General features: G+C 41.7%; 2 protein-coding genes across 2 annotated transcripts; one reads left to right on the top strand and one right to left on the bottom strand.

The window, feature by feature from the left end:
- Positions 1-1,078: 1,078 nt before the first annotated feature.
- LOC147903329 (pentatricopeptide repeat-containing protein At5g39350-like) lies at positions 1,079-4,535 on the bottom strand. Its single transcript, XM_087373085.1, has one exon. It carries the CDS (start codon positions 4,448-4,450, stop codon positions 1,970-1,972), a length of 2,481 nt encoding a protein of 826 aa, XP_087229211.1. The 5' UTR covers positions 4,451-4,535; the 3' UTR covers positions 1,079-1,969.
- Positions 4,536-16,403: 11,868 nt separating this feature from the next.
- Positions 16,404-41,411, top strand: LOC147903330 (putative AAA domain-containing protein C16E9.10c). The gene is made up of 10 exons (XM_087373086.1): positions 16,404-17,925; positions 18,135-18,925; positions 27,812-27,964; positions 28,049-28,165; positions 38,635-38,739; positions 38,825-38,890; positions 39,068-39,132; positions 40,137-40,338; positions 40,428-40,574; positions 40,674-41,411. Exons 1-10 carry the CDS (start codon positions 16,443-16,445, stop codon positions 40,755-40,757), a joined length of 3,213 nt encoding a protein of 1,070 aa, XP_087229212.1. The 5' UTR covers positions 16,404-16,442; the 3' UTR covers positions 40,758-41,411.
- The last annotated feature ends 30,678 nt before the right edge of the window (positions 41,412-72,089 follow it).

Here is a 72,089-nt window from a genome sequence, read left to right on the forward strand (position 1 = left end):
CATACATACATGCATGCGATCTCCAGCATAGTGCATGCATATATATATATATATATGCATGCACTATATATATATATATATATATATATGCATGCACTATGCTGGAGATCGCATGCACAACTAGGGCATGCTGATGCAATGAAGATCCTAACCTAGACAAGAACCTCACAATTAAATACCCTTATGCGAGGTATCAAGGGCTAAATTTTGCCAGTTGAGGGGCTGATCAATGCCATGCGACATACATTGTCATTTTCATGGACTTGGGTTCTCAGTTCTCTTATCTATCAAAAAATTAAAGACTTTGGTTAAATGATCAACTCCTCTCCGATCTTATTCGAGTTTGTTTCTTTTATTAGATCTTCGAATGGTGCTACTCTAGGGTTAGTAGTTCTATAATCATGTGTTCGGCCTCTCTCATTTAAATAAAGAATACATTTCCAACACAAAAGATTGAAATAATGAGTATAGGCCTATTATATTTGTTATTTTATCTTTCAAAAAGTAATTTTTTTGTTAAAGTGATCCATACCTCTATGATGTAATAATGTTTCCCCAATTAACATTAGACCTTCCCAATGCTAGAGTTTAAAACTTTGGTTGACCTCTCTCATATGCCATAGACCTATTGGTTCTGCCAGCCTGTCTTGTAGGTTTTAGCATATGCCCAAACCCTGGGCACACTAGACATTCATCATTACATAGCGTTGAACCAGTGTACATTCTATGCTTTTGATTGTTCCCTGATTTGAATACTCTGGTGGCTGTGGTCGTTTTCCACATAGAGGTACTTCTGAAGTTTGAGACACTAATGCAACTACTAACCTAGAACATAAAGAAAAGCTTTTGCAAAAAATGTGACGCAAGTACCTGACCTTTGGTATTAAAAATTCGCAGACTTCAATCAAGTTAGGCATCCCAAAGAAACAAAATTCCTTCAATGCCTCAACCATGTAGAGGCACATCTCAAATTAACCTTGAAAACAGAGCATATGAAAAGATTGTGCTCCCTTGTTCAACTTTGCTATATGTAGACCCTCTTTGCAAGCTGCGTGGGTGAGTTAAGAAAAAATCTTAAAATAATTCTGCTACCTGTAAACTGGACATTGGTTGTTTGAATTACATACCGCACTATGTACTAGTTGCTGTACAGACATTTTTTGCCAAACGTTTGAGCATTAACACTGTTTACTTTGTGTTTGAGGATAGACATCCTTTAAAAGAGATTTCACGATTTGCTAGAAAGCTTTTGCAGATCAGTGCTTTCAAAAACTGTTGTGCTATTTGGGCATGGTCACCCACAAGACCTCTTTGTTCAGCTTCATGTCTTCTCCAATAGCCATTCAATACAATACTAACTTGCCCTAATACCAAATGCTCAAATAAAGTGCGTGATTATGCTCTCCGATACTCTTTCTTTTTCTTGTCTACCTGTGTGAAGTACTATTGCAGCCTCAAATGCTGCCTCAGTAACATTCCTCTGGTTCTTGTTCGCATTCATGTAATGCAGACATCATGGCTAACACTGTTCTTAATCCATATTTCGTGATCTGGAGGCTGGGAAGAAGTCACCCTAAACAACCATTTTGAAGAAGCATGTGTGAAGCAGTGTTTGTGACAGGGCATCTGGGCTAAGGGGATGTTGGTATGATAGAGGCCAGTTAGAGACCGCTTTTTATTGCCCTTCAGATGCACTTCAGATGCACTGTAGGGAATGTGTGCCATGTGCCATCAGTTAGTGCCCATGCATAGGTGTTCTGGTCCAGGTGAATCTCTGTCAACCAACCAGTTTCAAGCTCTTTCTGTCAGTGCGTAGCTTTCTTACAAATAGAACATAAGAGGGAGAACCAATGATTCCAAGTAGAAGAACCACTGATACAAATTAAACCGATTGAAACCCTGTAGAGGTAAGAGCAAGTTCATTCTGTTCGTCCTAAACATCTTGCAAGGACGCCACCACTGATCAAACCTAGCCTGCCACCATTTGCTTACAGGTTGCAATTGAGCATACCTCCTTTTGTGGCTTATCTTTCATCATCTGTCTCACTGTGGCAACATCGTCCCACCTACCGGCTCCAGCATAAAGGTGTGATAACAACACATATGGGGAGGTATAATCCGAATCTGAGTTGAAAACATGTCCAGCAGCACGTATACCCCTCTCTACATCCAAATGTTTCTTGCATGCACCAAGCAAGGTTGTCCACGATGTAGCATCAGGTTGGAATGGCATGCTTTCGATCAAACCCTCCCCGTCTTCCAGCCGACCAGCCCGCACAAGGAGGTCAAGCATGCAGTTGTAATGATCCAGAGTTGGTCTAATACCATAATGTTGACACATGGAAGAGAAGAACTGTCGGCCCTCGTCCACCAGGCCAGCATAGCTGCAGGCAGAAAGGATGCTGGAGAAAGTGAATTGGTCTGGTATGATACCTCCAACTTGCATTTGCTGGAAGAGTTGCATTGATATTTTGCCCTGCCCATGTTGGGCATGTGCTCCAATAATGCAATTCCACGATATGACATTTCGCTCGAGCATGATATCAAACACTCTGTGCGCATCCTCCAAACTGCCACACTTGCTGTACATATTAACAAGGGCAGTCCCCAAAACCAAATCTGACTCCAACGCCATAGCTGTGATGCGTTTATGCATCTGCTTGCCTTCATATAGGACCGCATGGCTTGCACACATGTCAAGAATGATAACGAAGCTGACCTTATCTGGCATCACACCTTCTATCTCCATTTGTTCAAACAGCTGGAGTGCCTGCTTGCCCTGCTTGTGCTCCGCATATGCTGCAATTAAAGCAGTCCATGACAATATATCCCGCCTGGGCATGTCCGGAAAAACACTCCGTGCCTCCTTTAGATAGCCACATTTCCCATACATGTTAACAAGGGCAGTAGAAACATCAGCGTCAAGCTCAAATTCACTTCCCACAATGCAACTATGAGTCTGCTTGCCTTGACAAAGGGCTGATTGGCTTGCACAGGCCTCAAGCATGCTGACAATCGTCACCTTGTCTGGAATCACGCTTTCCATAAGCATTTGTTGAAAATGTTCAAGTGCTGCCTGTCCCTGACCACGCTGGGACAATACTGTAATTATTACAGTCCACAATACGACATCACGTTCTGCCATCAGTTCAAACATTTTCAGTGCCTCTTGTAGACTACCGCATTTACCATACATATTTACAAGAGCATTGCCTATTGCAATATCTGGCATGAACCCACTGCCTGCAATAGAAGCATGCATCAACTTCCCTTCAGCCAAACCTCCTTGACTTGCACATGCATCGAGGATGCTGACCACAGTCACTTTGTTTGCGACCACACATTCCAGCTGCATTTGATGAAACAACTGCACGGCATCCTTGGCCTGCCCATGCTCGCCATGTACTGCAATCATAACACTCCAAGAGATGACATCTCGCATGGTCAAGTTGTGGAAAGCCTTGCTTGCCTCCTCCAAACTGCCACATTTTCCGTACATGTGGACAAGAGCAGTTCCCACAACAACATCTGACGCAAAACCCATGTCCAGTAAGAGGGCGTGTACCTGCCTGCCATCAGCGTGGCCCATAGGGTTGGCACATGCATCCATGATGCTGAGAACTGTAACTTTGTCCGGAAGGACACCTTCCAGCTGCATCTGTGCAAAAAACCGTATAGCAACCTTGCACAGCCTGTGCTCAGTGTATGCTGCAATCACGGCATTCCAAGTGACCACATTCCTCCTTGGCATGTTGTCAAAGATCTTCTTGGCATCCTCCAGACTACAGCACTTGCCATACATATTGACCAACGCAGTCCCCACAACTACGTCTGGCAAAACGCCACTGCCCACAATGCGGGCGTGCATCCGTTGGCCTTCGGGTAAACCTGCCTGGCTGGCAAACATGGATAGAATGGTGACAAACGTGGCCTTATCTGGAACGTTGCCTTCGAAAGACATCTGTTGAAATGAATAAAGGGCCCCTTGCTCCTGCGCGTTCTGGACGTACATGCCAATGACGATAGCCCACGAAAACACGTTCCTTTCGCGTATATGAGCGAAAAGAGCACAAGCATCCACAGTAGCACCACACTTCCCATACATATATACGAGCAGGTTACCTAATAATCGGTCATGCTCGTGTCCACTGCGGATGATGAGAGAGTGGACGAACTTGCCCTGCGCCAGAGCTTTAGCGTGCGCAAATTCTCGCAAGAGAGAGGTAAAAGTGGCGGCATCAAGCTCTATGCTGGCGGAGACCAGCTGATCCAAGGTAACCATCTGATCAATTGAGCGAGTATGGAAGACCCCGAGTTGTGAGATGGGATTTGGGAAAATTCGGAGAGGACGGAAGAATGTTCGGCCATGGCTACTGTTAAGCTCATGTAAAACTGATCGCGAAACGTTACCCAGCAACGATCTTTGTATGGCATAGACCCTGCTGCCCATGCACGCCCCATAAACCACAGTCCTTGCCTGGTGCTCTTCTGTATGCAGTGGGGAATGGTTCTTGGGAGTCCCATTCCACCGCACACACGAGCATGTTCACCCGCTAAAGGTAGCTTTGCCTTTATACACAGCCACAGCTTTGCATTTGGGTTCACGCGTGGAGGTTTTGGAGGGAAAACCTGGTTGGTGCTTGATCCGTTCGGTTTTTGCCGATGAAAGTGGTACTTGAGTTGGGTTAAGAACGTCATGAGAAAGTTTGGTTCCTCTTGAGTAGGGGCCACGTCAAGGATAGCTTGGTTGCAAACCTCAGCTCCCTCTCTAAGGCTGGGTTCCCACCACCCCCCCCCCCGCCATTCAAGGCACTATGAAGAAGAGCTGCCATCGTAGTTGTACCCAACAGGAGGGAGAGCCCCGACATTAACATAAAAGATTTGTGTTCGGCCCATGAAGGTTGCCCATTCCATGGACCAATTTGAGGTTGCTTTTGGCATAGTAATTCATTGTTATTTTGCTTTGGCTCACATTCAAAAGTGACTCACCATTTTATTGCAATCCTAAGGTAACCTCTAGTTGTAGTACCATTAGTGGGAGTAATTTGGGTTGCAAAGGGGGAGGGGAACCTTTTGGATCCCATACTCCTCCAACTACTACATGATTGGTCCATTCCATCTCCTCCAACCGCCCCAGCAATCAAAAATTGGTGATGCAACGCTCATATGAACCATCACACCCTGCGGCGGCCATCCTCCAATTCTATTTCCTCGTCCATGTGCAAGTGGGTGGTCTGAACCCACCCTAAGGGCGGTTAGCCCGCCCAATGTTGGGCAGGGGCGTTTGCCGACGTGTCCGCCATGCAAAGGCACTTGATTTGCCCTACCAAAGGGGGGGCATCCAAGTTCATGGGCAGCCACTAGCCATACACCATTGCCATAAATGAGCTTCTGTTTTTCTTTATTAGCATTTCCTCCTAAGAGGGAGTGCTGTAGTGGGGGATTGAAACTCTTTTGTGAATTTTCACTTGTACTTTTTAACAAAATTAACTAAATTGTGTTTTTCAAATTGCCCTTTATGCAGATAATCCTTAAAATTTTGCCTTTTAATAGCTTTAAAAGATTGTTTGCTTTCTCTTTTACATCTAAAAACCCTTGCTTTAACACTATACTAGAAGGCAATGCCTACGGGCACTTGTCCACTCTTGTTGTATGCTGCTCCCAAACCCAAAACAAAACACCCCAATAAACCATCTTAGCCACATCCAAAAGTAGAGATGAACTAGGTTGGCCTTCTCAAATAGTGGTGACAACCAAAGAGGACCAAGAGCAACATCTGAGTATGGAGATGAAGCAAGTCAGCTAGTGAAAAAGGGTAGTGACCCAGAGGACCAAGGGATCATTTGAATGGGAAAGAGAAATGGGTCAACTAGCCACCATGATGAATGGCAAAAATAGGGACCAAGCCTAAGAGGGTTGGGGGATGGTGCAAGGAGAGGAGGGGTGGCATTGAGCCTAAGCAACCTCACTCAAGAGTGACAAATGTTGAGATATCGAGCTCCACTCGTGATATGCCAAGGTGACCGTTGTGCATTTATGTCACCGACTTGTTAGCTGCAGATGCGGTTGGTACACCGCCCACGAATAATAGCTGGATGACAGCTATCCTTATCTACTCTAGTTTGTGGCTCAGTTAGTATGCCACCTTAGTTAGCTGAGTTTGGTTTGAGACCCACATATAGGGTTCTTCTATTTCTTTGTACTTGAGTTCTTTTGGCTTTCACAACTAAGAAGAGGAAAACTGTTTTCAGCCTCCACCTGTGTGTGTATTCCCCCATTGTGTATGTGAGAAAGCAGCAAGTGAGACTCCTTCCCTCTCTCCCACTATCTTCACATGGTATCAGAGCCTGGTTCGTGGTAAGGAGCTCAAGAAAGCAAACCAAGTTCGCGGTGTCCTGGTAAGAGGACCAGTGTTGCTTTCCTTTTTCGAGTTTGGAAGCAAATCTCTGTAGGTAGCACAGCCGGAAGTGCAAGAGTGCATTGTCTCAGATTGAGACGCCCTTCGCAGTGTGGCGAGAGGGCAGTATATGCTACGAGAGATGGCAAAGCCCTTGGTGACTTTATTTTTCTGATTCGAGGCCATTTCGGGGCCGTTTTGAAGGCAGAAGTTCTTCGCAGGGACTCAGAAAAAGGCCCTGTTTTTGCTATGCGACCACTACTCTGCAGGTCAGTGAAAAGTTGCCACAGAAATTGCATCGTATGCCTATGCATAGAGATATTGGGAGTTGCAGAATCATCCTTGTTTCCTATTGATGCAAAATCATCACTAGAAAGTGACTGTGTGGTCAAATACCACTTTCGTCAGTTTTGCAGATCTGCCCCTGTGAGACAAAAGCTGTGTTTTTTGCAGTGACATAATATTTTGCAGTGTTCTGTAATGGCGTCTGATTCTCTCTCACAGATTGTCACTGAAAAGCTTGACAAGAACAACTTCCAGGCATGGAAGTTTAGAATGACGAATTTCCTTATGGGAAAAGGCTATTGGGAGTTCATTACAGGAAATAAAGAAGAACCAGTTCTTCCTAATGTTCCCAATCAACAGGAAATGCAGGCATTTAAAGGATGGCATGAGAGAGCCAGAAGAGTTATGTACTGGCTTTCTATCAGTATTTCGGATTCTATGATTGTGCATATTCAAGATGCAAGTACACCAAAGGAGGCATGGGATACTTTGGCAAAAATGTACAGCACAAACACGTAAGCAAGGAAAATGCAGCTCAAGCAGGAGTTGCACAATGTGCAGAGAGAAAATATGAGCATCAATGACTACCACATGAAGGTGAAGAAAATTGCAGATGCACTTGCTTCCATTGGGTCGCCAGTGGAAGATGATGATCTAGTTTCTGTGACCTTGAATGGTCTAGGAAAGGATTATGCATAGTTCCGGACATCCATTGCCGTCCGTGAAAAATTTCTTGATTTTGAGGAGTTGTTTGCTCTTCTAATTTCTGAAGAGCAGAGAAATGGTGGTGCATCTTCTTCGGGAGGAACTTCAAAAGAAACTGTCTTCTACTCAAATGCTGGAAGAGGTCGAGGCAGAGGTAGAGGAGGCCGATCCGGAGGCCGTGGTAGAAATCAGAATATGCAGCAAACTCAAGAAAACCAGTCCTTTGGAGGAGGACGTGGTAACTCTAGAGGCAGGGGGAGCCAAAGAGGCCGTGGTGGATGGCAGAGAGGCCAAAATGCAAATAGCAATGTTGAATGCTACTACTGTGGTAAAATGGGTCATATGGCTAAAGACTGCTACAAAAAGCAGAATGACATTATGAATGGAAAATTGCAACAAGGCAATTATGCATGTTCTAGTAGACAGGGCGATGACAGAAATGAGCATCTGTTTATGGTGCAGCACATGACCAATTCTGTAAGAAATGATGTGTGGTATGTTGACTCACGTGCGTCAAACCACATGACAGGTCATGCAGAATGGATGCAGGATGCAAGGAAAATGGAAAGACCAGGATTTGTGGAGAATGGTGATGATACTGCACATCCTATTGTGCAGATTGGTAAAATTCCTTTGTCTATGCAGGATGGGAAAAAGAAATACCTATCTGATGTATTTCATGTCCCGAACATCACCAAGAATCTGGTTTCTGTTGGTCAAATGGTTGAGCAGGGCTTGCAGGTCAGAATTAATCCTCATGGATGCTTTGTTGAGGATATGAAAAATAACGGTCGCTTGATAGCAAAAGGAAAGAAGGGCAGGATGTTTACATTGGATGCTGACATGCCTGAATTGAGTGCAGCAATGTTTGCACATGGGACCGGTGTTGTTGCAGATATTGATATCTGGCATAAACGCATTGGTCATGTTAATGTACAGCAACTTAAATCAATGCAGGCCCAAAATATTGTCACAGGATTGCCTAAATTCAAGGTTGCAGAAATGCATAAGGTCTATGAAGCCTGTCAATTTGGAAAACAGGCAAGGAAACCATTTCCTAGGCATGTTTAAGAGAGTAAGAAGCCATTGGAATTAATCCACTCTGATGTGTGGACTACTAAAGCTGCATCTATTGGAGGCTGTCATTATTTTGTCACTTTTATTGATGACTACAGAAGAAAAGTTTGGGTGCATTTTATGAAAAAGAAAAGTGAAGTGTTTGGGCATTTCAAAGCTTTTAAAGCTATTGCTGAAAAAGAAACAGGCCTGCAAATAAAATGCCTAAGGTCAGATGGAGGGGGAGAGTACCTCTCAAATGAGTTTGCAAGGTTCCTACAGGAGCATGGCATAAAGCAGCAATATTCATGCAGTCATACCCCACAGCAAAATGGACTTGCAGAAAGGAAAAACAGGCATATTGGAGAGGTATCTTGGGCCATGCTAAATGAAAAAGATCTACCAGATTATTATTGGGCTGAAGCAGTTGCTACAGCAGTGTACATAATGAACAGGACTCCCACTGTAGCAATACATGGCATGACGCCAGAGGAGATGTATACTGGTAGGAAACCAGATATTTCTCATTTGAAAATTTTTGGTTGCATTGCCTATGTTCATGTGCCATATGAGTTGAGGTCCAAGTTGGATCCAAAAGCTGAGAAGTGCATCTTTATTGGTTATTCTCTGCAGCAGAAAGGGTATAGATGCTATAACCCTTCTACTCGTAAGTTTACAGTGATTAGAGATGTTGTTTTTGATGAGATGAGCAGCTGGTATAAACCAGTAAATGTGATGATTGATGTAGATGCACAAAATGGTAATGCTACACAGAATTCACAGTAGCAATCACAAAATATCAGTGGACCTGCAGTGTCCTCTAGCAGTGGTTCACATACTTTCCCATGGACAGGTAGATTGAGGTCAAGAGAATCTCCTCAAAGCAATGCAGATAGTGGTACGCAGGTATCACGAAAAGGAAAAGAGAAGGTAGATCAGCCCATGTTTGATGTGAATGCAGGTCACTCTTATGTGGATGGTGAATCTAGTGGCTCTAAACATAGCATTGATGATGAGTTGGGTATTCCTTCTGTTGTTACACCTGGAGTAAGGAAGACTAGGGATGTTTTGAGAGCACCTGGAAGTGAGCCTATTTTGCGCAGGTCTACCAGAGCTAGATATCCAGTGGATAGGCTGAAATATGATGGATTTACAGCCATTCACTATGCCTATATGGTCAAAGTGATAAATGATGAGCAACTATGAATCAATTTATTTCAAATGTATCCTTTTGCAATACAAGAGATAGGCTTCTTATATAGAGAGATTTTTTAATAGTCAACACTTATGGGATCCTTTGATCCACATCTCTCCTTGTGGATGTCCTCGATCCACATCTTCACATCATGTAGTCCACATCCTAGGGTGGCTACTTTAATACATCCCTATACCATACCTTAGACTCTAATTACATGCACATGGCAACGTATCTCAACAAAGGGCACAAAGATGAAAGAGAGCAAGGAAGCTAAAAGTGGATGATTGCTTAGATTAAGTAAAGTGACCGATGGTGTTCACATCCACAAGATATGATAATTACAACACCCATAACTCTCATGGAACTATGCATACTAAGCATTAACTAGCATGGGAGCAAAACCTTCACTAGCTAGAGTAAAATGTGCCCCGGCTCTATACGTATATGACCCAATACTCCCGTAATATCATATCTTACAGACCTCCCTAGAGACATGTCATGATGAAGTATAAGAGAAATGTTACATCAATCACCAAAAGGTTGTAAGTTCAAAACCTTGCGAAAGCCTTCAAATTTCTCATGAGGCAATGCCTTGGTGAGTATATCTGCCACATTATCATGTGTAGGCACATAGATCATGTTGATCTCTAGGCAAACAATCTCTCCTTGACATACTGATAGTGTACCTCAATGTGCTTTATGTGAGCATGGAAGATAGGATTCTTTGCAAGTGCCAAAGCACTTTGATTCTCAGTGAAGATAGAGGTAATGGATGGGTGTTGTTGATTAGGTTCATACACACAATTACGTGCCGATTATGGTTAGGACTAGCAACATGGAGTTAGGCACATAGCAAGGGTATCTTTATTTATGAGCAGCAAGTGAACATCGAGAAGAATGTTGGGAACTTGGCCACCTGTATCTGTGTAGGGAGAATTCTTGTTGCATGCTCCATTTTTGGGAAATCTTTATGCACGTGTAGCCTTCTGGCATGATGCAGGTTTCCAACGATGCATTAATGGGAAGAAGTTCTTGGCTCCAACCCCGTTGTGCATAGATGCGTTCCCTATTAACGCTTAGGTGATCACCCCTTTCTTTTGAGTTTTACTATTGGGGGAGTTTTATCGTCAATATTTGGTGACCACAATGTTGTCTAGCAAACCTTCCTTTTTGTCCTGAGGACCAACAATGCAATGAAGGACTTGGCAAAGGCATGCCAGAGTACAATGATCCTACGAACCTATGCAAAGCTGGAGGAGAAACTTTGAGAGAAGCAGTTGCTCTTGCAATCAGGCTTCCAATTTAAGAGCGCCATCGTTTGACCTATCTTTGAATCGATTGAGGTTTGTAGATGCCAACACAAAAGACACACCCTCGAAAAGTTTTTAGGCTCCAACGACTTGCACTAAAGGCAATGGTGAGAATCATAATGTTCAGGATGGCAGAAATGAGAGCAACCCTACTAGAGACAAGTAAGTCTCTAAGGAGGGTGGTTTTGGGTTTTCTATCCAACAATGGAAAGTGTTATCATGCTCAGGAGCTTTATGTACTATGCAAGTAAGTCACTAAGGTTAGTGTTGGGTTTTCTATCCAACCACAAAAGTGTTGTCATGCTCATTGACAGAAGCATTGAACCAGTTATCCAAACTTTCTAGTAGTTGGAAGCATGGAGGAAGTGGACCATAACAAAGAAAGGAGTTAGAATTTTGTAAAGGCACTTACAATTAGGTCCACCAGGCATTATGCTAATGAGGAGATTGACAACCAAGACTATCAGTTAGCACCAGTTGTGGTATTATCGATAGGAGATCCTTGTGTGATGTGGATGACAACACCCTCATGTCCGACCTTCTAGCATTCCAGTTAGTTTAGAAGTCTTGGTGTCTAATCATGATATTCAATGCTCCAAGTGATATCCAATGTCCAATATCAATGCGACAATGAGACTACAACTCACAAGATATCCTACCCAAAGCCATCTTTTCGACATTATCCTAGGTTGCAACAATTCCACCCCGCCATCTCTGAATTTAGGATCCTAACGAGAAATAGGCATGGCACGATTTCCTCTATCCAAGTGATGAGTGGTCATTGCTCAAGTTTCCCATTCCCTTTTTGATCTGCAAATAAGGAACATGTTCATTGGGCTAAGAGTTGCTTATAAATCCCAAAGATGATATGGAGCTACTCATAAATCCAACTCTATACTTCTATAACATGTGGCAAGGCATGGTTTTCACCTATCTAGTGATGCAAGAATGAGCAACGGGTGCTTAGCTTTGTCACAGGGTGTGTGGTATGGCATACGTGATTTTTGCTAAGAGTGCACTATGGCGATGACTCTATCCTATCTACCTAAAAGCCTCTTATGCTTTGGTATTTTTCAAGATCTGTGACAAAGCACACATTGTCTCTTAATGAGTGACTGATGCTCAGATTCTTTTATCTATTGTTGTGCACTAATGCACAACTTCAATTGATATTGAGTTGCCTATAAATCCCAACAATGGAATAGAGCTACTTGTAAATCCAAAGAATTTTCCTCTTGTGCAATTCATGCATGTCTCTCTATTCTAGAAGGTGCCTCGATGCACATAAATTTTATTATCATGTAACCCCTCACATTCTTTTTCTCCTCCCTCAATCCATTTGGATGTTCATCAGTCTAGCAGTTCGACACTCCATTATTGGAGCTCCAATTCGTTGGACGGTCAGTCATACATCATCCATCCTTCATTGGTTGTTGGTCCATCAGTCCATTAATCCATCAATTTCAACACTCTTGACTCTGTTTTGCACAGTGACTTTTTGATTAGCAGCAAAGTTTGGATTCCATGAATTTCATCTTCCTAAATTGTACTATTAAGGCATGTTCTCTATTTTTGTGTGAACAAGGCACAAGTTTTCTCCAAGTTGCCTGACCATGCTTATGTCTTCTAATCGTGCCGCGATGCATAATTTTCCCCTTTCGTTGTGAGGAGGATGCACACTATCTAGTAGCTTCCATGAATTGTGATATTTATGTGCGATTGATGCACATGATTCTTTATAATATGTTTGACGAGGCACATGCTTTTTGTCTCCAACCAACAATTGAGGGACCTTTCTCTACTCATAGGCACTCATGCACATGCATGCTTTCCATCCTTTTATGAGCGACTAGCGGTCGATTCCTCCCCTTTCTCCGTGCGTTCAATGCACAAGTTTTCTCTTCTTTGACATAGAGGCAGAGCACACATTCTTCAAATTGTGCGGTTAGTGCATGGATTCTTCCTTTGATGAGTGGTTGATGCTCAAGTTTCTCCCCCTCCCACTTGAGTGAAGATGCATAGACTCCTTTCTCTTCACAAATGTGTGGTCGATGCACACGTTTCAGATGTGCAATTGATGCATGGTGCCACGAAGTTTCGACAAGCATTCAACAATTTTGAGAATCAAAGTTTCAATTCGAGATTCCTGGTTCTGATGTGACAATCCATGAGATCCTACTGAAAAGTGCAGCACATGACTTTCTTTCTCCCCACTGATGTGTGAGTGAGGCACATGACTTTCTTCTACCGATGTGCGATGATGCAAATGTTTTCTATTTGATGTGCGGTGATGCACATGTTTCATTTTCTAATGTGTGGCATAAGGAGAAAGAAGCTCACAATGTGGGAAGGAGAGGAGAGAAATGGTGAACCATAGAAATGGAGTCAACATGTAAGATCATATTGACTATCATCTTCACAAAATGGAAGGCTTGAGTGATCCACACAATACAAGGAGATGACCAACCATTAAGTAGGAAACGAAGGCCTCATCACCTAATCCAAAATTTATCCAAGCCCCACATCCACGCGTGCATCATGTCAATATGTATATTGACACAATCGAATCACTTTGATGTACAAATCTCAACAAGAATCACCCCCCTTGAGGTAGAACAAACCAAAGTGCTGAGGACCATGCAAACAGTTGAACGTCCACTTCACAACCTGCTGGTGATTACTCCTTGGGCTATGCATAAATTACTTAACCATGACACCCCGTATGGTATGTCCGACCTCGTGTTGCATAAATAGATAAAACAATTCAGATCCTATTGATATAAAGTCTGATCAAATGGGTCTCTTGAGTCTTGAAGAGTAAATTTACCTCATACTTGTCTCCACGGGTATGGTAACTAGCTTGTAGTCCTCAAAAGAAAACCTTTGAAGCACATGACTTTCTTTCTCCCCACTGATGTGTGAGTGAGGCACATGACTTTCTTCTACCGATGTGCGATGACGCAAATGTTTTCTATTTGATGTGCGGTGATGCACATGTTTCATTTTCTAATGTGTGGCATAAGGAGAAAGAAGCTCACAATGTGGGAAGGAGAGGAGAGAAATGGTGAACCATAGAAATGGAGTCAACATGTAAGATCATATTGACTATCATCTTCACAAAATGGAAGGCTTGAGTGATCCACACAATACAAGGAGATGACCAACCATTAAGTAGGAAACGAAGGCCTCATCACCTAATCCAAAATTTATCCAAGCCCCACATCCACGCGTGCATCATGTCAATATGTATATTGACACAATCGAATCACTTTGATGTACAAATCTCAACAAGAATCACCCCCCTTGAGGTAGAACAAACCAAAGTGCTAAGGACCATGCAAACAGTTGAACGTCCACTTCACAACCTGCTGGTGATTACTCCTTGGGCTATGCATAAATTACTTAACCATGACACCCTGTATGGTATGTCCGACCTCGTGTTGCATAAATAGATAAAACAATTCAGATCCTATTGATATAAAGTCTGATCAAATGGGTCTCTTGAGTCTTGAAGAGTAAATTTACCTCATACTTGTCTCCACAGGTATGGTAACTAGCTTGTAGTCCTCAAAAGAAAACCTTTGAAGCATCTTCTATATATACTTTATCTTCATCATGACGACATCATCTGCTCGTTGTAAAAATTGTATCCCCAAATAGAAATGCAATGAGCCCAGATCACTCATCTCAAATGAGGCATGTGGTGCAACCTTAAAGGCTGCAATGCCGGGGTCCGGTGAGTAACATATCATCGACATAAAGTATGATGACAAAAAATTCTGCTCTAGTCTTTTGGACATAGAGAGCAACCAAATAAGTGTGTATCTTCTCCTACCATGCTCTAGGTAAGGCCATATAGAGCTAGACACACCTATGTTCTTGCCCCTTTTGCACAAAACCGAGGCTGAGATATGTATGCCTCCTCATGCGAATCTCCTTGCAAGGAAACAATTTTTATGTCCAATTGATGTATATTCCAGCCCGTGATGAGCTACTGTAGTAAACATGCATTTGATAGTAATCATCCTTGAAATGGGAGCAAAGGGCTCCTCAAAGTTAATGCCCTTGTGTTGTGCATAACCCTTTCCAAAGAAGCCTCGCCCTAAAGTGATCTACAGTGCCATTTGCTTTTCTTTTGAGCTTGTAAACCCACTTAGATACCGTAAGGCAAGTTTGTTGAATACCATGTATCATGGAATCATAGTCACTTTGTATAGCAAAACCATCCTATTTTTATGCTCCTCTACATCTTCAAAGGAGAGTGGCTCCTCCTCATTGCATGTGCTCTCAATTGCATAATCCGTAAGTAAGCCAAACGCATGACGATATGTTGAGTGTGTCCTGTAAGGTAATGGATTAACCATCCCATTTGGGAATAAGTTTGGATGCTTGAGCTGCTAGCATTTCGTCTTTCATTGCATCCTCCATAGTTGCCTCATCCTCCATTTCGTCTTTCATTGCATCCTCCATAATTACCTCATCTATGGGCATATTAGTAGGCCCATTTTCTACTAAACAGGATGTGGTCCCTCTATTATGGGTTGCATTTCAGCACTTTGATGTGAATTTGAAATTGAACACCTGGCTAACTCATATTGAATAGAGGCATCAAGAACTAAACACATCCTATGGATGGATTGATGTGAATTTGAAATTGAACACCTGGCTAACTCATATTGAATAGAGGCATCAAGAACTAAACACATCCTATGGATGGATTTCATCTTGTTATGTGCAGGTTGAATTGCACTTTCCTCAACCACAACATCTGGAATGTTAGACACCATAGCATTTTGCTCCTGCTAATTGAAAAGACGTTCTGTCTTGACTTAAATGGTGTGGAAGAGAAGACTCTAATTGTAATTCTACAGTCTCTATTGGTTGAAATGTTTTGTAGAACCATTGGTTGTCATATAGCCCCAGAAAGCTTGCATGTTTTGTTGAGAGCCGGCTTTTAGTGTGTGGCACGTAAACATCTCACGGACAACTCTTGCCCCCCAACTTATGTATTCGGTTCCCTAGATTGTGTGTTTGTGGTGTACGTGAGATAACCTTGTACCCACCAGTCTAGGGCGACATGCCCCTCGATGGGTGTATTTTTTTTCAAAATAAAATAAAAAATCACAAACTGCCCATGTCTTTTCTCGCTTGGGCGAGCATTGGGCGGTGGGGTAGCCGCGGTAGGTTGGAGCAGACAAACCAAATTCTTGAGTGACCAAACCTGGTCTAACACTCTGAGAGAAACACGATATCTCAAGATTCAACTCCCTTTGACAAGAGGATTCGAGCTCACACTATCCAATCACAAGTCACTTTTCACATGCGTCTGCTCGTGTGTTTTCTCGCGTGGGAGGGCACTAAGCGCAGAAATGGGGTTAGGCAAACCCTTGATTAACCAAAGCTGGTTTAGGGGTGAGAGAGAGAGACACCATCTCCATGTCCATGTCCATCTCCGTCGCCATAGCCAGGAGCTCCATCTCAAGCTTCAGCAATGAGGCTCGGTGCCAATCGCCCCTCCAAATTCCCCCCTTCCAAACATCGCGATCGCTCCTCTGCCTCTGATCCTTACATCCTCGATCCCCTCCTCCTCCCCAGACTCGAGCAGTACTCTTACGACCATAGCCTCCTCGACTTCGAGGCTTGCGTCGAATACCTTCGCCATAACTATCGTGAGTATGGGAGAAAGCAGCAGGCGCCTTTCCGTCGCCTTGTTCACAGAGCTGTCCAGGTCCTGCGAAAGCGGCTTCTTGGGTCGCAAGCTGGGGGCCGGGGCGGTGACCGCCAGGAATCCAAATTGAGACAGCAAGAAGAAAAGCACCGGAGGCGGTTCGTTGGCAAAGAAGACGTAACGTCCTCTGGATCCGATGGTTCGAGCGATGAAACTGAGGCCGTGGAAGATGGGATTGGGAGCGACAGTCAAGGCGATGACAACGACCTGGAGAAAGGGAGCTTTGTGTCGGGAGGGATTTTCGAAGAGAAGGAAGGAAGTGGTGGTGAAGGGTCGACTCGCAAAAGGCAGAAATCTGCTAAGGGTATGCGAGCTTCTCAAGCTGGAAGGCAGAAAGGAAAAGCTGGTTATGCTAGCGACAGTGCGGAAGAGGACGAAGTGTTGGGACTTAGCCCAGCTTTCAATTTGCTGAATTCTTCCCTGAGAACCACTTACCATGGCCGCCCAGCCCTTGTTTTTGAGAAGTCCGATGGCGAAATGCCAGCAGTGGTGCAATCTCCATCTCCTGCCAGGCTTGTGGTTCCCGAGTCCGTTTCTAAGGATGAGGAAAAGGAGACGCATAAATCGTCAAAAATCGTTACCCCTTGTGTAGAGACTAAGCAAAATCAGCCGTTTGCCTCTCCTAGCGCTGTCGCTGCTGCTGCTAGAGCAGCCAGCAAAGCGGTCAAGAAACGTCCGAGACAGTTAGCTGGCAGTGCCTCCAGCGGAGAAACCCTCGTTGTCCATCCAGACAGTAGACAAGGACAGGGTCCCGAGGTGGGTGAGCCTTCAAATGATCAGAGTAGGGCAGCGACGACGGAAGGGGCCAATCTTACTGTAAAAACTGAACAGAATTTGGAGAATGGCGATGGCGGGAAGCAGAGGATTTCAATGGAGAAGCAAGCTGTGAGCCCGCGAAATAACAGAGCCGAAAACACAGGTCACAAGAAGAGGAGTAGAGGACTCGAGAATCAAGACAATGCCGCATCTCTTGTTAAACAAGCTTCATCATCAAAAGCAACTCCTGAAGCTGTATGCTTCTCTGATTTGGGTGGCATAGATGGTGTGCTGGGCTTGATTCGGGAGATAACATTCCCGTTATATAATTCGGAGATTTATCCTTGGTTGGGACTTCAGCCCGTGGGTGGGATACTTTTGCATGGTCCACCTGGGTGCGGGAAAACAAAACTTGCTAATGCAATAGCGTACGAGATTGACGTCCCATTTTTGAAAATTTCTGCTCCTGAGATAGTATCAGGAATGTCAGGTACGAGACTGTACGCTCCCGTGCCTGTATTTATTCCATCAAATGCAAGAGACGTTACAGCGTCTCTTTAGTAACCACTTAGAAATAGTGGATTGCTTTCAATCTCCCACAATCATTTGTAGCTTGTGTAGCACATTGGTGATATACCTAGTCGATGTCTATTGTACATGTATTGAACCCATCCAAGATGATTCTTTTTTCATGTCCAGGTGAATCTGAGGCAAAGGTACGTGGATTGTTTGCTGAAGCAGCCAGACTGGCCCCTTGTATTGTTTTTATTGATGAAATCGATGCCATTACTTCTAAGAGAGAGAATGCCCAGAGAGAGATGGAAAGAAGAATAGTGACGCAACTTATGACCTGTATGGATGACCTGAATCAAGCCTTCCAGAGGCCTGGTCATGGAAGCGGTGAACATACGTCTGTCACAAAAAGCAGAGGTCATGTTTTAGTCATTGGTGCAACCAACAGGCCCGAAGCACTAGATCCTGCATTACGAAGACCGGGCCGTTTCGACCGTGAGATCTCTCTAGGTGTTCCAGATGAAAGTGGAAGGGCTCAAATACTGTCTGTTATGGCCAAGCACCTACGGTTAGAAGGGTCATTTGACTTTAAACGAATAGCAAGGTGCACACCAGGATTTGTGGGTGCTGACTTGGCAGCTTTAACACGGGAAGCAGGTTCTATAGCGATCAAAAGAATAATTGCAAGTAGAGATCCTGCCCCTGGTTCCTCCTCCAACCTTAGGTCTGGCATCACTGCTACTTTCTTTGATGACATAGGAGTCAAAGGCGACCTTCCTCAAGGAGCTTTCAGCGAATCAGATCACAGCACCGAAGAGTCTACAGAAAATACACGCTCTGTAGCTTCAGCTGGGAGAGACACATTGAAGGTTCCAAATGTGACCGTCAATGCCAATGCACATGTAGATGGCTGGTGGAAAATACCCTGGACGCAAGAAGAGATGCATGCCCTCAGCATCACTATGCAAGATTTTGAGGTTGAAATTTCATTTTAAGACTGTTGGCTCAAGTTATTGCTATCAAAATCTGGATAACAATGCAGTATTTTCCCCTTCTGGTTGTCGTGTTTTGTGTTGGGTTCTTGATGAGATGTCAAGGACAGAAGAAATGCTAATATTTATTTGATGTATACCTAATTTGGAAAAAGTTGAATCTCCAAAGATGCTATGATTTTTGTCTTTCCACAGAGTTCAGAGTCCCCAATATCAAGTCCAAGTTTAGAAAAGATCAACTCTCGCCCCCATGGGTAGATCCCAAATAGCCAAAAAGCTTGCCAAAGCAAGCAGTAGAAAACCGAGCCCAGAGATGCTGCTGTAGAAAAAGCAGAAAGTTACAGAAACACCCACACGCACAAATTTTTTTTTTGGGGTTGAAATTAATTGCTTTTATATCATAAAGCAGTCCCCAAGTAGGGGACATGCAGATACAGCATCAGAAGATCTCATTATATGACAAGAAAGTAGAATAGTCAAGATCCCGAGCATGTAGACAATCGCAGAATAATTGCCGTAAAGATTCAGAAAGAATTGATACTTGGCGAGGGATATGGTTTCGGTCCTTCCATAGAGTCAATAGTGCCCAATAGCAAACCCATGAAAAGAAAAGATCATACCCCTGCCCCAAACAGCCAGAATAGACAAAGCAAGCACTAGAAAAACGTGCCTAAATATTTATCTTGGTGGACACACACACAAACACACACACAATACATAAATACGTACATACATACATACATATATATTACCTTTGTTTTCCAGGAGTAATCACTTTGTAAGACTAGATATATGAATGTGTTATGAAGGTACATGCACAGGTGCACACATGTACACGTGCGTGCACACACATGCACGCACGTGTGCATGTGCATGTGCACATGCACATGCACATGCTTGTATATGTATATGTATATTCCGGAATCTTTCGAAACCCATATGGCAGCTTATGCTTGGGTACCGATGAGAGCATAAGCGTAGCTTTGATAACATAAGTTATTTTCTAAAATTTATTTTATTTTTAAATTTTCTCATTTATTCATAATTTTGTCTAAAGTCACTTACAAAAATTCCCTTCTTTCCTTTGTTCTTTCGCTTGTTCTATAAAGGTTTAAAATTTGTAAGATTAGATATATTCTAGTTGTAGCTTGAATGAAGAGATTTTGGACTACTTTTTGATTAGCCTTCTCCTTTAGTGCTAGCCTTCGTCATGGCTGAGTTTGCCCTTCACCTCCGGAGTGCCGACAGAAACTCAGTACGAAGACTTTGTATAAAAGGATGCTCAAGTATGTGTGGGTGTGTGGATTTGTATGTGTGAGAGCATATTTTTATACTATGGTCTACACCCACTGTTGGGCGCTGATGACGTCAGTGGGGATGTCATAGTAGCTAGTCCCTGCTATGCATGATGGAGTTTATGGTTTTCAATCTTATGAGTGACTATCGTGAAATTGCACTATGTTGTATGGTTTTCAATCTTATGAGTGACTATCGTGAAACTGAACTATGTTGTGTTTTTAGAGGATGAGTTTGGGAATGTTCCTGGATTCATCGGTATATAATAGCCTTATGAAAGTATATACGTGGATGTGTATGTATGCATCTTTTTGTGAGAGAATTATACGCATAAAGTGGAAGCAATTAGTAGTGGATCTCTCCGTGCAAGATGCTGCTCCAAAGCACGCTGAACCAAAGTGTGTAGAAGTAACGATGTGCCCAGGCTACACTGTCCAGATTGAGCTCACTTGCCTTTTCAACTTTTCCAAAGTGGCTGAGGAGCGGAGGAGGAGGAGAGGGGGTGCAAAGAATGTACCTTCATAGATGTCCCAAGGCAAGACGGCTACTACTCATAAACTAGATACACAAACACTTTTTTTTTTGGGTGAAATCCATATTTGGTTATATCACAAGAAGTAGTTCCGAAAGAGGGAACTTGCCATTACAAAGTATCATAAGATTTCAATACAAGACAAGTAGATAGAGGAGTCTATCTGAGGAGTACTAAGGCAATCAGAAAAAGATTGCCTTAGTGACATCCGGAAATAGGAAAACTTGGAAAAAGACACTTTTTTTTAAAAAAGTGAAAACTTTTGATTGATTTTTGAAGTGGATGTGCTGAGTATTCTTGATCAGTACAAGAGTCTTTCAAGGTGCAGTTTTCAAGCAATGGAGATGTTTGCAGTAACCTAGGTCAGCGACCATGTGTCCTCTGCTTGTCCTTGATCCAGGGCCAATTTCTGGCCATCTTGGAGCTGACCAGAACAACCGGCTGATCTACTAAGGGTTGACCCAGAAACTAGAGGGTTGAGCATTGGTATCCATGTTTCCAACTCTCCCAGCGACTTAAACATTCTATGTCCAGAGTATGGTGGTCTGATACCAAGAAGCTGAAGCACATACTTTGGAGGTTCTCGATTGAGTGCTTTTGTGAAGACGTCAGTGGCCTTCTTGGTTGGACAAAACACAAGATTGATGTCTTTGCTTTGGATCTTTTCCTAAACAAATATTGCTGATCTTGATGTTCTTTTTGATCATGGAGCATAGGGCTCATGGTTATGGCTATGTGACTCTAGTTGTTGTATCTCAGGAGGGTAGAACGGACATCACCTGCCCAATCGGCATATACATGCATATGGACCTATGGAGATCTCGATCGGAAGCTAGTCCCTACTATGTGTGATGAAGTCTATGGTTTTCAACCTTGTGGGTGACTATCATGAGGTCAAAACTGCATGATGAGTTCGGGCATTTTCTGAAATTGGTGCTCAAGTATGTGTGGGTGTGTGCGTATGTATGTGTTAGGGCATATCTTTATACTATGGTCTACATTAACCGTTCGGCACCGATGACATTGGTAGGGATGTCATAGTAGCTAGTCCCTGCTATGTGTGATGTTGTTTATGGTTTTCAACCTTGTGACTGTTAGGAGACTGCATGGGGGGTGTTATGTTTTCAGAGGATGAGTTTGGGCATCATATATATATATATGAATATGATCTGTGCCTCCAAGCACATCAACTTTGAAGACCAATCGCGGCAAGTTGACCTCGAACCACCTTGACTTTCATTAGGTGGTCATGTACTGTATTCCCCTCATCCATGCTCATGTTGAAGAGCTCATGATTGAGAGAGAATATGTGATATGTTGTATGTCTCGTACAGATCCTTCAGAGTGGCCCACGCCTCCATAGACGTCTTTGCCATCTGGATGTGACCAATCGCGGCAAGTTGATTTCGAACCACCTTGACTTTCATTAGGTGGTCAGGTACTGTATCCCCCTCATCCATGCTCATGTTGAAGAGCTCATGATTGAGAGAGAGAATACGTGGTATGTTGTCTCTCTTACAGATCCTTCAGAGTGGCCCACGCCTCCATAGACGTCTTTGCCATCTAGATGTGAGGAATAGCCAAATTTGCCGTCGTCCTATGATCATTGCAAGGGCTTGGGCATCTTTGTCCCTCCATGCTTCGAGCCCATCTGCATCCACAGGCATAGTGATCTTGCCCGTCTTATCCTTGACGTCGGCTGGTTTCAGATCCACCCTCATTGTGATCTTCCACAATTTCCGAGCCACCCGATGGCTCCGGATTCGTCCCATCCAACGTTCTGGGCTCTCCGAAGTTAGGAATGAAAGGAGGAGTAGAAGAGGAGGAGGAGGAGGAAGGGAGAGTAGTGGCTGAAGAGGATGCTATCTCTTGCTGCAATACACTGTACACACTGCAAATCTGCGAATAACACTTGCTGTAGACACCCGAAAACTCTGCGCAAACCTTAGTTGAATCGGGATTGCCTCGTGGAAAGGGACTCCTTCTTGGAGATCTTGCTCTGATACCATGTTGGAAATGGGAGTTCAAACATCACACACTGCAGGTAATACTCAGCTCAGATAATCACACAAAGATCTCTCTGTATTGAACATCTCACTCTTGACTATGAACAGCAAATAGAATAGAGGAAGAGAGAGAGAACTCTGAGTATATTCTTTCACCAGGCTGGCATATAATAGTAGAGAAATCTCTTCCTAAATCTCCTCAGTTAGATGCTGCCTTGGATGAAGAGGCTTTAGTGGACTGAGATGCAAAAACTAGGTGGAGAGGAGGACGTTATATAGGGGGCCTGGCAGTCCCCCTTCCTGGCCGACTTGGACCGACTGGTTCACTAGTCTGTGGGCCAAACAACTGGCTGGACCAACCAGCCATTGGTTGGCTGGGTTGGCCAGCATTGGCCGACGACCCCTGGGCACACGCCCTGGCAGGGCCTTTTCCTGATGCGGCTCCCACACTCTGCTGGCATGCAGGCACCCCTTGTTCCTGCTGCAGATATTTTTCTGATCTGTGTGCCTTTGGGATGGAGATCATGCTCCTGGACCTGCCCTTGCTGCTGTGCAATCTTGCTGTCCAGGTGCCCCACCCCCTTTCAGTCTAATGACCCCGATGCACACGTCATATGGGGGCTCACAGCTGGGGTCAATTGACTTCTAACAAATTTACCACTGCTTCCACACATCAGTAACACCTAGCCAATTCTTAGGAAAAGAGATTCTGATTTAGCATAACTGAACACTTCTAGTTCACTGCTGCAACTTCAAAAGCTATGTAGAAACAATGCAAGTTGCTACAGATTTCCCTTCGAGTTTAAGCATAGTTGTGGGCTGGGAGTGTCATTGCTTAGGCTGCATGAATAGTTGGGAGCAGGATCGCATCGGAAAAAGGCTGCTGCAGGGCTGTGGGGAGGAGAAACTGCAGGAGGAGTTGCACCAGCAGGGCTGCATGGAGAAGGAGCTGTAGGAATAGCTGCACCAGCAGGATTGTGTGAAGGGAAAGCTACAGGAAGAGTTGTTTCAGGAGAATGTGTTGCTGCAGGAAGGCTGCTGCTGCAGAGAGGAGCAAAAGGGGAGGAAGGATCAGAAAAGGGTTGCTGCTGCAGAAGGAGCAGGAGGAGCAGCTGCTGGACTGCATGGGGAAGGAGCTGTAGAGGCAGGAGGAGCTGCTGGAGAAGGAGAGGCTGCAGGGGAGTATGCACCCGCAAGAGGGGGAGAAAACTGTGCGCAAATGAGAGTGGGGACCAATTTGGCATGGCAGCTGACTCCCATGGTTCATGCCACATGCTCGTCGGCTGCCATGCCACATGTTTCCATGCCACATGTCATGGCTTCCACCTCAGCATGCCACCTCAACCATAGTTTTTTCCATACGTTTCCATACGCATACGTCATACAGGTACGGAAGTATGATTGGAGTATGGTTGTTCAGCCCCTGGGGCTGAATCATACGTGACCCTAATTTTTACCCCAAAAAAACTAGGAAAATAAACATTGTACACATTTACTTGAGAGAGCTTCATAACTTTCACCTTCAAACTTCAAACTTTTATTCATGGAAGAGTCCAGGGAATGGATTCTGTCATCTGATACATAGTGATGGACACCAAAACATCATGATCAAAGGTAACAAGTAGTAGATACTAGAAGATTGAAAGTAGCCTGTAGGCTGTAGGTACTACACCAAAACATCAAAGGCAAGCTGCAAAACACCATATAACAAACTGAAAAGGCTGCCAGGCTGCCTGCCTGCAGGCTGCCACAGCTAGGAAACAAAGCTGAAATGCATCACAACTTATGAGGCTCAAGCCTCAAGCTGCATCCTCATCTTGTGCCTCATCCTCATCATCATCAGCATCAGTGCCATCCTCCCCCTCCTCCTCCTCATCCTCATCCTCATCGCTATCTGTCTCACCATGGGACTCCAAAATACTGGAACTGCTTGAAGCTGCAGCAACATCCATCCTTCCTGCAACAAGAGGGGCTGGAATCTCCTCTTCTCCCTCTGTAGTCTCTTGCAAAGCAAGCAGACTCTCATCATCCTTCTCTTTGTTGATAATTTCCAAGGTCACTTCTATCTTCTCAAATCCGATCTTGGAGATGAGTCGCAAATTAGTATGGATGTATGCTAATATTTCTGTATTTTTTGGAAGCAGCCTATTCCTTCTTTTGGTATGGATAAGAGAGAACATGCTCCAGTTTCTCTCACAAGGAGAAGCACATGTTCCCTGCAAGAGCACTCGAATAGCCAACTGCCGCAAGCAAATTTGGAGTGTGAGCCCCAAATGTCTCCCACCACTTCACCCCTTGGTGCATCCTCTTATCATCCTTCGCAATTGCCCAAGCAAATGTGCCTAACATGGACTTGTAAACATCAAACTCATCAAATAAGATGCCCTGCCTCTCAACACCGCTCTATCACATTCATCCACCCATCATGCACCTCCGTATCACCATATGGATTTTTCTCTCTCCAAATAGGATGGAGAACAGAAGCTGCTGCATGCAGAGGAGAGTGCATCATATTCCACCTATTAACACACAAGGCTCTGACATCAACCAACTTTGAGGAGTCTATTCCATCCATAGTCTGTATCTTCTCCACATTCGATTAGTGAGCTCATATACAAGTCCCATGGTAGCCCCTTCCCTATCAACCAAACGAAAGATCTCAGAATAGGTGCACATATCTTCAGCATGACTCTTGCTTCCTGCCAGAATGAGGCACCCAATACAATGGAAGACACCTGTTGTGCTTTCACAGTGCGTGATACTTTCTTCCTACAGTACTCATCACTCACAACCATACGACGCAATCCAGTGTAGACTCTGTCATCCAATAAGTTTGCTAACACGATAAACATGTAAGCAAACCGAGTTTGTGCAGGTTTCACTAATTCTTTCTTGCTGAAAGTTCTATATAATGCTAACACAGTGTGCTTCCGAGTAACAAACGTGACAATCATGTTGGCATGTGTTAACACTGGCTTCACCCAAGCAAGCTGCCCAATGTCCTCAAACAAGTGGTCAAGGCAATGACATGTGCATCTACTATAGAAAATATGAGGCCACTCCTCTACCAATTCTCCTGCTCGCACGCAGTTAGATGCATTTGTCCATGCACACCTGCACCACATTATCCGGCCCAACATCAACAATGGCATCTTTTGATATCCCAAAAATGTATTCTCCTGATTTATACTGCCCACTAGTATCCACATACTTCAAGAAGATTGATTCAAAAATGCATGAGACCATGATATTAATGATAGGCCTACACCGAGTGTTAGACCATCCATACTTTTTCCATTTCTCTTGAAACTGCAGCAACTCTTGATCTATGCACCTCATTTTTCAGCTCCGAAGTGCTCAAGGCTTTATAAGACGGAGGCTTAAAGGCTTGGCCTATTGCATAGACCATTTTCAAAAAATACGGCCTCCTCACCTTCCAATGAGGAATGTCCACTGCAAAGAAGAAGCGTCGAAGAGCAATGTTGGCATCCTTCTTTGCCTGGGACTCCCATGCCTTGGCCAAGGCTCTCTTTGACACCTTTTGTTTCTTCTGTTTTGGCTCATGTACAGATGCACTTGCACTAGCAGCACCACTCTTCCAGGCATCTCCCAAATCAGCCACAGCTGCATCAAGCTCAACCCCAAGGCCGGTCAGCCCAAGAAAGTGTGCTCTTATGCGGGTAGGTCCTCCATCCGATTTGTGAGGGAAGTACCTGCATTTACAAGTGAACTTCCCCTTTCCCAAAGGTTTCAGTGTCTCCACAAATCCCCTTCTTCTCCTTTCTTTCCATCTGCGAGAGAGAGAGAGAGAGAGAGAGAGAGAGAGAGTCAGAAATTCAGACTAAGAAGAAACTTCAAGACCCAAGATTCAACAGAGCACATGGGAGAGATAAGAGGGAGTGACCTCTGTTCTCCTTCAATCGATTCTTGAAGGCAGAGGTCATGAGTCATGAGTCACGCACGACTTACAAAGCTGAGAGAGTCTCGACTCTCTACTTGCTGAAGGCCAGATAGCTCAAGGGGGACATACGGTTGTTAGGCTTTAGCTGCGTCAATAGTTGGAGGGCGGATTGCGTCAATTGCTTGTCATGCATTTTTTTGCAAAAAAAAAAACGCGTATGGAATCGTATTCTGTACGCGTACAGTTCCAACTATGACCTCAACTTGCCACCTCAGCTTTGCCACGTTATCATACCATGTCATCATGCCATGTCATGTGAAATTGTGGACTAAGGTTATTTAAACCACTCTTTATTTGCCTAATTGAAAATTCAGTTTAGGTAATCAATACTACCCCGATTTGACTTCTGTTTTCACCCTTAGGTTTCTAGCAGTCAGGTCTAGTCAAAGGGCGGGTTAGTTTGAGTTTGGTTGTCCTTCTCACATAACCTATTTGGGCTATTAGTTTGTCGTATTGTCTTGTATCTCTTTGACTTCATAGGCCCATACGCAAGGCCACTGCAAACATTCTCTTCAATACTTGCTGGGTCAGTCTGCATTCTATGCAATAGATTGGTCCCATGTTTGGGTACTCGGGTGGAGTGTGGTCTTTACGTCCTCTTAAAGAAATACATCTTAACTTGTGGGACACTAATGCCCTTGACCCTCAAATGCTAAACCCTAGCCAACTAGTACCTAACTGAACAATAGGAAAGCATATTCATTCTTTTGGCAATCATCCCAATTTAAAGAACTTGAAATTTCAGCACATGTGCATTCTTTTGGCAAACATCGTAATTCAAAGAACTTGAAATCTCAAAACACAAAGATAATGCAATAAATGAATTTACCAATCCATTTTGTGAAGAGAAGTGAGAATGTTGGTTTGCATGTAGATAAGCATCTTTTTTTCCTGGCTTGAATTTGTGTGCTGATGACTCAAGTGCGGAGGCCATGGCATGTAATATCATGGAGTTGATCATTTGAAGATTTATGGATATACTCTTCTAGTGAAAACCCTTTGCTTTTTGTTTTTGTTTGTGTTTTCTAAGCTAGGTTGGTAGATTTGGGGCTCTAATTGGATTCCATTTGGTTCAGGAAGCAGTGGCAAAAGTTCAGCCTTCAACAAAGCGAGAAGGTTTTTCTTCTATTCCAGATGTGAAATGGGATGATGTCGGAGCTCTTGATTCTGTTCAGAGAAATCTTGAATTTTTCATCTCTAGGCGTATCACACATCCAGATGACTATCAGGCCAGTGTTCTTTTACAAGCATTCTAACAAGCTCCAAAAAGTTTTAAAAGCGGCCCATTCATTTTGTCCCATGCATTTTTGCAGGCTCTAGGTCTGGAAATGGATACGGGTTTTCTTTTGTATGGTCCACCAGGTTGTGGTAAAACGCTCGTGGCCAAGGCAGTGGCAAATGATGCTCAGGCAAACTTTATATACATTAAGGTATGAAGCACTTAACCTGGAAGGATGAGTTGTCGGTAGTGCTTATGGATCAATGGCTTGTCTCTGCATGTATGTCCCCAATGTACAAGGGACACGATAATGTTATATTGAGCTCTCCGAAACAATACATCTAATAAATATAGCCTCGCGATATTATCTGGCAATCTATCACAACTAAGTGTGTCAATGGGTATATGTAATAAAGAAGTACATCTTTGGGCCATTTCAGATAAAACTGCTCTTAGAGTGCAAGCAAATCCACCATAGTCTGTGGTGATTGATATACATCATTGTGATTCCTTGGAATTGACACGGGTCATGATCTTTTGAGCAGCTGCAATTGTTTATTATGCGTGGCATCATCCATTAAGGTTTCCTCAATTGAGACAAACCTCATGCAACTTGCGCAGTTATTGCGAATTAGATACAAGACTTTTGTCCCAAATTGTGGTTACATGAAGGACTTTGACATAAACCCAAGACCAGCAACATCACATGAGGCCAACTATCCTCATCAATTGTCTGACTAATAACACAGTTCTGGGACCTTCCCCATGTCTCTGGAACAGCCTCAGGAATGGGACATGGAACCAAGGCCAGTAATATCACATGAGACCAAGTATCCCAATCAATTACATCTTTAAAAACATAGTTTTGGGAATTTCTGTAAGCCATCTCGTGTGTCCTGGATGGTGCCTTGGCTATTATTCCTTACAAGACTTGAATATTCCATACTACATTTGTTTCCTCGTTCAGGTTTATCAATATCATGAAATTCAACATTTAAATGCTGTCGAATTGGCGTAATCTGGGGCACTCTTGATTCCTTACCTTCCTGCCCCTCATATCAACAGCTCTACCTCTCTTTTGTTGCTCCTCAGGTCCTGAGCAGCCCCAGTTTATCTTCCTGCCCCTCATCACAACAGCTCTACCTCTCCTCTCCCTTTGTCGCTCCTCGAATCCTGTGCAGCCCCATTTTATTAGTCTAAATGTTAGTAGATCCTTTCCTCCTTACCATAGGAAAACCTCTAAATCTGCCAATGACCTGTCCAATATAACCTTTGCAATCCCTTCAGGATATTTGGACTGTTTCCCATTTTTCCGCATATCCAACCTGATTGTTGCCTAGGAGGGGCTTGGTCCTGATTCTCAATGTACAAAGCTTTGTTGGAATCATAGGGTTGCCTCCCGACTTGTGAGGCCCTTATGAGGAGGACATGGGGAGAATGACATACAATGTTAGACACGACAGAAAGAAAGAAAGAAAGAGAGTTTATCAACGTCCTCGGGGGGCCAAAAATGACCCATGGGACCCGTCTCGATACAATGTAAAAAGAGTCTCCTCAAGGAGAGAGGTCAGGAGTCTATGAGTTCCTGACGGCAGGTAAAAAGACGAGTGGCAAAAGATCCCAATGCTGCCGGAGAGACAGTGGAGAGAACTGATGTCAACTTAGCGGAGTCCCCCAGTATCTGCTGGTAGTCCTCCCTGATATGTGCATATCGGGGGCACTATAGACATGTACCTCCGTCTCAACTCTCTGCATGTCACAAAGGGCACAGACTCTAACATGTCTAGGCTGGTGTATCCAAGCTCCTTGCTCAATGGCAAATGTATGAGATCTGGTACGGAACCTGGCGATGTTTCTGCGATATAGAAGGGGGATAGGTGTGCTAATATAAGACTGAGCATGAGTCTCTATGGACATGTATTTAGACCAACATGTGGGATTTATGTTGTCTTGGTAATATTCCAGCTTTACCCTCTTTTCACTTGTCAACCAATGATTCCGCAAAGTGCTCAGTAAAGATAGTTGAAACTCTTGCATGTTGACCTTTTCAGGCGGCATGATCAAATATGCTTCCACTTTCCATCTGCTGCCATTTTCTTATGTCGGTTGCCCATCCTGTGCAGATGACCTTACTTTTGTAGTTCTTTTGAAGCTTTGTGCTGGCATTCCATGCTTTATGAGGCAGCCTATTAGGTTGCATTTGCTGCACCTCTATTAGGTATTGCATAACTCTGATCAATGCATGAAATTCAATTGGTCTTCTTCCCGTTTCCAACAGAAGTATTGAGTATGGAGTAGTGGGTTTGACACCAAGGTGTCTCCTTAGGAAAGCTTTTTGCATTTTCTCAATATCATTCCATGTAGAGGCTGAAATGCTGCCTCCCCATACTTCCACTCCATATAATACTGTTTGCACTACATATGCATCAAACAATATATTTCGAATTTTCCAGTTCCTAGTGTCGGTGTGCCTGCAATCATTCTCAAGCTGGTAGTACTTCCCCCAACCAGTGTCCATCCTTCTATGTATACATTGCCACCATCTGTGATCTGCCGGGATATCAACCCCTAAGTATTTGAAGGTGCTGACATACTCAATGATCTGTCCATCAAAGGTGATCTCAGGGGGATGTTCTGGCTGATTGGTACAAACTGCCATCATCTTTGTTTTTCTGACATTTACTTGCAGCCCGCTTTCCCTACAAAAAGTCTTAAGCACTTGTAAAAGTTTGTGCATAGATTCTGGATTTTATGCAAAAAGAACGACATTATTTGCGTATAACAACAAGATGGAACACCTTATTTGACGCATGGGGATCGGCCCACAGTTGTGTTATTGAGAGGGGGTGTTAGAATGTCACTGTCCCAACCGTGAGCCCCCGATTTGAGGGACAAGGGGACAGAAGACAATAGGGGGAAGGGAGGATCATACCTGGCTTTATGGAGGCAATGTCCTGCGTGGAAAATGCGCCAGCAGACATGGGAGGGGGCTGGAGCAGTATATGGTGGACATCTAGGCCTGGCATCAGCAGCCCAAAAGGCTCACAAAAGAGGCCTATTTATAGGCCAGACCAGCATGGCTTGGTCGGCAAATTGGTCAACAACTAATGTCTGTTCAACCACACTGGTGTTTGAGCTGAACCAGCCATGATTGCATGACGTTCCAGTGCTTGCCATGCCGTTCCAGAGGGGATCTTCTTGGCATATGGAGGTACCCCATCCAAATTTGCTGAGATTCGATCCCTCCTCCATCCCGTGATCACAGATCAAGTTCTTTACGCTAATGTGTTGGTTGAGCAGCAGAAGTTGGGCATAGAGGCAACCGTCACTCTCACATCATCCCAGTTAGATACCGGGAATGTGGAGTGTTCTCACTCACAGCAGGAGGGGCATGGGTATGCTCCCATCGACATCACAAGTGCATGGGAGTGCCTCTACTCAGCCTCTACATGGCACCACTCCATCGGCATCCGTATCAGTTGGGCTGTCCGCTATGCCATCAGCTCCTCCACAGCCTCCTGCCAAGAGGCCACGTGGTCCAGCAAGTATCACTCCGAGAGTTACTCCTATACAGGTTGCTTGGGCACCATGCTTGAAGCAAGAGGCTGTAATTGCAGAGGAGCAGTTTTTCTACGCTTGCAATATTTCCTTCAATGTTGCAAGGACTCGTGCCTACAAGAAGTTTTATCATGCACTTGTAGCTGCTGGTAGAGTAGGAGCATCATCCCTTACACCTGCTAGTTCTGAGACTCTCCGCACCACACGTTTGAAGAAGCAGGTGGGATTAATTAAGAAAGACATGGAGGGACTCAAGGAAGCTTGGAGTCGGTATGGATGCACCATAGTCTCCGATGGATGGAGTGACATGAAGAGGAGACATATGATTAATATCTTGGTCACTAGTTGTGTGGAAAGCATATTCTTGAGGGTGGTTGATGCCTCACATGCGGGCCTTCACATCACCGGAGAGTGGATATGGAGTCATATTGAGGCAGCCATCAAGGAGGTTGGTGAGGACAATGTGGTGCAAGTCATTACCGATTATGGCTCCAACTGCAAGAGAATGGGGAGTCTTCTTGAGAAGAAGTATCCCAAGATAGTATGGACACCTTGTGGCTCACACTCTCTTGATTTGATGATGGAGGATATTGGAAAGATGCCTTGAGTGTCTAGTGTGGTCGAAAAAGCAATGTAGCTAGTGACTCCTTTTCAAATGTTGGTGCGTTCACTCTTGCTCCCTCGTGTATTGTGATTGCCATCTTTTGTATGGTCAAGCACATAAATTGGGGGTTCAAGCAAGGTCTGGTTGGATTATTAGGGTCACCTCCCCACCTGTGAGCTCCCAAATGAGGAGGACATGGGGGAGATGTACCAGCAGGTTTTGAGATATACCACGGGGCCAGAGAAAGGGGCTGCCATGGGGGAAGATATGTGGAGACCAGGCTCAGGGTCAGCAGCAAAGGCTGCTCAAAGGCTGGCATTACAGGCTTTGCAGACAAATAGCAGCAAACTGGTCCGGGCATCACTCGTAAGCCACATGCACTGGCCCTATTCAAAAGGGAGTGTAAGTGGAAGCTTGTGAGACCCTCAAAGACACGCTTTGGCAACATCTTCCTGATTCTTAGCAGGTATGATTCATGAATCATGATTCAATTTTCATCATTCAAGAATCAATTCCTCAAATTATTCATTGTTTAAATTTGTTTAAACTTTATCATTCGTAGGCTGGTTAAGACCAAAGAGAGCCTTCGTCGCATGATGACCAGTTCAGATTGGCTGGATTGGAGTGACTGGAGATTGCCTGCTGGACAGAATGTCGAGGAGATTGTCTTTGACAATTAGTTTTGGCAGGAAGCCCTTTGCATTCAGATGTCCATAGAGTTCTTGTACTTCGTGCTTCGACTCTTTGACCATGAGGGTTGTACTATGGGCTTGCTATACGAGTTCATGGTGAAGCTTTGAAAAGCAACGGAGGATTGTCCTATTGAGATCCTCAACCAGAGTAGGTACATATAAGTTGAAACTTGTAAGTTTAATACTCAGTTCTCCTAGCTCTAGCCTCTAACTTGATTTCTTTTGGTAAATTTTCAGAAAGGATGACATATTAGGAATTTGGAGGAAGAGATGGGATTGGTTTCATAGGCCAATCCACACTGTTGCACATATGCTCCATCCCTTGTGGAAGGAGCCTGCTAAATGGAATGATCAAGTGCTTGTGAATGGATAGGAGAAAGTATGCGACTCATTGGTCCAGAATAGGTGAGGTAGTATGGCGTACAAGTTTGCAGCGTGCTTACTACTAAGTGCTTTGTATTATCATTTATGATATATGATTTATCTAATTATTTATATTGTCTTCTTCTGTATTGCAAATTGCAATAGCATTGAAGAGGACATAGTGGAGTTCGCAATGACATGGATCATTTCTCCCGTGCAATTGCCAAGGAAAGAGACAATAGGCTGTTGGCTTTGACTTGGTGGGAGAAATTTGGGATTTTGAATCCCTCATTGCAGAACTTAGCTCTCCGCATCCTCTCGCAAGATTGGACATTAGGTCCAGCTGAGAGGATATGGAGCATATGTGTAGACATACACACCAGGAAGAGAAACAAGTAAGTTCTAACTTCTTATAGTTCTTATTTATAGGCTATAGCGTCAAGCTTGTAACATTTTGAAAAACAATTCTTAAGTCGTGACTTGTGAGGATTGACTTCTTTATGCTTTGTAAACTATGTCAGGTTGAGTGTGGAGCAGCTTAATAGGTTGGTATATGTCAATGCCAACCTATGTCTGCTTGAGAAGTATAGGTCTGCAGATGGTATCGGTAGCATCAAGTGGAAGCCCAAGCAAGTCAATCCTAACAAGATCAAGCTAAAACCTGTCGACATGTCCATCATCCAGCACAGTCGAGAGAATGATGGTGCTTACGAGTTCCTACGACAGGATATGCTTTGATTCTGACGTCAGACACGTTCGATGGCTCGAGCTCGTGCACCACGAGTACGTGCTGGTGCTGTTGCAGAGGATACAGGGACACCTTAGATTTGTGGTTATCAACGTTGAGCACGAGACTCACGAGGGGGATCGTAGGTATCTGTTCTTGCATCATCATCCCGAGGACGTCGAGGCAGAGATGAGGCAGAGGAGAAGGAGGAGGAGGAGGCATTGGTAGACAGTGCGGACTCAGAGGACTTAGATCAGTTGCGAGCCCCTGCTTGGTTCGAGGGAGGCACTTCCTCTTCCTCATAGAGGATGCAGATCCATCTGCTGATTCTAGTGCTGATGATGATAGTGATGAGGCAATAGATCTTGGAGAGGGCAGTGGTCCCTAGCTCTAGAGAGTCGAGACTAGAGTGTACTGTGCAGTTGTTAGCAGCTGGCTTGCAGGCGATAGACTTTGATTATGTATACAGTTTACACCATACAGTTACCAGTATATCATTATGGTATGCTACATCTATGATGTAAAGAGTAATACAAAATACATTTTGTTATATTTTGAATCTTGAATCTTGAAATTTGATTCTAAAATTTGAATTATAAAGTTAAAAGTTTATTGTTTGAACTATGGGCCATAGGCCATGGCATATGCTAGTAGCCATATGCACTTGCAAGTAACTAGTTAATAGTAATTTGTAAATTATAAGATCTATGTCTTTGTAAACCTCAATCTATAGGCTGCGTGACGCGTCTTTTTACTCTTTCAATTGTGTAATATGTGTGTGCATTGTGTGCACAATATGGATATCTGAGAGCTCTTTTGAGAGACAGAGTGAGAATCTGAAGACAATTATTTATGAAGTATATATAACTTCTATATTATATAGTATTTTTAGGCTTTTCTAGACAAACGCCTGTAAAAATCTAGAAACGTTTCTTGTGACACTGGAGTCCACATGGCATGCACTGGGCATGGGGGAGACTTCTAGAGAGAGGCTCCACAAAGGAAAGGAAGGAATGATCTGAAGGGAGCACTTTGGTGAGTCGTGGTCGCGTGGAAATTCATGAGGGAGCCCTCTGAGTCGTTACATTGGTATCAAAGAAAATTTTGAGTTTTTGCCTTGTCCCACAAGCGAACTTGCCAAACGTGGCTCCTAGAGCTATTTTTAGCGAAAGGGATTTTGACCCCTCTCCAACCTTCAGACCCTTGTCTTGGCCCATGGAATTAATTGCATTGAAGTGTCCTTTGAATAGTTTTAATCAGTTGGAGACTAGAGCAGTCATCATGAATTCCTAAAGCTTAGAAATTCACGGCCCCATGACAGATCCCCTTCTTGAAACATTTTAAACGTCCCCGTTTGCACCGAATTTTTTGCTTTCTTCCATCAGAACCTGTATAGCGGTCTATCTCATCATGATGCAAACCTTCCTCCATCACCTCTTGTCTCCTCAATCTTCATTACCAATGGAATAATTTCATTCAAGGTTTTAGGATTAAAACATTTAATTAGTCCAAAAACTTGTACAAACCAAATCGATTTGTGTACGCCAGAATAGATCTAAAGCTATCCCACTTGATGAGTATATCCAACTCAAAATTGGGTGATAGGAAGGGTTGTTGCATCTGCTTTTGAATTTCAGTCACATCTGCACATGTTTTTCTCCCAATTTAATCTTTTGACAAGGTTCATGGCAGTGTATAGTCTTTAAGGCTCCCAGGACGAGGCATACATCTCTAGTGACTCTGATTTGTAAAGCCTTCTAGATTTATTTCTCAAGCGGTCCTAGTAAAACCAATAGGGCTGTGTCGCCTGCCCTTTCTCTTGGGCTGATCCCTCGGCCCCCTTTCTCTTGGGCTGATCCCTCGGCCTTTGTCTTCTTCATCATAGGCTGAAGGGTTTCTTTGGCTGTCTATCTTCCCCACTTCTCTCGGAGTGATTTCTTCTATGAATCATTGAAGAGCGGTACCCATGGCAGAAAACTTTTGCTTGAGATTTGATTCTATTCTAGCCTTGAAAGAATCAAAGAGCTGAAATATGGGTAGTCCCTCTAGATCTTCAATAGGCTCTCTCGTGGTCATTTGTACCATGCTCCTTTGTTTCTGAGTGAAGGGACGCATTCGATCTACATATCTCATAATCTTGTTCTGTTTTGTTAGTATCGTCTTCTTGACTGCCAGGGGTACTCCCCTCCTCTCCCTTGATTATCCTTGTGTCCACCATGCTGAAACTTTAGGCAAAGCACATACTTTCAAGAAGCACACAACCACACACAAAGGAATCCTTGGGTTGACCTAACATTATGTTCTAAGTGCTATTAAGCTCTTTGACTAGAAAAGAAAGTACCAAAGGCCACTGGCAGTTCCTTAGGCGTACAAAGTGTATAAGAGGCCCAAAATACCCCAAGTAGAGCTCAATTCCAGCAAAACATCAAGGCTGAGAACAACCATGGTATAGGCACCATTCTGTCGTTGAGGCTTTGAAACACATGTATCTTAGTATCCGTTAACCCTAGTAGTTCTAGTTATAGAAAATATCTAGAAACCAATATTTTCAAATCCAACCTAGTTACAACTGTTAGAACTCAGTTAGAATGGATTAGAAGTGAGTAGAATTACCTCTAGGAGAAATTATAGATAGAAATCGTTGAGTAGAACTGGAAAAAGCAACAAAGCACTGAAATTTGGAACAGGGTTTCTTTTCAAAGATGATTTTTCTTTCAGGCATGCTTGGTTATGAAAAGCAGAATTGTGGACAGCAGAAATAGATTTGCAGCAAAACGTCAGGCTAGTAGCAGGAAACGAAAAGTGGAGATGGTGGGGAGTAGAAAACGTGCAGCTATGTTGAAGAGAAGTTGCAAGAATAAGTACAAAGGGACTGTCAAAGTGACAAAACCTTAAAACCCTAGGGAGAATTAATACTCACTCAACCACTAATTGTGGTTAGGGGTAGAAACCTTAGAAGAAAAAAGTGCCCCTGACCCTCCTGACTACTTAATACATTGGCCATTGCCTTAAATATTACAATATTTCCAACACCCCCTGCAGTGACAATGTCGCGGTGTACAAGGAATGATCTCAATCACTAAATGGAAGTAAGCCCAAGCTTTGCAGAAAGCTTCAAATTTTCTCTTGATAGGGCCTAAACTGAAAATATCTGCAATGTTCTGATGTGTAGGACAATAGATAAATTGATCTCTCTTGCATGCAATCTCTCTCTGACGTAATGATAATGGATCTCAATATCTTTTGTGCATGCATGAAACATAGGATTACATGCCACTGCTATAGTGGTGAGATTATCAGTGAGTATGGGAGTAGATGGCTGCAAACCACCACGAAGATTTGCAATCAATCTCTTGAGCCATACACATTTCAATTGCAGTTGTCAATGCTCCCTTGTACCCAGCCCACCAGATGACGTTGCCACAGTGGACTGTTTCTTGCTTAACCAAGAAATGCACGAACTGCCAATAAAGAAACATTTTCCACTGGTGGAATGTATGGTATCATAATCCCCAGTCCACTCTGAATCTTGAAAGCTTGCAAGTCCGAGTCACCCCCCAGGCATAGAACAGAGTCCAGACCAAGTGACTGAGTACCCTGCAAATATCTGAAAACATGCTTTATAGCACACCGATGCTGTCTCTTTGGGCTGTGCATATACCTGCTCAACTGGGATACACTGAACTAATTATCTGGACGGGTATTGCAGAGACAAATAAGGCATCGAACAGCCTGATTGTAGGATTGTAGAGACGGTAAGCCTTGCTTTCACTGCTGTAACCAACAAAAATGCATTTAATTGCTTTATCATCTAGCTTGCTACTCCACTGACTAATCATATGTGCATAGCTACGCAGCCAAACACCCTGAGGTAGTCCACCTTGGGTTTTTTGTTATACAAAGTCTCAAAGGGAGTCACAGTATTCAAGGCCTTGGTGGGGCATTTGTGCTGCACACATGAGATCATTGGGAAAGAACTGGACTTGACCTGTACAGTGTATTTTCTTGCTTGTCAGCTCCACCTCTACATTTGATGGGTATACTGACTGCATGCTCTAGTTGTGCAACTGTACTTAGCCTTAGAAATTGAGGCGGCCTTCCCCAAACGGAACACCCTTGCTGAAGGTCTGAGTCTAGGTCAAATTCTGGTGTGTATGGAGATTGTAGGAAATATGTGCCCTGAACCACCGCATCTCCAATTGCGAAAACCTCTTGAGCAAATTTCTCTCTTCCTGTAAGGGCTAACTATCTGCTAAAATACGGGTAGCTGTAGCATGCCTTACCTTTGTCATTGCCCATCTACAAATCTCTTGGAAAGGTGGAAGCAAGTATTGAAAGAAAAGTTTGTGTCTCAGCTTCTTATAAGTACTGAAGGTGTCTTCCAGGTTTAGCTTCACGTATGGCATGTCTAGTGAAATTTTCCTTCTCTACCAACTTAACTGTAGGGCCTGTTGCAATAGGATAAAGTACCGCTTTGATTGTATGTTTGGCTCTGGATTTGTAATTCCAGCTCTGGAAAAGATGCGGAGGCAGGGCACTCCGCTCCCAGCAGCTGGGTTTGAAGTTTCCTATTGTCTACGATGGAATCCATGAAGAGTGATTCATCTGTTTTCTCATTGTATAGTTGTGCTAGTACCACCATTCAGGTTAAATACATTGTTCCTTGTAGATTCTGCTTTGAGTAGTCGTTGGTAAACTTCAGAAGGTGACTAAAAAGTGGTTGGGAAACAATGCAGGGTCCAGAGATTTTGAATAAATATGTTGGAGAAAGTGAGCATGCTGTTCGTTCACTATTTTCTCGGGCTCGCTCATGTGCACCATGCATTCTCTTTTTTGATGAGGTACGTTTGCTTCTACAAATATGAAGTTTTGAGTTCAAAAACTGTTTGGAGAGGGAGGGAATAAATTGTAGTCTTCTTATTCCAGATGGATGCCCTTGCTCCAAGGCGTGGCACAGATGGGAATGCTGTTGCTGAGAGAGTGCTCAACCAGGTATGTGTGTTCTGTAGGGATATTGCTCCTAGTTTATATGGATTCTATGTAATCTTTGAACTGATAATGGATTGCTATGTTTGTGCGGACATATATTTCCTGTCCTAGATTTACATTTAGGCACACTCGGTGTGGAATTTCAGCCACAAAATAAAGTGTGTCTACTTGCTGTTGCAGCTTTTAGTTGAGATGGATGGTGGGGAGAAGCGCAAGGGTGTCTTCTTGATAGCTGCAACAAATCGGTTCGTTAATTTTCAAGCCTTCTTTTTTGAAAGTCAAGGGTCTGATGTGTTTGCTTGTTCATCAATGTCGCTAGTTTACTTTGCAAAATGAGACAACAAAATTATGAAAAGCCGATGCTTTGTCCTGACCTTGTTTCCACAGGTTTGCACCAACTTTTGTTGATTAGGCTGTAGAGAAAACAACTGATGTAATGTCTATATTTGTAGATGCTAATGAGGTCAAGAGGTGCATCGATGTCCAAATATCACTCGCTTCATGATTCACATGATGTTGATGCTTGAAGAAGAGAAGTTTTTAGTTGTGATTTTGGTACTTCTAGTTGGTATGAAATAGCCCCCTCCTAGTTGAATGTCCGGTCTAAATGGCAATCGCAAATCCTAGCCAAAGCATATAATTATGTATTTGATGAAACTAACCTTGGGCTAGATGGATTTAAGATTTTAGCTGATTCATGGATTCAAGCTTAGTCTCATCAGGGTTGGTAAATGTCGTGCTTGAGGCTGCAGCTAGTACCGGATGACATTCATTTGGAAGGATATTTAGGAAAAGAAAGCTATTTAGGGCATGGTCCTTGTAATAAGGTTTGAATGCGAATTATAGCAAGGCCCGTGCTAGTCTAAGAAGAGGCTCATTGTAGAGGATATTGGATAACATAGCTCCCAAGCCTATAAATGTGGCTCACTTGAAGCAGTTGAATTTCATTAAGTTCATTGTTTGGGCTGAGGGCATGTGGTACAATGGATGTTCTTACTATCAGTAAGACTACCTCCCCTTCTGTTCCATACCTCAAGGTTGGAGGTGGTTCAACGTATTGGACCCATGGTTACTGGACTCTCCCCCATGAGGTTTGGATAACAGAGCATCTGGACTTCCAAATTATGGTGTATTTGGGACATATTCTTGAGAAGTATCGCTTGCACACATGCACAAATAGTGAAAACAAGTATTACTGCCTTGACCCTGCTTTGTCAGCCTTCTCATAATGTGTTTTCTGAATTTACAGGCCGGACATGATAGATGCTGCAATTTTGAGACCTGGCCGCCTTGGTAAACTGATTTATGTACCCCTACCTAGCACAGAAGGGCGATTATCAATTTTGAAAACCTTAACTCGGCAGAAGCCACTTGCTCCAGATGTTGATCTTGCCTCAATTGCAGTCAATAATTTATGCGAAGGGTTAAGCGGGGCTGACCTTGCTGCTCTGGTATGATTTATCCCTTACCAGATCCATGTCTGTGGAATTTTGATTGTAAAATAAGTTCTCTGCTTAAGGAATCTCTACTTGCATCTCAGGTGAATGAAGCATGTGTTGCTGCATTGCAAGAAAGGATTGCAAATGTGAACACAGCTTCACCAAAGCAGAGCCTTGAACCTTTACTTGTTGGTAACCGACATTTTAATATTGCACTCTCACAGATCTCGCCTTCTGTATCAAAACAGGTAGTCCCTCTCGCCTTTTTCTTTTGGAAGGGGGGTGGGGGAGAAGGATATATGTTTCTCAAGGTGACAAAAACCTGGCCCCTTCTGATCTTTGTGCAGGATCTGAAGTACTACGAGTCACTCCCAAGAAAATTCAATCAAATGCGAGGAATGAAGGGAATTGCATCAGAGGTGTTTTCATGATGTAATAATCTACAGAGATGGATATGAAGTTGCAGGTTTCTAATTAATGGATATATTCTTGATGGAAAACTACGCTGCAATGATGCCCTTATCATAATATAATGGTATCAGTCCGCACATCAGCCAATGTATGCTGCAGGGCAGGGACAACGGAAATCATGTGAAGGACAATTGTTCAACATTTGCTATTAAACATTAGCAAATCTGCTCTCCTGATAGCCCATTTCTGAGGCTATGAAGCTGTGCAATAACTGTAGCTCTATCTCTGGCAGAGTGGAGTTGGACAGTTTGACTGGAGATGAGCTGCGTGTGGTATGCTGAGGTCCTGAAAATATGACTTTTGATAGATGGGAGCTGTCACATGGACAAGGTAAATGCAACTCTTTTTGCTAGTTATAGTGTCAGGTAAGCACACTGGTTTTGGATCGCATTTATTGTTGAGGATGTTGGGGCTCCCAATTATTCCAATTCGCTGGCTCGTTTTTTATTCAGGAGCCCTGAGTAGCGAATGATGTGGTTCTAGTTAGTAACCACTTTCGGAGTACCCTACCTTTGTGATCATGCACTGGGTGTCATGTACCCATCCTGTTGTAACATAAGTCAAAAGAGTTCCTGAAGCAAATATTTGAAGGAGTGAGCTCGCTCCATTGGCTGTTTTCCTTCATGGAGACTGAGATGTGCATATATGCAACCAAGAGGTTCACGACAGTGGGAACTTCTAGGCTGCAAGTTGGGCTAGTAATTCAAGCTGTGAAGCTTCACAGTCTGCATATAAGAACACAATGTTTTCAAGGCTGCAGGGGAAGGGAAGGGGGTTGATAAAGCTTTATTTATGAAAACAGATTTCAGACCGACCAAGCAACAAGAGGTTCCACAGGCTGCTTCAAAAACCCAAAATTTTATCGTTCGTTCGTTTTTTGGGGCCAGCGATATGAAGCAAACAGTCACCACAAACCTTTCTGAACTTCAAATGTTGGGCCTGAGATTCGAAGACCTGGAGTTTCATTAGGGTATAGGAAAAAGTGCCCTTACACCCCATAGGCTTAGGAAATGAATATATATGTTCGAAAGGAGCAAAATAAAAGAATTTGTGGCATGCATGTAGTCAATTGAAACCATCATTTACAGAAATCAGTTCTCTCTCTCTCTCTCTCTCTCTCTCTCTCTCTCTCTCACACACACACACACACACACACACACACACACACACACACACACGGTTTTATTCATGATAAGAGATTCTGAATATAGAGTTCAGCCTAGAGCTGTCTGACACAAATTTCAAACGTGAATCAAGTTACAAGAGCTCCTAGGCTCATTCTTTTGGCAATAGCCACTTGTCGCTAGCCTAGCTAACTTTTAACTAGACTCTCATTACATGCCTAAAAAGGCAAAGCCTTGAAATCTTCTTAGCACTTGGTCATGCGGGTGATCTCTTGAGTTCTTGCTAAGCTCATGTCATTTGGGCGTTTGACCCCTCTTAGTATCTCCAACCATTAATTCAAGCGCACATCGCCATGGAATTGTTAGTGCTTTTGCATGCAAATAAACTATAGACTGAATCCTAGTCACTTGGTGGTGTCTCCATTGAACAAAACACATGTGCACATATACTTTTAATTCTCTAGTTGACCGAAGTCAGCTCTCTTGTTCATAATTAAGGGCTTTGACCATTGGTCAAGGCGCCTTAATTATAAACAGGTCTCTCCAATCGAAGTTGGCACATCTCTAGCATAAGCCCAATCTCATTGATTGAAGTTAACACTCTGACCGAGGTCAACACTTTAGTTTCTTGGTTAATTGTGTTAACCATCTTGGTCGAAGCCAGATCGTCCTAATCGAGGTTAAGTATCTTTCATCGAAGTCAAGACTTTGACCGAATGAAAGTAACTCTTTGAACATAATTAAAGAAATAAAGAACTCATTAATTATGATCAATAAATGGTCAACTTATGCTTCGACTTTGGAATATTTACAGCTTGGTGACATCAATAATCTATCATTTAAGCATAAATCGAGACTAGGGATAACATTACAAAGTTTAACACAAAGAAAAAGAGTTGTTACTTGGTGTGTCCTAGGTATTAGCCTCCAAGCTCACTTCTCAATCAAGACTATTCAATAGTGTAAACATTCAAGTTTTAAATTTCACTTTCAATTTTCAAGAATCAAGCTTGTAGGATCAAGTTTAGATGTTAAAACATCTAGGACATGATGCAAGCAAGGCTACAAAAAATGAACTATAAATGTGAAAGCAACTCAAAGCAACTAGAAATGACCTGCTTGGAAGACTTGGCGAATGCCGAGTTACTTGAACATAGAAAAGTTTTGAAAACATCATTATTAGAAACACCTCACTTTCAAAGAAACAATTTTTTGGTGACCATGGTAGGAACCTTTTAAAGTTAAAATCGAGTAAAAAAAGAATCAATTCGGTCAAGAGCCCAACAAAAACCTTTGTTAGTAAGAGAATAGGACTACTATGTCTAAAATTAGAGAGTCGAAACTCCATAAGTACTATTGCCTATTGTTTGAGTTGCTCTATAGTATTATTTTTTGTCAAGTATTTCCCCTTGAAGATGAAAAGTATTGTGTTTGGTGAAGTATTTCACCTTGAACATGTTAAGGCATCAAAGTGAATTGGGGTTTTTTTTTTTGGAACACACCCATACCACATCCATGCACCCATGGTCCTATCGAAGGGCACCCCGCCTTGGACCGTTGGCACAGTTGTGGCACTCACACACCACACGTGTGCACCCAACCACAAGTTAGGACTGCATGCCCCAACCTCCAAGACTTGGACCCATGACCTAAGGGTTGGGAGACCAACACTCAAACTACTAGGCCAAAACCTTGGAGGCTAAGTCGATTGGGAATTTGAGGGGATCAATTTGCTCCACCTTTGCAATATCAAGTTTGAAAATATTAAAGTTTGGTCATTTTCTATGTAAATTTGATTGCAATCTTCTTGCACATTTGTATGCCCTATTCTTGTAGGTAAACAACCTATCGTTGTGAAAGACTTAGAAGGTGTCATACAATGCCCATGCTTCAACAAAGTTGTTCAAGTCGATGGCAAGCATTTTCTCGATAGCACGCTCACATAGCAAAGGCTTGGGCTCACAAGTTTCATACTTGTCAAGTTAAGCAAGTCAATCACATTGCCGTGATCTGCGTTCACGCTACTTGTAAACAAATCAATCCCATCGATTAGATCTACATGTATGGAGGTCGGCCCACAAGTGAAAAGACTTCAGGGACTAGAAAAGGTCTTGGAAGGTGAATTGATATGCCTATATATTTAATGTGGATTTTTGAACTAGATTTGTTAATCATGGCTATCGTGCGGCATGACCTAACATTTGACCTTGCATTTGCTTGCAACACGTACTTGCTACCAATAACGCTACTAGCCACTACAAAGAACGACCTCTTGGAGAATGATCACCTTCAATAGGCTTAAAGCTTCTCAACTAACGAAGCTTTGCATTTCCCCTAGGGAAGGGTGGAGTACTCATCGAGCATTGTGATATTGTATTGGGTGGGCTAATTGTAGAGCGGGCATTCTCAAGGCACCATGGTTTTTTTAGAGAAGAGGGTTTTGATGTAAGGTATCAATTAATTGTTGTCAAAAGTGGAGGTCGCACATATGCTCCTCCTCTTTCCTCAAAGCTTAATGTCCATCTAGGTGTGAGAACTCGAGGGGATAATTGGAGGGCATGCATGCGCTCCCCCCTCTTTTCCAAAGCTTGATCTTCATCTAGGTGTGAGAACTCTAGGTTCTTTCCAAGAGGATGGCTTAAGTGTAAGGCATTAGTCAGTTGTTTTCAAAATTGGACATCGCACATGTGCTCCCCCTTTTTTTAAAGCTTGGTCTAGTTGTGAGAACTCGAGGGGAATAAAGATAAAACTTTAGAGGGCCACCTTTTTACAATGTCATATTGCAACTACGATTACTTCAACGAGACAACATAGGGGGATGGGTACGACTATTCTATCATTCATCCTAGTATTGGTCCCTCTACCCTCTATTGGAGGCCAAGAGATATTGGCCCAACATTTTTGCTCCATGTAATAAGTGCTCATGCATTTAAGGTCTCCTGTACTTTTCTCTACCATCTATTCCTCACTACAATCTATTTTACTTTTAACCACATACAAAAAAAAGCAATGAATGGGATTTTTTTTAATGTGGTATATTGGAGGAGAAGAGTTTAGGAAATGATGCGAAGAGCCATCCATGGGCTCTTGCACTATCACTAGCGCTTGGATTACCACCCTTGGACTCTTGGACTATTAGGGACTCATGAACTACCACCACAAGCTCTTGGACTCTTAGACTACCACTGGCTCTTGGACTACCATCCTTCGACTTTCAGATATCACGGGCTGAGAGACTACCATCCATGGACACTTGGACTACCAATGGAACACACGCACACACTTTTTAAATTTTTAGTGAAACCATATATTTATGTCTGGTAAACCTCAAAAGAGGTGAAAACCCACCATGAAGTACAAAAGTAAAGTTTACAACACAAGTAGCTCCCTAGAAAAAGCCAAGAGGCTAACCGAAAACTAGAAAAGTGAAAATAATCACACACACACACACACACAAACACTATCCCTTTTTCCTTTTGACCATACTAATTATTTTTCCTAATTTCTTAATTCCCCTACCTTTTTTTCTAATTTCTTTTATTTTATCCTAATTTCCTATTTTCCCCATATCGTTCCCTATATCTTCCTTTTTTTCTCTAATTTCTTCTAGATTTTTCAGTTTTCCTTTTGCTATTCGCCCGATTTCCCCCCTTTTTTCCTTAATTATTATCATAATTTCCTATTTCCCCCTAATTGTTCTCTATTTCTCCATATTTTTCCTAATTCCTTCAAACCCTTTCTATTTTCCCTTATTCTTCCCAAATTTTCTAAATTTGCCTTCTTTGAAATTCCTTCTTAATTTTTTTTTTAAATTTCTCTCTTTTTTAAAATTCTTAAATATTTTTCCTTAAATACCTTTGAAATTCCTTTAAGCTCCACTTTCATATAAATTCTCCTTCCCTTATGCTTTAAATCTTAAAATTACATTTATTTCTCTAATCCTTAATTTCCCCCCTCCTCCTTTACATTCACACACCTAAATACACTAAGTTTTTTCGCCTTACATAACCATTTATTTACTGTTCCTTAAACTCACCCCGATTAGTTTTACACTGAAAGCATAATTTCAAAAATTAGCTTTATTAGTCTGTAGCATGATCAACTATTTTTATTGTGATCCCGATAACAACGGAGGGGTGTTTATGACAGCTATCTTCCCAACTAAGTCAAAATATGGTTCTTATCATTTTTCTTGTTGGATGGTGGCAGGTAGGCAGACTCCTCTCTTCAATAGAAGTGATGCTTGCCAGGACTTGTGCAAGCTCAATTTCTTCACAGTTTCCACAAAGTCATTTTTGCAAAATAGCCCACTGTTGGTTTCCTTTATTAGGGTTTCATCAACTTGTACAAAAATTTATGTTAATGACATTAGTCCTATTCCATTGTCTAGCTTCGCTCTTTTGTCTTTTCACTATGCAAAGGTGTGTTATCAAGTCTTCCACACATAGGTTGTTTCCCCTGCAACTTTGGACGGTTGCACATAGTACACTTAAGTCATTAAGGCCTTTTTGGCTTCTTGAATCCCTTCTTTAACTTGTTCTTTATTTGTTTTATTTTTTCTAATAAAAATCTTTCTAATCCTTCTCTTGTCCTTGCAGAATTTTTCATCGGATGTCACACTTCAAATCCAAAACTTTCAACAACTCACCCCTGATTATGGCTCCCACCTTCCAAACAATACATTTAAGTCATCATGGCCTTTGGCCTTTTGACTCCTTTCATTTCTCTTTTGAGCAATACTATCTTTTTACACTTACCTTGTTAGTTTTTTCCTTTTTATATAAAACTCTTCTAACCTAGATTATTGTCATAACTGTTCACTTCCTTTACTTGCCTAATATTACTATACCCATATATCTATTAAACCAATTTTCTTCCATATTGTTTACCTACCTCACTCAAGTACTTCTCTTCCATTCCATTACTTTTAATTGCACTTCTCAATAGTTCTTATTCTCTTCGATTAGATAGTAGGTCATCACACTAGGTGAAGACATATTGTCTCACCTAGTGTGTTGTATCCTACTGGGGCAAAGGTGGGTATACACACACACACACACACACACACACACACACACTTACTATCCCTTTTTCCTTTTGACCATACTAATTATTTTTCCTAATTTCTTAATTCTCTCCCCTTTTTTCCTAATTTCTTTTATTTTATCCTAATTTCCTATTTCCCCCTAATTGTTCCCTATATCTTTCTTTTTTCATCTAATTACTTCTAGATTTTTTCCTTTTCCTTTTGCTATTCTCCCGATTTCCCCCCTTTTTTCCTTAATTATTATCCTAATTTCCTTCCTATTTCCCCCTAATTGTTCTCTATTTCTCCGGATTTTTCCTAATTCCTTCAAATCCTTTATATTTTCCCTAATTCTTCCCAAATTTTATAATTTTGCCTTCTTTGAAATTCCTTCTTTAAAATTATATTTTTACATTTCTCTCTTTTTTAAAATTCTTAAATATTTTTCTTTAAATACCTTTGAAATTCCTTTAAGCTTCCCTTTCATATAAATTCTCCTTCCCTTATGCTCTAAATCTTAAAATTACATTTATTTCTCCCCTCCTCCTTTACATTCACACACCTAAATACACTAAGTTTTTTCGCCTTACATAACCATTTATTTTCTGTTCCTTAAACTCACCCCGATTAGTTTTACACTTAAAGCATAATATCAAAAATTAGCTTTATAAGTCTGTAGCATGAGCAACTATTTTTATTGTGATCCTGATAACAAGGGAGGGGTGTTTATGACAGCTGTCTTTCCAATTAAGTTAAAATATGGTTCTTATCATTTTTCTTGTTGGATGGTGGTAGAGGTAGGCAGACTCCCCTCTTTAATAAAAGTGATGCTTGCTAGGACTTATCCAAGCTCAACTTCTTTACAGTTTCCACAAAGTCATTTCTACAAAACAGCCCACTGCTGGTTTCCTTTATAAACAGGGTTTCATCGACTTGTACAAAAATTCTCATTAATGCAATTAGTCCTATTCCATTGTCTAGCTTCGCTCTTTTGTCTTTTCAATGTGTTATCAAGTCTTCCACACATATACACACACATACCACACATATACACATACATCTGCGTATGCCACATATATACACACATGTATACATGCACACAAAAACATGCACATGTGCACACACACACACACACACACACACACACATGCACGCACACATGCATGCACACACACAGAGGTAGACATGCATAGGCTGTGCACACATATACACAGATACAAGTATAGACTTGTATGCAAGAACATACATACATATGCAGAAGTACAACACACACACCAACACACACACACACACACACACACACACACACACACACACACACACACACACACACACACACACCCTTGAGGACCCTTACAATCTTTGGGTTTGTCCTAGGTCATTGAGTGAATGTGATATTTTGAATTAGTCCAATCGTCAACTTATATTAAAGGAGAATTAAAATTGATGGGCTTGGTTAGAATTTGATTATATGACTATTATGTGTCTTTCTCTAGCTCTTGCTTGACTATTCGCACATGATATAAGGACACTAACGACCCTACAGGATAATGGAGAATATGGGAAGGGTATAACTTGATTATCATGCCCAGTTGCCAGGACAAAGATGGAGATATGGATTTCTCATGGGAAGATATGACCAAGGATTCCCTTGGGGTATCATTTTCAGAGATTTTTCCCACAAGGTGAGAAAACCTAAAAGGGCATCCTAAGTGTACCCCCAAGGCATTAAACAAGAGAGCACATGACTAAGATTAGTTTTCTAAAATCAATTAAACTAATTGTAGTTAGTTCCAACTAATTCGGTCTAGTTAGGTTACATTACATTTGTGGTTAGGTTGGTTCTTTTTTCTTTTTTGGGAGCTAGGGTGGGTCTGAGCGAGAGGCAAGAAACAAAACCTAATCGACCTAACTAGAGTTAGAGTAATTTTGTTAATTGTAGTTCAATTGATCTTAGTTTGGTTTAGTCGTTAAATTATACAAGAGAGCACACGACGATGTTGAGAGCACTACCTTTTATTATTTGTAACTTTTCCTAATAAGTTTTGGTGAGATGAATGATTTTTGTTTTGTTAAATTGTTTCTTTTTTAGGTGATTATGTAGTTTTATTTTTTAAAATTATTTTTATATAAATAAGAGGCCTTTATTTCAACTTTATTTGGCAATTATGTATCATCACCTGTACAATAAGAGATTTGAATGAACATGTGGGTATCTTTTCAAGGGTGTAATAATAGCATACTCGTATACAAGGTATGCTCAACTCCATTACTTACATATACGTTTGTGTCTGTGATCAATAGTATTTTGTAATGCTTGACTTAGTCATATTCTATGGCTTCTCAAAATTTATGTGAATGTTTGTTATTTATTTCAATGTGTTAAATTAAATATTTCTTGAGTTTTGTAAGATGAGAATTGTAGTCAAGTGCAAATATTTTTAAAGAAGTTGAATTCTTTTTGTTTTGCATTTTCTTGAATAGAAGAACAAAGCAAGAAAACACGAAACTAGTATATATTATGTTGGGTTGTCTATAATTTTTAAAAATAGCGTTTGATGTTTCTTGAATTCAATTTTTTTACAATCATTGTGCCATCCTTCTCAAGTTTGCAAAATCTAAAGATTAAAATCGATAAAAAACAATGGAATGCTTGAATACACGTAGATCCTAGAATTTGGCCATAAAAAGCAAGTGCGCATTCAGATATAGGTCGCATTCTTTCATCCTTTGTAAGTTGATGTAAGAGTATCCCCATGTATTATTTGAGTATAAATCTTTTCCATTGCAATCGATGAAAAATGTTGACATATACTCAAATAGCCAACATACTATACAATAATTTAATTCCTTCAACAGATGGATGAAAGAGATGGTGTTTCAAACTAAGACAATCTTCTCTTAGGGAAATGTGTTTTTGATTGCTCACTGCATTCGACTTTGTACTAACTAGTTGGTAAAATGACACTACAAATGATGGCATTTGTAAATGCAAGTTAACGCTTCCATATTTGCTTGACTATAGTGAAACCAAATGAAATGCATTTTTCATGGCATTAAAAGTGAGAAGAAGAGAGCTTCCTACTAAATTTAAATATTTTTAATAGTGCAACTATTAACTATTTCTTCAAAGATCTATCTTATGTTAAAGCCATTGTCATTTGTACTAAATTATGTTTCCTTTTGTAAGTCCAAGTTGTTTTTTCAAGTTTGACGATTGTTGTGATCTTAGCTTTTGTATATTCTCCCTGTATTCTAAAAGTAACTCATGCATGAGTGTCTGTCCATGAGTGATTTTCTTGTCTAGATTTTTTTAGATTAAATTTGAAGTCACAAAATTGTTTGTAGTGGTCCTAATTAAGTTTGATTTCACCCTTTCAATGGACTTCATTGTTGTCTTGATAAGTGACTAGTGCGATATGATATAGGTTAGTAAGGCATGCTAATTTCTTCACTAGGGGTCTCTTACCAACCTTACCCTACTACAAATTTCTTGCAGAGAAATTGACTCTATGGCTTGTCTTAATTTAGGGAAATGTTGATAATGCAATAGGTTGCTAGCTTGTTAGTAGCATTTTGAATGTCAGTAATCTCTAGTGTTCTTTGTGTTTTTTGACATGATCTAGTATGATTTTCGCAATGGATTTTTTTTCCGTGTGAAGATTTTAGCATATTAACAAAGGTCTTAAATAAACTTTTTGGTTGGTTCACCACTCATGACATCACAAGAAGAACATAGTAGTAGAGAATAAAGGTACTAACCTCACTACAAAGGCCTCATCTAGTAAATGTGATCAAGCAAAGTCTAGCTAGAGCTTCATTACCTTGCTAAGCACCTAGTACATTCGCAAGCCAACCTATGAATTGACTTGATAACTCATTACAAGTCAATATTAGTCTCATCTTGTAGCAGACTTTTGCTATGTGGTATCCACATCCTTTCCTTTGATAGATCTTGTCATTTTTAGAGCTTCTCTAGTTCATAAAATGTGATATTTGATAGCTCCAATGGTCTTTAGGGAACCCAATACATCTATGCCATCGTTCAAATATATTAAGGATTCTTTGTGATATATATTGTGTTTTCAATGATTTATACAAGTGGTAATCAAATAATAATTTCCATTTGAGGTCACTTAATTCAAGTGGGAGTCATTTGCTACAACTGTATTACATGCCTCTTCATGAGGCTATTACACATCCCTCTTCGTGAGGCTTACATTAGCCATCACAACTAGACAAGCAGCAACAACTATGAACAATAACATTAGGAGCTTCTCATGAGTCCTTGGATGAAGGACTCAAACTTCATGAAAAGCACCTAATGCACATACAAGCTATATGCAAGATAAGGTGGTGCACTTTTTGCACTTTAATTCATCAAATTTCTAGTGCCAAAAAAGCGCACAAGTGGGAACACTTTTGGAGATTCAAACTGTGCATGATCGCCCACCACATAGTAGGAGCTTGCAATAAGGTCTTGTAACTGGATTGCCTTCAAGCCCACTTTGAGTCATCATTCAAAGGACACCCTTAGCTTGCAACCACTCATGAGACATATTGCTAATCATCACATATTTTGAATTCTCAAATCAACCAGGTCAATTTATAATTCATAGATGTTGGTATGTGTGTGTATGGGGGGGGGGTTTGCCTACTAGCTAACTTTGCAACTTTACCCACCATTGGGTAAATGGCCAATCTAATGTCAAATGGCTCCTTTGCTATAAAAGTGTAAACAAAGACACTTGACGGTTGAGTTAGAGGGGAAAGTGGATTCCAATGTTTATGTGCCTTTGTTACAAGCTCAATCTCATCAAGTGGAATGGCTTTGCACATAGTCATTGACCAATCAATTGGGAGATTTCACCCACAAAATTATGATGGATTTGTGTAAAGATAAAACATTTCCTAAGTGTGCAAGCATCGATATATCCATCAATATGAGACCTAAGCAACACAAATCAAATAGAAAAATAACATTTGTGTATCCATTAGGCATCGATGCTATGTAGTCTTTAAAAACGTTTGGTGGGGTACAATGGAGATTTGTTACCCACATTCTATAGACCCCACAGTAATTCAACATGAATGAGTGATAAGTTGTGTATAAAAAGAACCCTCAAAGGGGCTTGAATATATGTTACAAATTATTACAAAAATTCCATCAAAGGGGCATGAACACATAATGTAAGATGTAGTACAAAAGGCCTCTCAAGGGGGTATGAATATATAAGGCCTCAAGATTAATTACAAGATATCCCAAAAAGGGTATACAAACTCATAATCTATACAAAAAATAGAGACCATTAGATACATTCTAAAAATTAGCTATGTAAAGGAGCATGTAGAGCCCTTACCAATGTCCTTAATTTACGTCACTCTAGGAGGAAGTTATCTCATCCTCATCTCTGCCTTTTCCTCTAGCTCCACTGGTGGTGGGTTGCATGCAACAAAATGGAAATTTCATTAAGTACATCAACATTATGTAACTTAAATGTTAAGAAAGTAAGAGTAACCAAAGACTTACCTAGGTCATTGTAGTTATAGTCCAATTGAGCTGTAATCTTTTGCACTCATCCATTACCTAGCACCAATACTCACAAGAAACATGTTGAGGGTATGCTAGTCCATGTCTCAGCACATCTTGGATCTTTGATTTGTGATGGATCATCATTGTCTACATGCAATCTAGAACTCTAAGTGCTTAGGCATAGAGGACTCTCTCTAAAGTGCATCTATGAAATAGTTCTCACTAAGCGGTTACTTCCTTTGATCTTATGCAATCCTTCTATCTCATTAATCACTTCACTCAATGTCCACTAGAAACATGTTAGTCACTCAATGTCCAATAGAAAGGTGTTAGTTTAGTGCCGAGAACATCCATTTGCATGCCTATATGTCTAGTCCCATTAGCTACCGTACTTGGAGAGCTCACTCAATCTTTGTGCCTCTCAAATGTGGAACTATCCATCTTGTTTGTAACACCATCCATTATTGAAATAATTTTTCTAGCAAGCTTTATGAGCTTTTCACTGCTGCCCTTCTAAGTAACTTGGCTATCCTTTCTTGATATTGATTGTCCTTTTTCCCATCTTCTCAGATGTCTTCTCCAGGCATGCCTAGGTCATCATCCACAAGATTTACAACTCCCACTGTGACTTTTTGTATTTCCATCCAAGTCTTGTAGATCATCTTGAAGAATTTTTGTGCCTTTGTTGTCCTTTTCGAGAATGTCAATTAAATCAAGGTCAACTATATTAAGACCACAATTGAAATTAGGCACATATAGTCTTAGAAGGTGCATACTTGGATATAGCTACATATCCACTACCACAGTACATGACCTTTTTTGATGATTTGTATCAACACTTCTTTAACTAAATTGACGAGCATTAACAAAGGAAACACCGGCTTGAATTTTGTGGCACACAAGCATCAAAACAAGCATATATAATGCTTATGATCATAAACTATACAATTGCAATCTTGCAAATTTTTTCCATCTCACTTTAATAAGATACATTTTGAATTTTCATAGTCTGTTACGTGGAAATTGTGTTTAAAACCTTTAGCATACAAGAAGCTTGACTTAAACCATAATATAATACATGAATAGTATGCAAGACAAGTATAGCATAAACAATTTTTGTTGCATAGTTGATGTTTGAATCATTAGATGAATCTTTTGCATTATCCTCTACTAACACATTAGAACCATCATGTGCTAAGTCTTCTATTTGCTTCATGTCAAAGACTAGATCCCCCACATCTAGGTATGAAAATGATTTGAAGAGCTTAAATTATCACATTATCTTTTGAAACCATTGACTTGTGAGATAGGGGAGGAGCATAGGAAGTACTTGTCTCACCTACCATGACAAAGGAATGTCTTACTGAATGCCAACATCTTGAAAGACGTTGCTTTCTTTGTAAAACTTGAATCACATAACACCATTTTGCATCAAGTGATATGGTGTTGAAAAATAACTTGTTAGGCACTACGACAACAATGTAAATACCTACGGTCCAAAATATTGAACAAGAGTACTACAAAATGTACCTATCAACATTGGTGAGGTAGCACAAATGTATCCATGTAATCCCATCTCTGAGAGCAACTTCTCAGCTTTTGTAATGCACTATGTAGATACTTCTTGTGGAATTAAATTCCAACAATGAACAAGATGCAAATACAACAACTTATCAAGTACGCGCAGTTTTGCATGTAAAGTACATATGCTTACTCTCTCTAGTGGGATGGGCAAGATGGGATCCCACTTTGTATCCTTTTTCACCATTGGGAGCTTGCGTTTGGTTGCAAGATAGAATGTCATTTTCCCATTGTAATCCAGCCTTTTGCTTGCATTGTGAACACATGCAATAAAGGCATGTGGACATTGCATTTGCCCTTGTATCACAACCATGCAAGCACTTGAGGGTTTTCAAATCACCAGCAAGATGCCATTCAACTTGAAATGTTCCATGGCCATATACTGTCAGTGTTTGCCCTTCCTCTTGTGTTCGAATTGTTGATGGGATTCTTGTTCTATCTAGAACCCACTTTAATGTCTCATGGCACTCTTTTGGAGTCTCAAGTGTTGCAAGCCACCATATATCTTTCTCTGATTGCATTGAGAAACCTTGCCCTACTTTCTCCTCGGCCTTGAACAAAGGCTAAGGCTTTATTCATAATGTAGATGCTCACTCTCTCTAACTTGTGTTCTTTCACCAATTGCGCTTCATCCATTTTGATGACAAATTGCCATTGCATTCTGTACAACAAAACAGAGAAATAGTTAGGATAAATTACACGATACAGGAAATGAACTAAGTAAAGTGCAATGCTATAATGGATTTTCTCTTACCAGCTTCTCTCATGCCATAGAATTTGACCATTTCTTGTTGCAGTTTCTCAACATCTAACTAGACATTGTTGAAAGCATTCATCTCAAAGGTTTGCAAACCAAATTTCTTTTTACTCTTCCAAGTCATTGTGCGTGTTACACAATGGTACCCTCCAAGCATTTCTCTTGCACGTTGGTTTGTTTATCGCTGTGCACGTCTCATAGACCAAGGTGTGGGTAGGGGCACTGTAGACTTCTTATACTTTCCCAAAATAGTAGAGTTGAAAATTTTAAAAATAGATGTGTAAGCTTCATGACTTACATCGGCAGTATCACAAGCTACGAGCATCTCCTTTGCATCCACCACAATGTCCTTGAAGTCCTACATCACCTCTTCAGTAACTTGCACATGTAGGGTGCTTGTGTCTTGGGTCCCTTACTCATCCCTTAGTATCCCAATGACATCGCTTGTCTTCAATATTAGAGCATATGAAGAGTCAATATCATCCCTATCTGTTCTTTCCATCACATCTTCCATGAAGTTCTCACAAAACTTAGTCATAAATAGTGTAGCACAAAAGAGTGTAATTTCATTGTAACATTTGATAACCAACCTTGTAGTCCGAATTCTCCTTTTTCTAGAACCACGAGTGGGTTCCAATGCATCCATGTTATGTAAGTACCTGCTTTTCCTATCCTTCAATCCCAAAGGTGTTTCTTTCATCTTTTGCACTGGTTCTTCTTCCTTCTCTCATTCCTTCTCTGCGGCTTGTTGAGCTTGGTTGTATATAGATCTTTCCAAGCCTTTTTTGGTTTCAGCTAGCTTACAGAGTGACTCTTGTAATTTATGTTGCTCCAAGTCCAATGCTTTGGCTTTATCATGAAGATCCTTGTTCTGCCTTTGAAGCTCCCGCAGAGAGTTATGCATTGCATGAACAATGGTGCTATTCCCAAAATGTGATAGTTGCTCTACTTGGGCTTTGTATCTCACATGCTTGCATAGCCATTGTCTGAGCATTGTTTAACCGTTTGCAATAACCAAACAACCTCGCATGTCCATTTTCCAAGAAACTAAACTAGCTCATGCATTGTATGAAAAGGTGTGCTCTTTTGGTTGTCTAGCTTTAAAGGATACACTGGATCCTTCTACCCAAAGGTCAAGATGCTTATTTCCTTGCAAACAAAGACTATGGATCTTGGAATCTCCCCTAAATCCGAGACTCCATGTGCTTGCATATTCAGCCTCCAAGTCTAAGTAATTCGGTACTTGTTGGAGACATCCTCAAATGGTGCCATGAGTAAAGGAGTATAGAGAAGGAGAAGGTATGGAGAAGCAAGCTTAAAGGAGTAGCACACAGGAAGGGGAAGGGATGGAGAGGGAGGACCAGTAGGCATGGAGGAGGGAAGGGGGGAGGACTAGCAGGTGTGGAGGGTGAGGAGAAGTAGGCATGGAGGAGGAGGAAGGGACGAGTAGGAAGGGGGGAGGAGAGGGAGGAGGAGAAGGCATGGAGGAGGAGGGAGGGGGAGGGGAGGAGGAGCGGGCATGGAGGAGGGAGGGAGGGGGAGGAGGAGGGAGGGAGGGAGTGAGGAGGGGGAGGGGGAGGGAGGGAGGAGAGAGGAGGGAGGGAATTCAAATGTCAAAATTTGAAATTTGAATTTGCTGGTTCCCACCTAGGAGTAAGAGTTGTGTAAGACATGTAAGAGGTGGTCATTTGTGGGCTTAACCCACCTAGGTGAGGGAGGGGTTAGGACTTTTTGGGCCCTACCATGGCTTTTCTTTTCGCTCACTTTTCGGTCATCGTCCTATGGAGAGAGATTACCCAAACACCAAATCATCTGTATTCAAATTAGGACCACATCATCGTCAGATACTTTCATCGTAGTCTGCTACTTTCCACCAAAGACTCACATTTTTCCAAAAAGCTTTGGAAGGGGGGGGGTAGCAATCGAGAGTTTGAAACATGTCATGTGATCATGTCCTATGGTTAGAAGTTTGTGGCAGAATTTGGATAGAGCCATCAAGGTACTGGGTTTGATGTCAAATTTCGGGATAGCCAGCTAGAGGGCTCCTTGCTCAATGATGATGTGATTTTCCCCTCTACTTTGGCTTTTGGCTACCTTATATCAGAGCTACAATTTTCTTAGGGATCTGGAAGTCTCATAATTCAATGATCTTTTCACAGGAGCAATTGTCAGGCTTGAAAAAAGTGATCAGTCTGGCTTTAACTTCTCACAACTTGATAGATATGGGTTCAAATGATGGATGGGGTCTCTCGCCTCCACAAGAGTTCAAAGGTTTAGAAGAGGGTTGCAGGGTTCAAAAGGGGGATTGGATTGAGAGAGCTATACAGAAGTTCTAGGGTTCAGAGAGAGTTGTAGGGTTTAGGGGGCATCTAGGGTTGAGGAGTGGAGAGCTAGTGTCCTTCGCGATTTCGAGGGGTAAGGGTTAAGGACGGGGGACAAGGGAGGAGGAGGAGGGAGGAGGGAGGAGTAGGAGGAGGAGGGAGGAGGGAGGAAGGAGGAGGTGAAGGGAGGATGGGGTGGGGGAGGGAGAAGTGTGGAGGAGGAGGAGGAGGAGGAGGGAGAGGAGGACGAGGAGGAGGAGGAGGAGGAGGAGGAGGAGGGAGGAAGAGGAGAGGAAGGTTGAAGGATGAGGAGAGGGAGGGGGGAGGGTGAGAGATTGCAAGGTTAGAGCATGCTATCATATTGAGGGAGCATAGACCTAACGAGAACAAGCACATGAACACTTAAGTGAACTAAACACTAAACCCCAAAGAGTGGGAGCCCCTTCACTTTTTAGGGGGAGCTCTTAAGTCTCTACACAAAGTGGGGAACCTCTTGAGTCCCTCCACAAAGTGGGGGGACCTTTGGAGTCTCTACACAAAGTGGGGGAACCTCATGAGTCCATCCACAAAGTGGGGGGACCTCAAAAAGTGTAGGCTTTTAGAATTTATCTCTCTAGTTTTAGTATTTCTCTTTGTAGATCCTCATTTTACAAGTATGATTGGATCTTTCAAATTTTGGCTATTCTCATTTTTAAAGATTCATCATACCATCTTTTAGCCTCAAGATATTACAAGCACAACTTTGCTGCTACTTTACATACACAATGATTTCATCTTCGTTGCTCTAGACTGTACTTCTGTCCCTTGTTGTCGCAGAGTGAACACACAGAGAGAGAGAGAGAGAGAGAGAGAGAGAGAGAGAGAGAGCTTTACAGGTGATTTAGGTTGGAGATGAACCCCTCGGTATGATATGTAAAGGTGGGATCAGTCCCATTACTATTATTATTACTATTATGATTGTTTCAGTTTGTTCAACTTGTGAGCATAAGAAGTGTTATCTTTGACCTTCTCTTGTAAGGGTTAGTGCACAAGGTCGCCACAGCGACATTCGTGTGACTCTAATGGTGAAACAAATTACAAGACCATCAGAGTAACTACAGGGAGCTCTACGTATGAGTTGCAGAGTGTAGTTGGTCTTCTTTCATTGGTTAGAGAGAGCAGGCTGTCAGCTCTGGGTTCCTATAAGAACATTGAAGGCTCTGCTCAAAGCCAAATGGCAAGGACAGATTGCTTGAGAAGAAATCATGCACAGATGCTCCAATTTGCAACCTCCAAAATGGAGGTGCTAATTAGAGCATCAATGGTGCTCCATTTCAACCTCGATCGTTATGCAAGATGCCACCAAACGTGCATTCGGCACCTCATGTGCAGTGGACCTAAGAATGACAATTTACATGCATGAGTTTATGTTTGCGAGTTCTCTCTTGTGTGTAGTAAAAAGTGTAAGCAAGGGAAGTTCGGTGAGCTCATCCCAAGTGGAATGCGTGAACTAATAACTTGAAAAGGTTGTAGGAAAGCGGTTATGATGTGTAGGGGGCATTGTCACTACTCCAATAGGACAAGACAAAAAGGACCCTCTTGGACGTCAACTCGATGAGCCAATTATGCTGAGATTATAGAGCAAACGATTTAACTTGATGTGATAACGGGACTGGCCATGATTTACCCTTGGCAAGTCGGTAGTAGGTGGCCATGTGAAGTGTTGGTGTGACGCTACCATTTACGCTACATGTTTGAACTTTGAATGATCATTTTCATCTAGTTGAATTGCTGCCAAAATCGTGAAGACATCAACATTGAAGTATGCAACGCGGTAGATTCTGTTCGACGGGAGTCCGAACATGTGAATCCATTCTGTATGTGTGGATGCAGACGGGAAGATCTGTAAACTATATTATCGCATTACCTCTAGACTCTATCCCATTTCCAACTGTCCACCTTGGCCGACTAGTACAGCACGCAAAACGGGAGTAGAACCCGCTGGACTGGAGTTATTCAAAACCCCGTAGGTGCCCGGAGCCCCACACAACTGATGGGAGTTTCGAACTTTCTGACTTAAGACAGCAGATGCGAACTTGCGAACGGTTTAAACTTTATTCATTCCTTTTTTTTGACCGTGAGAAACATGAAGCCTGAAGGCTAAAGCATGCACCATTGCACCGTGATCCACGCAGCACAAAATGGCGCATTCTCTGTTGAGAGCGATGTGTTTGTAAGAGTGAATCCGAAACACTAAATGCTGGCAGTAGCTGTATCGTCGCCGCTGGTTGCAACTTGCAGTGGAAGTCTGATCAGAATCTATATTTTTGACTACAGACAGGAAGAGTTATGAACCTCTGTGGCAGACCACATGCAAGGTTGAAGGAACGTCACGGATTCACCGAGTTTGTGATGATGGGACGCACTTCTGGGTGACGATTGGCAAGTGCGAGGTAGTTCTCAAATAGACTCAAAACATCTCTCTCCCTGTAGCAGTACTCCACATTGTCCACAAGCTACACGCCCAGAGAGTTCCCAATTCCAATGCTCTTCTAGTTGGGTCTTATTTAAATCCTCGTCGTGAATCAAAGAAACATTTTACTTTGACCATATGCTGGCAGCTGGACCCTGGTCAGTGGTCACTGGTCTTGCTGCCTGGAAGTTGTACAAGATTTAGGACCACTCGCTACTAATTGCAGATTGCTTGGCCGATTGTCAGCCATGTCGGCCCTAATAACATAACGTAAATCATTGAACTGATGGCCCTAATAACTAGAATGCGAGCAGCGAGCGAGATTCAGCGAAGTCACACTAATAACACAACGTAGATCATTGAACTGATGCCCAGAAAAGCTTTGAAATTTGCTGAACTCCGCCTGCCTCAGGATGTGAAGATCTTTCCCATAAGGTGGAGGCTGGAGCTGGGGCTATAAACGATTTGAACTCGACAACGAGAAGAACAGAGTAAGCTAGGATTGAGACGAGAAATTGTGTGTGGAAAGAAGATGAGAGATGACATGTGATTAAACCTATCTACTCTATGATATTAACCTAGTATGCGCCCCATAAATTGATAAATGTATAGGGGGATAAAAGTAAGTTCACCAGAAGTCCTATAGAATTACGTGAAATATAGTAAGTAGGCGGTTCTATACATATCCCTTGAATCGAGGTACTATATAGGAGGTTTTCACGTACTAGCCTTCACGAAAAATCCTTATCTCAGTAAACTAGAAGGCCGCCATTTCTAAACCCTCTCCACTAAAACCAACTTTTGTCTCTCTCTCTCTCTCTCTCTCTCTCTCTCTCTACATGCATGCAAAAGATCGCATGTGAAACAAGGATATAAAATAATAAGTAAAGCTTGGTAAACTTGAACTTTCCTTACAACTCAACTTAGCTTGTCATGTTACAATTAAGCCTATTAATGGCTATATTATAAAAATTTAAGCACGTATGTCCCTAGCTTCTCAATTGAATATATATTTTCTATTAAATAGATACATCCCTAGCATTTAATGGGTTCATATATATTACATTATAGATTCATACACTATATTAACTCTCTCTCTCTCTCTCTCTCTCTCTATATATATATATATATATATATTGAATGAAAAGACTTCTTTCAAGAATGAAAAGAGCCCCAAGGACAAAGTTCACATCAAAAATATATCTTGTAAGGCATGAGAAATAAAAGTATACCTCAAGAGGGCAAATAATGTCCTCAATAGAGGGAGCTAGAAAAGCATTAAGTTGAGGCTAAAAGTTCCTACACCTCAACCATATAGTGAAGTGGACTCCGAGAAAAGTGGGGACCCACTCCACTCACTAAGGAAAACAGTCCTCTTGGCAAAAGACTACTAGGAAGACCTCTGCATGCTCACCCAAATGGCCATCAAAGTATGTACATTGTCTTTTCAAATAGTAGCCAATGTGTGTGTGGGATGGATTTGGGATTTTGACATATATTTATCATAAATCTTTACTTCTTATAACATGAAATTTTCTAAACCCTCCTTTTCATCTGTTGAGACTTCGATTATAAAAATATGGAATTCATCTTACACTAAACTCGGATTGTTCGTGAAGCAGTATAATCTCCATTCCTCAAATTTTGCAAATCCAATGAGCCCAAAGTCTTAATTCATTCTTCTTGGCATCATACCATTACGAGTTTGTGTAGCTTGAAAGATGAAAGCCTTACTCCTCGTAAATCTTGTGATGATTGGCAGGATACGTAGTCAATAAAATTAGTTCTTGCATACAGTCAAATGCAATTAGTGCAACCTGGAAAAGTAATTAGCCACCTCAACCTATGTATCTACTATTTGGTGCTTTTCTAAAACCCACTGGGATGAGATAGAAACTTATGCTTCACTCTTTCTTATGGGCGGGATAAGGGAACAAGACAAGAATGCACATGATACCTTGGGAGCCATTCAAAGCCCCTAAGTTGCATGGTGGGCTTGGGCTTCCTGACATCAATTTGAGGAATATAGCTCTCATAAGCAAATGTTCATTTGAGAGCGGGTCTCCTTGGGTGGACATCGTGAATTTCTTTATTGAGCATGGGAGAAGTAAGGGAGCAGGAGCTTGGAGGGACTTAACATGGTATGACCTCCTCTACTCGGGTTTACCTAAAGATTACTGGTTCGGAGATTACTATGGGCCTCGTGTGGCTTGTGCCGAGAGAATGAGGTGGCGAGGAAGGGATGGCTAACTTAGAAATTAGGGACATGCTCAATTTTTTATAATTAAGCCATCAATAGACACTGATATAAAGTGACAACTTGAGTTGCAAGGAAAGTGCAAGTTTAACAAGCTTTAGTTTTACATGCATGTAGTGTGTGTGTGTGTGTGTGTGTATGAGAGAGAGAGAGAGAGAGAGAGGGGGATTTTATATATAGTGTCGCTATCTATTATATATTCAAGTTAGAAGCTAAGGACATTAATATAAAGTTGAGTTGTAAGGAAAGTCCAAGTTTACCGAGCTTTACTTGTTTCATTTATGAAGTTTTGCCTACATGGAGAGAGAGAGAGAGAGAGAGAGAGAGAGAGAGAGAGAGAGAGAGAGGGAGAGAATATATATAAATATATATTCAAGTTAGAAGTTAGGGACGTGCTCAAATTTATTGAATAAAGACATTAACCATAAAGTGACAAGGTGCTAGAAGGAAAGTCTAGGTTTACCAAGTTTCCATATTTTACTTGTGGGTTTTTTCTTGAAATATACAAATTGACTTTAGAATTTTTCTATACGTGATTTTTTCTAACGTTTGTTGGCAAACTTAGAATATTAAGTTGTGCCTTTATTTAATTTCTAGTTTTGAAAATTGAATTTTTATATACTCTATAGTTCAAAATAAAAGGTTTTCACCTCGATTGTGTTTAAAAGGTTGAATTCCATTTAGGCTAAGAATTTCGTATTTATATTTCATCAAAAAATGGTTTTTCTTGGACATGACAGAGAACCTAAATTTTAATTAATTAATTTATTTAAAAAAATCCTAGCAAAATCCTTTACATTTTTAAAAAAAATCCATGAAGAATACCAGTGTTCACGAAAAACCTTGCACTTTTTTTGCAAATTTAGTTATAAATTGTGGGAAAACCTCTAAACTTATGAAAATCTATTTCCAATTTTAATGAGCTTGGAGGTTTTTTAAATTTTTCCCAAAACACTGCTAACAGTTATTACTAGTTTAAAACAACCCCTCATTGCTCTTTGAATACCTTCCAACCATATGTTTTTTTGACTGGTTGCTCTTTGAATGACTGCGGATTGTTTCTGCCGACATTATGTAACACAATCTCAAATTTCAATTTGGTTAAAATGAAGTTTCGAAGAATGCTGTCCGTTGAGAGCGTTTCAGCCTTGGAAGTTATCTCCACGAACCATTTTGTAAAAGTTTATACTGTTGTATCTTAAAGCATCCTTGATTAGTCTTACCTACATGCGCCAAAGTCCAAAGCTCACTGTTCAACACACAAAATTGTCTACATGAAACAACGTTTTGACACCTTCGGACTTCCATCATAAGTTTCAGGCGGTGTTCCTCTCGGAAATCCCGCTTCGTTACGTACAGAGAAACTAAATCAGTCTGAATGTAGTCTGAAACGCTGAGGCGCCTTCAAGACGCGTGAGCAGTGCCCTTAAATGATCAGAAAATCACAGTTTCCATACCTTTAAAAACTTGTTGCTACGACAACGGACTGAGTCTGTATATTGTATACTGTACAATGTACAGTGTACATACTAATGTGGTACACTGGGCAGTATAGACAAGGCCCTGTAGCTGGGACCATCACACATGCAACTGAGTTATTGCACTCAGTATCACCTGCCGACCGCAGTCTCCAGGTCGACAGTACTCTAAACGCTTCATGAGCATTGGTACACCTTAATGATCGTGAGATTATCATCAATCAGAATGGTTGACAGTATTGATATTAGGTTGACAGGGAGCATCGAGTGCCTGATTGCATCTCTAATGGCAATAACACGGAAGTTTAAAATCGGGCAGGGTGTGAACAGTGGACGTAAACCGGGCGATGCGCTGATAGGGGGAGTATTAACTTTTTTGGGTTGATCGGATTCCTCGTGCAACCTACCACTAATAACGGAAGGTTTGCAGGAGAAAGAGACAGCTGACATGGGGAGCGAATGGACAGAAGTGCTCGATCGGCGCTGCAAGTTTCAGGCGGCAAACTTTTTTGGAAGTTAGCCTATATATTGGAACTTGGATGTGTGGATAGACCATAGGACTCAGGAAGGTCCTTCATTTGTGGAATGCTTCAAACGCTTTTGGAGATTCATCATTCCGAGCAGAAGGTTCATCAGTGAGCGACAATCGAACTCTTTGGAGCTTCATGATTTCGAGGAGGAGCTTCATCATTGGTGTAGCGTCTGAAGAGCTGATCCAGCAGGTGAAGAGTGGCTGAAGAGTGGCGCGATCCAGGAGATTGCAGGAGGTTGATGGACTTTCACAGCTCAGGACTGCAGGACACAGGTAAATAATATTATCATTGTTCGGGCGACGTATAGTTGTGAAAGTTGTCAGTCGTTCGCCTTGTGCATTCTGATGTTCTTTTCCCTTTTGTTGCAAGGTCCTGGGTATCATGCAACAACCTTGTTGTGTGTATGGGAACGCATACTTGATCGGTTGCGATATTGGAGCGCTTCAATCCGATCATGCTGCCCTGAGGAGCGTCATGATCAGATTGAGTCGCGCCAATATCGCAGCCGTTGTAGAACATCGTCTACACCCAATGCACAAAGTACACAAATTCGCTTCTCGAACACGATCGGTTGAGGGCGCTAATCACAACACTCTTCTTGGGCTTGATATTGACCACAAGGTCATCCTCAGAAGCAGACTTATGTCTGCAATGCCTGTGATTTTATGCACATGCTAGGTGATGCTAAACCGATTTCTATCTCGAAACTTGTCAATTATGAAAGCTCCATTCAGATTCTTTCTCATGATTTCAAACCTCTTGATTCAACACGCCATGACATTATTATTGCAAACGAGAGAAAAAGCCAGAGCCGTGTTCCCTATTCGATGTCTCTTCAAAGTTGTTAGTCTAACTTAGTGCACCTTGTCAGGCGTACAATATGACCGGATGATCTATTACGTCTTCGGAGTCAAGATCTATTGTGTACTCATGTCTTTCTGCTGTTGCGAGGAGAGCAAAAACGAGAGTTGGTTATAGTTCTCCCTTCAAAAACTCTAATTCGGAGTTGTTTGTTTAAGGTTCCCCAGACACGGGTCAGGGCTGCATGATGCAATTTATTATATCTCAGTTTGTGTTTTTATACAATACTGCTGTAGCAATGAGCGATACAAGGTGGGTTGAGTTAGCGGTGACCGAAGAACACACCAAACGCTGCTCACCAGATTTGAACGTGCGAATCATGTCTACGAGGTTGTTTCAGCAGATGCGCGACTCAAATTTGTCAAGCGACGTTTCCATTACAACGAGCTGCTTGACTATGCAAAGTATTCATTCCGAGAATCAGATCGGCCCAGCAGGACTAAACCGGTAGAGCTGGGACACATGGCAGACTGGGAGGCTGTCCGGTGTAATGGTTTCCTTTCGTGCAAATTTCGACCTGTCTCAGTGAAGAAATATCACTTAAGGATTTTATGTTAAATCTCAGTTTTGCTCAATTGGGATTTAAAGAGCCTCTAGTTATGTGAAATCTCAAACTTAAGGACCTTTTGAGGTTTAAATATAGAAAATAAAGGTTCAATTGAACGATCATAGAATGTGGGAATACTAATTTAAGTGTCAAGTGACATTTTGGTTAATTTTTTTTAGGGTGGAGACTTCAAAACATTCTAAAGCCCTTGAGCAAAAGCGATAATCTCAAAGACTAAAATTCACAGTGTAAAGATAAAGCGATGAAAGTTCTGAAATTCCTAGATAACGCCCTCTTTGTGCATAATGTAACGGTACCAATGGAAATGAAGTTGTGTTCTTAGAGTTAACTTTAATTTAACTCTTATGTTACGTTTACTAACATTAACATAATGAGGCCATAAATTATTTTGTTGATAAAGTTTTCCCTCTCTCTCTCTCTCTCTCTCTCTCTCTCTCTCTATATATATATATATATATATATATAATAGGTACGACATGCCACCACCTATTATTATCCACCATTGGTTGATAGACAACCTAATTCAAACACAAATATAATCATGTTATTTTCCTTGCATTGAAGGTATCAAATATTTAGAAGTGAGTATTTTTATATGTGTGTATAATACCTGTTCACATTGTTGCAGTAGTACTAGTGTATCCTTCTTAGTTTGCCAAAACTTTGTGGAGTCAATGGTTACAAAGCCACTTACATGGCGTTTGATTGTTGCATTAGGGCCTCTTTCCACCACGTCCTTAAACCACTTTACATCCAAAACATACACAAAGAAGCATCGAAAGTCAAGCTTAATAATATCTTAGATTATGCCACAATAATCATCCATGGCTCCATTGGCTCCCTCAAAGACAGCAAGGATGTCGCAATCTTGTGTCTTTCTTTTATATCAATTCGTTGTGTTCAAAAATGCTTGCCCTCATACCATATAGCATTGAACATAGTACACTACACCAAGACAAAATCAATTAAATAAGTAATCTAAATTGTTGAAAGCTCCTAACTCATGCATAACATTCTATATACCAACCTTGCTCATGCATCCCCTAGCATACTCCCATTCTTCCATTGTGATATGCATCCCCTCATCTCTCTCTGCTCTCTCCATTTCGTCAAGTAGCCAATCCACATGAATATCCTTTGGAAGTGCTCTTAGATGCTGAGGGTATTGCACGCGAGATCTGTGGTGTGTATGAAAGAGGGCCCTTTCTCCTTGTCTTCTTGCCTTTGCATCCTCGTATCTTGTCACCCATCTTTTCATCACATCACTATTAAGCATGCAATAAAGGTTGATATTATTAAGCAACTTCGTGTCTATTACTTTGAGATTACTTTGCTCCATCCTTTTCCTTGAGGCACAATAGAGGTCATCCTTAGGTCTTCATTATCTCTCCATAGTCGTGGGAGAGAGCTATCCACATCAACAACAAACTTAGAAATATATACAAGTGACTCTTGTACCAACCAACCCTCAGCAATGCTACCTTCGGGCCTTGCATTTTGTCTCATGAAACCCTTCAAGGTCTTCATGAAGCGCTTGAGGAAGAACAACCATCATGCATGTACAGTACGGCTTTCAGAATAGAACATGGAAATGTCTACTCCACTAAACAAACCACCTCCATTGACATAACTCGAGCATTCTCAAGCATGGTGGGATCTATTTCCTTTGAGCTCACATACCTAGAAAGGAAAAAGTACACCATATTAGCAATATGAAAACCTTGCATGGAGCATTGATATGCTTCACATTTTGTATCCTATAAAGTACCTCACAAGCTTGCCCATCTTGTAAATACAATCCTTCATGTCCATCGATGCACTACGAGAAATGCTAGTAGGTAGTATGAACTGAACTTATGAGGAAAAGTTGATTAGTTGCTTCTAATTCACTCACAAATTTGGAAGGAAAAAGATATTATGCACGTAAAATACTTACTTGGAGCATCTTGTGCCAATCATGAGATTCCAAGCCATATAATTACTCTACACCTCTTTTCTTGCTCTTTGTCAAGGCCCCCTTCAAACACCTCATGCATCCGCTGGGAGTACGAATTGTAGTGATAGCTCATTTCACCGCCACACATCTCTAGCTTTGATAACCTCCATGGTGCATGAGGTAAAAAGACACGCCCATTTGGCCTCTCTTGTGGGCTAAGCTTCACGCATCCTCCCTGTGGTGCGTAGATCCTCCCTTATGCCTGTGGAATCTCGTGTCCCATTCAAATATTCCCATCTCTAGCTTTGATAACCTCCATGGTGCATGAGGTAAAAAGACATGCCCATTTGGCCTCTCTTGTGGGCTAAGCTTCATGCATCCTCCCTGTGGTGCGTAGATCCTCCCTTATGCCTGTGGAATCTCGTGTCCCATTCAAATATTCTTGAAGATATGCATGGGATCAAGGAGGTGATTGATCTTGAGATGGGACCAATATGGTAGTCGATAAAAGATGGAGTATCTAAACAAAAGCTGGTGTTAGCGTGCAATCTTTATTTCCATTAAATATAGCACATAATAGTTACAAACCCTTACCGGCTCATGCCAAGTGGTGGAGGAGTCGTGGAACCATCCCAAATTCTCATCCAATCTCCTACAATGAGTAACTGTGGGGGGACTTCATTCCAAGGGGCGACATATCTAGGATGATCAGGTGGAAGAAATCGATGATGATTCTCATAGATGACCTTATTTAATGCGGCTGCCCGTGAGGCAACTAGCAAATGACCACAAACACGACATGCATGGTGACCCGATGTAGTGAGACCTGAACAATAGACGCAATTAAGAGTTCAAGGTGGGTTTAGGGTGCCACATCAATTGCTTACTCATAATTAAAAGTTCAATGCTTACCTGCACACTCGCCATAGCCTGGGAAGTCATGCATCATCCACATTAAGACTGCTCTCTGCAGTTGAAGTCTCATGGACGAGGGAGGCCTATTCACGTCATGCACCTTGATACCTCTCCAAAGTATCTCTAGCTCATCAATCAAAGGCTCCAAATAAACATCAGGATTTTTTACTTTATGTTTCCCTGGAATTAGAAGGGATAACATAACATGTCCTTTCTTAATCATCGCCATAGAGGGTGGAAGATTATAATTCACTAATATCACTGGCCACACACTGTAAGAGGTGCTTTTGAGACCAAATGGGTTCACACCGTCCATACCTAATCCAAGTCTCAAGTTCCTAAGTCCTTCCTTGAAGCTTGGCCATGTGTCTTCAATATGCTTTCACGTAGGAGTGTTTGCGGGAGTTCTCCACTTGCCATTGGTTGATTAATGGGAGGAATGCCATGACATGAGCTCTGCAATGGATTTGCACTTGAACATATGTTGGATGCGAGGGATTATGAAAAAATGTTGTAGAACCTTATGAGGCACATCCAAAGTTTTGAGATCTACTCTATATCTTGCCTCTCCACAAGTAGGACACTCTCTTGCATCCTTATGTGGTCCACGAAACAGAACGCAATCGTTGACACATGCATGGATGCACTTGTAATCTAATCCTCCAAGAGAGGTCACATGTTGCCTTGCCATATCTCTTGAGGTTAGTAATTTATTTTCCTTGGAAGCATTTTACACAATAGCTTGAACGTGAAGACCATAAATGAGAAAAATCATTCGAGTAATTGACCCACTAACATAATTCACCATGTTTGCAAAATAGACTTTAAAGCTTACTTAAGTAATGCATTCAAACTTGCATTGCTCCATCCATAGATGGTCTTCAAGTTTAGTAACTCAAGGGAGGCACGTAAAACAGAGAATGTGCACCCCTCAAACAGTGGAGTCGATGTTGTAGTAAAAAGATCATCCTGCTCCATGCTATCATCCCTACCTAAGGACTTATGGCTATATAACTCCCGCACCATATCATCAAACACCTCCTCCTCCATGGCCTCATGAGGTAATGGCAGAGGGCTACTATCACCATTACTTCATGCATCCGTAATGGTCCTTCCTAAAGATCCCACCTCATATTGCTGACACTTCATCTCCTCATGATGAGCATAGGGCAACATATGCAGGTGTGGCACTGCATCCTATATCAAATTAAAAAAGGATCATATATCAAACACATGAATGCCCATAGGTATCTCAATCAACCTTAACTCTTTAACACTTACCATGTTTATGGTCGCATCCCATTCTCCATACTTTGAGACATGATTGAGTGTAATTCTACATGCACGATACATGTTTCCTCGACATCGATCACACATACATTTGATCTTTTGCTCCAACCATATTTTGCGATGGTGGATCCGGAGGGATTCATCCTCACTAGAGCTACTTGTTGAAGATAAAGACATCCTATAGATAAACAACTCAAAAAATGTGTTCTTGCATGAGTTGTAAATGTCAAAACTCTGTGTAGCATCTAAAAGTGCATCTAACACCGTGTCTGTACTGTGGAATGCGTCTATAGGCACATCTAAAACATAGTGTAGCTGTGTTGATAGACACGCTTTTAGATGCGTGTTTAGATGCGCTTTTAGATGCACAGACTTTGAGCTGATTTTTTAACCTACTTTTAGTGCGCTTGCTTTCCTTCACATACTTTTAGCATCGCGTGGCTTGCTTTCCTATTAAGAGACATAGCTTTAGGCATACACACTTATCTCTAAGCACCCACACTCATCTGCAGGCTTATACAATCATCCCCAAGCATACAAGAGAAGAGGATGAATAAGGAAGAGAAGAAAGAGAAGCAGCTTTGAAGAAGGACAAGAAGCTTCCATACCTCTATTAAAGGTAAGTCTCTTGGCGGTTGGTCTTCTTGGGAAGTTGCTCTCTTTGGATTCGTCCTTTGTCGTATGCAAGGAAGGGATGTTTTTTGTACTAGTGTTGTTCTTTTTGGGGTCGAGTGCATGTCCTTTTTAGCTTCTTTTAAAAAGGCATCTATCGAAGTGCATCTATAGACGCGTCAAACAACGCATCTAATTTTTGGAAAAATAGACTGCCGTGCCTGTAGATGCATTGTTAGACACATCTATAGACACGCTACAATAGTTTTTTCTGTGTGTTCTTCCCTTTCCCCTTCCCCTTCCCCTTCCCCTTCCCCTTCTCCTTTCTTTCCCTTCCCCTTTCCCTTCCCCTTCCCCTTCTCTTTCCCTTAAGCATTCGTGAGGAAATAAGGGATTGCATGAATGATGGAAATAAGTGATTGCATGAGGGCAGATCCAAGAAAGAGGGAAATTGGACTGGGATAAAGAAAGAGGGCATGCATGATGGAGCATTCTTTTTCAGTCTTTTTTCTCCTCTTTGTTCCTCCCTTTTCCCCTCTTCTTTCCTCTATTTTCACCTCTCTTTCCTCCTCTTTTTTGCTCTCTGTTTCTCTCTTCTCTCTTTTTCTCTCTTTTTTCTCCTCTTTTTTCTCCTCTTTTCTCCTCTCCTTCTATCTCTTTTTTCTTATCTCTTTTCCTCTCTTTTCTCCTCTCTTTCCACCTCTTTTCTTCTCTCTTTTTCTCTCTTATCTCCTCTCTTTTTTATCCTCTATTTTCCTCTCTCTTCTCATCTGTTTCCTTCTCTCCTTTTCTCTCTTTTATCCTCACTTTTTCTCTCTTTTCCTTCTCTCTTTTATCCTCTCTTTCCTTCTCTCTTTTTGTCTCTTTTCCTCTCTTTTTCTCTCTTATCTCCTCTCTTTTTCTCTCTTTTTCCTCCTCTCTATTTTCCTATCTTTTCCTCTCTTTTTCTCTCTTTTTTCTCCTCTCTATTCAAAGCATATAATTTCTCAATTAATATAACTTCATCGTTCTGCCAATTTAGCTGGTACCCAACAAGAAACTTTTACAAACATTAAAAAAAGTAGACAAGTGTCTCTCGGCCGTCGTTACTTAATTGTCTGTGGTATATCAAAATCTTGGTAGAGGACATCTTGTTCATGTACTGTGCAAGGGAAGACAACTATCTAAGTCCCCTTTCTCGGCTCCCATAGGACCTTCTCAAAAAACTATAATCTCCAATATAGAGCTACAGTATAAAAAAACAAGCAATGAGAAATATATACCAGTCATGATAAAAAAGATCTAGCAGAGAAAATAGTGATAGTGTACCTTCATATTCTCATCATCCTCCAAAATTTTATTGGTCCAAAGATCAATGCTTCTTTCCATTCTACTTTGTGTTTTCCTTTGCTCCTTCACCTTTGGTTGAATATCCTTCTGCTCCTCCAACTTTTGTGTTTTGAGCTTATTAAAGGTCTCATCATCCATGTCCTCCTCATCCACAGTTTTCTTAAAGCACATCGAGAGTGCCTCCTTGGGATCAAATGTATCTTCTAGTACCATTAATTCATTGTCTTCAATTCCAGCATCCTTATCTATGCTACAGATTTGAGCAATTAAGGTCAAGGCATAATCTTCTCTGAGGTCAAAGATGACGCATATACCTAAGAGTAGAGAATACTCTCAACCTTGAATAGTAAAGGAAGGAAGGATAGGTATAGCTAGACTACATGTCTCAAAATCTAGTCCTTCAGTAGACATAGCTCCATTTATTTTTTGTGACTTAAGGCTACAAGATCCAAGGCTGTATCCTCCTTGCTCTCTTCCTCAAGATTAATACCCTCCTCTTCTAGTTCTTGTACCTCTTCTATTTTTTTGCCTTTGTCTTCAATATCATGTTCTTCCCTAGGATCTTCCATGGCCTCTTCTGGCACGTCTTCTGTACCTTCATGACAAAGATTTAAAAACACAGCAAAAGCAAGGCTTACCTTCAATAGCCTACATCCTTCACTATGAATATTCCAAACCGCTTTGTATTTTTCTGGAAAGTTATCAAACCTCCTATTGAT

This window comes from Dipteris shenzhenensis, chromosome 3 (assembly GCF_047967505.1).
Source record: "Dipteris shenzhenensis isolate YYH24624 ecotype China chromosome 3, Dip_SZ_1.0, whole genome shotgun sequence".
Classification (NCBI taxonomy): Eukaryota; Viridiplantae; Streptophyta; class Polypodiopsida; order Gleicheniales; family Dipteridaceae; genus Dipteris; species Dipteris shenzhenensis.

Coding starts and splice junctions, on each gene's coding strand:
- LOC147903329 (XM_087373085.1), bottom strand. CDS start 4,450: ATGGGCAGCAGGGTCTATGCCATACAAAGATCGTTGCTGGGTAACGTT.
- LOC147903330 (XM_087373086.1), top strand. CDS start 16,443: ATGAGGCTCGGTGCCAATCGCCCCTCCAAATTCCCCCCTTCCAAACAT. Junction 38,891..39,067: donor CTGAGAGAGTGCTCAACCAG/GTATGTGTGTTC, acceptor TTGCTGTTGCAG/CTTTTAGTTGAGATGGATGG. Junction 39,133..40,136: donor TTGATAGCTGCAACAAATCG/GTTCGTTAATTT, acceptor CTGAATTTACAG/GCCGGACATGATAGATGCTG.